Source organism: Mytilus edulis, chromosome 8, assembly GCF_963676685.1.
Source record: "Mytilus edulis chromosome 8, xbMytEdul2.2, whole genome shotgun sequence".
NCBI classification, from domain to species: domain Eukaryota; kingdom Metazoa; phylum Mollusca; class Bivalvia; order Mytilida; family Mytilidae; genus Mytilus; species Mytilus edulis.
This window is the reverse complement of record NC_092351.1, coordinates 44,577,870-44,649,958: the sequence shown is the minus strand read 5'-3', so window position 1 is coordinate 44,649,958 and position 72,089 is coordinate 44,577,870. Positions and strand designations below refer to the sequence as shown.

At 33.3% G+C, this 72,089-nt stretch overlaps 3 protein-coding genes and 1 long non-coding RNA gene across 6 annotated transcripts in view; 1 reads left to right on the top strand and 3 right to left on the bottom strand.

The window, feature by feature from the left end:
* The window catches only part of LOC139485669 (uncharacterized), a 3,967-nt gene extending 320 nt beyond the window's left edge, over window positions 1-3,647 (bottom strand). Inside the window, exons 1-2 of the long non-coding RNA XR_011655363.1 lie at window positions 3,424-3,647; window positions 1-78 (exon numbers count right to left, since the gene is read on the bottom strand). The exon at window positions 1-78 is cut by the window's left edge and continues 320 nt beyond it. This is a non-coding gene — a long non-coding RNA (uncharacterized lncRNA). The remainder of the gene's footprint in view (window positions 79-3,423) is intronic.
* Window positions 3,648-18,296: 14,649 nt separating this feature from the next.
* On the bottom strand, window positions 18,297-45,379 carry LOC139485680 (putative polypeptide N-acetylgalactosaminyltransferase 10). 2 transcript variants are annotated; one of them, XR_011655364.1, is made up of 14 exons: window positions 45,321-45,379; window positions 36,443-36,648; window positions 35,758-35,839; window positions 35,243-35,387; window positions 34,564-34,730; window positions 33,427-33,627; window positions 32,289-32,466; window positions 30,909-31,026; window positions 29,350-29,460; window positions 28,343-28,564; window positions 27,127-27,237; window positions 24,698-24,841; window positions 19,468-20,785; window positions 18,297-19,191 (listed from the first exon to the last, which is right to left on the bottom strand). XR_011655364.1 is itself a non-coding variant. In XM_071270315.1 (13 exons), the coding sequence occupies exons 2-13, from the start codon at window positions 36,608-36,610 to the stop codon at window positions 20,621-20,623; spliced, it is 1,812 nt and encodes a 603-aa protein (XP_071126416.1). In that variant the 5' UTR covers window positions 36,611-36,648; window positions 45,321-45,379; the 3' UTR covers window positions 18,297-20,620. The 2 variants fall into 2 exon arrangements, 1 of the variants encoding a protein (XP_071126416.1); XM_071270315.1 differs by having other exon boundaries at window positions 18,297-20,785.
* On the top strand, window positions 45,364-55,334 carry LOC139485678 (uncharacterized). 2 transcript variants are annotated; one of them, XM_071270313.1, is made up of 4 exons: window positions 45,364-45,485; window positions 46,886-46,979; window positions 48,412-48,714; window positions 52,530-55,334. In XM_071270313.1, the coding sequence occupies exons 2-4, from the start codon at window positions 46,901-46,903 to the stop codon at window positions 55,034-55,036; spliced, it is 2,889 nt and encodes a 962-aa protein (XP_071126414.1). In that variant the 5' UTR covers window positions 45,364-45,485; window positions 46,886-46,900; the 3' UTR covers window positions 55,037-55,334. The 2 variants fall into 2 exon arrangements, with proteins under 2 accessions (XP_071126414.1, XP_071126415.1); XM_071270314.1 differs by having other exon boundaries at window positions 45,418-45,505.
* Window positions 55,335-59,529: 4,195 nt separating this feature from the next.
* Window positions 59,530-72,089, bottom strand: part of LOC139484116 (mucin-2-like) — a 19,166-nt gene continuing 6,606 nt past the window's right edge. Inside the window, exons 4-8 of the mRNA XM_071267844.1 lie at window positions 70,329-72,089; window positions 68,298-70,217; window positions 67,020-68,267; window positions 61,658-66,872; window positions 59,530-60,258 (exon numbers count right to left, since the gene is read on the bottom strand). The exon at window positions 70,329-72,089 is cut by the window's right edge and continues 624 nt beyond it. Of these exons, the coding sequence (XP_071123945.1) occupies window positions 59,975-60,258; window positions 61,658-66,872; window positions 67,020-68,267; window positions 68,298-70,217; window positions 70,329-72,089 (10,428 nt within the window). The 3' untranslated portion in view covers window positions 59,530-59,974. The remainder of the gene's footprint in view (window positions 60,259-61,657; window positions 66,873-67,019; window positions 68,268-68,297; window positions 70,218-70,328) is intronic.

Below are 72,089 nucleotides of genomic sequence, written 5' to 3'. Positions count from 1 at the left end.
CAGATGTGGGAATTTGCAGGAGCATAAGCAAAGACAAACTCAACAGAACCCCACAAAGACCAATATATCCCATTGCAGCTGAAATAATAAGATATTGTATAATATTAATTTCGTTACCGTTGATTTCTTTAGAAAAAATAGCAGGGAAATATGCAAGTATGTGTTTATACAAATTCATACCAACAAAAATGAATAACCACAGGCCAATGAAATAAATGATAAATAAATAAACAACACAAACAATATAAAAAAAGAAGATGTGGTATGATTGCCAAAGCGACAACTCTCCACAAGAGATAAAAAATGACACAGAAATTAATAAATATAGGTCACCGTAAGTTTTGGTTAACTAAGTTTAAGGTACAAAAGTTGTGAGGCGGTCAAGATTGGACAATATATAACGATCATAGTGGCCAAAGACCAAAGTGACCTCACTTTGTAAATGATATACCCAAGCCCATAATGCAACTGTATAACAAGTTTGGTTAACCTTTACTTCAAAGTACAAAACATATGACATAAACACGTTTAATAACATAGGGGTCAAGGTCAAAGACAATGTCCTAGCGATCTGACTTTGATATATGATACACCCCAAGCAACTGCAATTGCATACCAAATTATGTAAACCTAAGTTTTGAGGTAAAAAAACAATGAGGAGGACGACAAAAATTGGAAAAGGTTAATGCTTTCATTGTGGACAAAGGTCAAAGTCAGGGCCGTCGTTACATGACTTTTATATGCGACACATCCCAGGATGCAGCTGCATATACCAAGTTTGGTTTACTTAAATTGAACGATACAAAAGTAATGAACCGGACACGAAGCATTACGGACAGACAGACAGAGAGACAAACAGACCAACATTCCTATATACACCCAAACTTTGTTCACGGTGGTTAAAAAATGATAATGACAAAGACCTACAAGCAAAATACAAGTTCGGTAAAGGAGGTACTAGACAACCGCTAACTTCCATTGCAAAGAACCAGTTTGGATTTAAAGAGTATACATCATAAAGAGTAGCGAATGATAATCAGAATGTGCAATTATCAGAACTCTACTTTTCAGCCTAAGTCTTATCCGATTTTTTCAACAGAGTCTAACGAAAATACAGCCGTAGTTAGCAATTGTACAATGAACTAAGAATTCAACTGTACATGTCACACAAAAAAAGGATCATACTTACTATGAAGATATTGTCTAAATAAACATTTGAACAAGGTTTCAACTATGTTACAACTCAACCAATTCAACCATAATAAGGAACATGCTAATGCCACGACAAAGCAGCACTCGCACCAGCAAAGTGAAAAGGGATAAATATAGTTGTAATCACTTGTTTTCCAATCAACTATAAATAAATATGTTTAAACTAAAACTGATCATAATATATAAAAACACGTACGAGTTCCGCGTTGTCTACTTTTGCTGTTGATATGTTTAGAATGATAGGGGAATGCACATTATAGATTTAATTTATAATTATGGGGAAAAAATTATTAAAAATTTTCCTCTGGATACTATATTTTGATTGTAAGAAGCTTCTGTTCGAGTTTGGTAAAAATAAAGGATGTTTGAAAATAAAGGATGTTTTATGAATCTAATAAATGTTTTAAAAACTTCAACTGCAGACTGTATGTAATGTTAACTGAAAGAAAAACTAAGTTCATTGATAAGTTATATACGGAAAAACAGGAAATATTTGTTTTCAAAATTTCCATCTAGATACTAGTTTTGATCATAAACAAGGTTCTGTCCAATATAAAAAGAAGATGTGTTATGATTGCCAATGAGACAACTCTCCACAAGAGACCAAAATGACACAGAAATTAACAACTTTAGGTCACCGTACGGTCAAGTCTGGTAGAAATCCAGAATCGTTTAAGAAAGTTATTAAAATTTCAAAAACTTTAACAATAGAGCGAATATTTTTAGCCGCCGCCGCCACCGCCGCCCCCGACGACGACGGAATCTAGGATCGCTTTGTCTTGCTTTTGCTCGACAAAAAGGACTGAAAAAAAGGAAAACGGGGAATGTGTCAAAGTGACAACAGCCCAACCATGAAAACATCCCAAGGTCATGAATGGATCATCAATGCAGCGCAAAGTTAAATCACGCACTCGGAGCCTGGCTTCAGTTGGCTACTGAACAATAATGTAAACTAGCTTAGCAAAATGGACGCCACACTAAACTTCGAAATATACAAATTAACCAAAACAAAAACAAAAACACTAAACAAAAAAAAAAAAACAAAAAAAAAACGACACACGACTATCAAAGGCTAGAGGTTCTTGACCTGGGACAGACACACAAATACAGTGGATATAAACTTATTTTGAGATGTCTCAACCCTCCTCTATACCTATAGCTAATGTGGAATAAACAAACTTTCTATTAAAACTACTGAACCAAAATTCGAACTGTAATGCTTAATATTTACCTCAGAAAGAAGAGATGCATTATAAATGACTGCTTCTTTGCAGTTTTTTTTTTATCATGTTTACTTCATGACAAAAAGAACATTTCTATTTTTCTCATAACGTAAACATGTTTCGAAGATGACATATTGTTCAGAGCATTTTGTCACTTAAATATGTTAAAGTGCCTATTAAGTGCTAATTAGTAAAAAGTCAAATATTACAAAAAAGTTCACTCAATCATTTCTATAACTGATCATTTACTGATATTTTCCATATTTATTGTTTGGTAGGAGAAGTCTTATCAAAGAATTTTATGTCATAGATATTTTCATTTGTTTTCTATAGCAAATCAATCCCTACCAAAATTTTCCTAAAGTGTGATTATTTACATGTTAAATCCTTTCAGTCAGTTTAACTGAGGTTTGCTCCTTGCATTTCAGTAACTGCTAGTATTCCTTCGTTAATTTTTTTTATTTCAACTTGGCTAAAGGTATAGGGGAAGGTTGAGATCTCACAAAACACATGTTTTATCCATGTCCCTAGTCAGGAATATCTAACTACTGTTAGTCTTGTTTGTTTTTTTTCTTTTTAAAGTTGACTCTTTTATATATGTCGGAGTTTTATGTGGCGTTGAACTAGTTGGCATTATTGTTGAAGCGGCCAGCTAAAGTCAGCCGCAGGGTGCGCTATTTTCTCGCTGCTCTGAAGACCCAATGGGGGTCTTGTGTTGTTTTTCTGCTCTTTGGACGTGTTTTTGTCTCTTTGACACTTTACGCGTTTCCATGCTCAATTCTATTTATCTAGTGCAACACTTGTAGTGTTTTACAAGTTTAAGATCTTGATGGAAAAAATATACATAGTACTCCTGTTATTACAATTACTCTAACATTAAACTAGTTCTAGTTATGTAAAAAAAAAATTACAACCCTTTTCCTCCCAAAAACAAAAAGAATAAAAAGTACAAATGATGATAAACTAAATTATATTTATCAAAGCTTACCGTATATTGATCACCAGAAAACAAAAGAACCAATATTTTATATGATATACGTATTATATACAGCAAAATGACAGCTGTCATAGACCTTCGATTTTTCACTTCAATTATAGCACTAGGAAGTGCCATCATATTACACTTACGAAATTGTGAGAAAGATGATATTTATTTCTAATTAGTTTGGTATCTTTCGTCCCTCTTTTATCGCTTTAAAGTCAATTTTCAAATAACCTTTTCCTACTCAAGCCGCCATCTTGTTATATAATAAGTATCAAAATTAAAATTCCCTCAATTTGTCAGTTTTCAAGAGATTACTTATCATAATTTGTCAGTGATAAATGAATTGTTTTCTGATGTTACATTTCACAATTAATACCATTTCAAGTGCTTTTTCGAATGTTAATTGACTTTCATTCTAGAAAATACCTCTCACATGTAATCTGTTATTTCAGGGTTTCCCTGTGTCGGATTCAGAATAGGGCGTAGAGGGAGTTCGCCCCCTTTTGGTCACCTAAATATTATCTCATGTTTCTCACGTTTTATTTAATTTGTTTGCATAAAATCTAAACTTTTATCGTAGGGTTACGGTATAGTTATCATAAACTTAGGAAAGCATCATGCTAAGTCTACCAGTAGTTAGCACTTCGGTGTTGACATGAATATCAGTTACATGGTAATTTTTATAAATTTCCTATTACAAAACTTTTTCGAAAAACTAAGGATTTTCTTCTCCCAGGAATAAATTATCTTAGACGTATTTGGCATAACTTTTTGGAATTGTTGGTCCTCAATGCTCTTCAACTTTGTACTTGTTTGGTTTTATAACTATTTTGATCTGAGAGTCACTGGTGAGTCTTATGTAGACGAAACGCGCGTCTGGCATATTAAAGTATATATAATACTTATACTTAATATAAAATATTGGTTCTTTTGTTTTCTGCTTATCAATATACGGTAAGCTTTGATAAATTATTATCCTGGTACCTTTGATAACTATTAACACCACTGGGACGATGCCACTGCTGGTGGATGTTTCGTCCCCGAGGATATCACCTTCCTAGTAGCCAGCACTTCGGTGTTGACATGTCATTTTTATAAATTTCCTGTTACAAAACTTTATTTTTTTCGAAAAACTATGGATTTTCTTATCCCAGGAATAGACTATCTTAGACGTTTTTGGCACAACTTTTTGGAATTGTTGGTCCTCAAATTTTTTCATCTTTGTACTTGTTTGGCTTTATAACTATTCTGATCTGAGCGTCACTGATGAGTCTTTTGTAGATGAAACGCGCGTCTGGCGTATTAAATTATAATCCTAGTACCTTTGATAACTTTCTACAGAAAATATTGAGAGCTTCTACTCAATCTGGTGCAATGTCCTTTTAAGATATTATTACACATATGAGGCAAAGAGACAAGAGTGTTTTTAAAGTGGATGCAATACGATAGATACTATATTACAGATGATACATGTGACATATACAATTTCTATTCCTGGTGAAAATACATAATGATTGGCTATAGAAATACAACAAATTCCCCTTAAATAATATACTTCTGACTAGCCTTTATTTAATTTTTCACTGAAGTATATTAATTGCAGGTCAGGGACGTTTTTATTTTTAGGCAATTTCCAAGTAGCTTCGATTTAATATGTAAATGTTAGAATATTGAAGAAAAACTACTTTTATCAATTAATGTGACGTCACAATTTACACACAGCTTTTAACTATTTGCATAAAATTAGAATGAACATGTCTAAAAACAGTTTAAAAAAAATTGATTGAAATTTTACAGAAACTTCGTTATGTGGTAGAATAAATGTTTGTCTTCGCACAAAACATTTTAAAGCAAAATCGTAACTATATCTCTGGAATCATTAGCATTCATATAGCAGTTGCATAATCAATAAATAGTTAACAGGGAAAAAATCTCGTCTTCCAATACTTAAAACAATAACGGTTCATATTCACGGGTGATACAATTATTCATGTTTATGCATTTTAAAGTTAGTTTCATTTCCTCCATTCATTCATTTTCATCACTGTTGGTATCATTTTGTGTGCTTATAATGTGTAAAGCCCTGTACAAAAATAAGAAGCATAAAAAAATAGAAAAGAAAAAAAAAAGCCGACTATCTGTCAAAATATTCTCTAAGGTACTTTTTGGTGGTAATCATGGTAATATTAGAGACATATACACATGTGTCTCTGGTCATACTAAATCAAGGTAGAAATAATCTATTAGGTGTGTATAGTCCTTGAAAACATTTACGTTTGGTGTGTGTTTTTAAAACCAGCAGTTTTAGAACTTATTGTCTTATATCAACTTATACAGCACTGGATATGCAGGTACAGTAAAAGCTTTAAACATTCAAAATAGTATTGAGAAGGCGTGGATCTATATAAATAAAGGCAACAGTGGTATATAACGCTGTTCGAAAGTCATAAATCGATTGAGAGAAATCCGGGTTACAAACTAAAGTTGAGGGAAACACATAAAATATAAATAGAAAACAACGAAACAACAGATATACAAAAGTGCAACAAAAAACGAAACGACAATGCAACATACCCAGATACGGGCTATTAGAAAACAATTGCCGTTTTCCTGACTTGGTACAGGACATATTAAATAAATAATTTTTAACAAAATTGGTGGGTTGAACCTGGTTTTGTGGCTAGCCAATCCTCCCGCTTCCATGGCAATGTTAAATATGCAAATAGTTATTAAAGATACCAGGCTTATAATCTTAATACGACAGACACGTGTTTCGTCTAAATAAGACTCACCAGTGCATTCATGTCAAAATAGTTAAGAAAGCCAAACAAAGATGAAGCGCATTGATGACCCAAAATTCCAAAAAGTTGTGCCAAAGACGTTAAAATGTGTAATGGTGTCCATTAAAATTTACGGAGTGTCATTTTTAATCTTTCCTCCTCATAACTTTGTTGGCGCAGTTTCTGAGTAAGGAGCACACTCCTGTATATGAAGTCTGTATAGTGTGAACATGCACGAGCATAACGTATCAACTGAGATATGTAAACATCATACGAAGGGGCAGAGAGTATGATACTTCTGAGAAATGGGAAATTGATAACTGGGAAGTTGAAATCTTAACGTTTGTTATATATTTAAGTTAGAAGTCGTCCATCTGCGCCAATATTAAGGAAAAGATCAAGGTATGAAGCAGTCCTTCTAGTATCAGTAGTATCCTTAATTTTAAGTTCACTGGGATATATGAGATGTAAGAGTTGGCTAAAATATGGGTTATTCAGTGATAGGACATCATCAATATATCTGAAAGAAAAATTACAGAATTTCGCAAGGTGATTTTTTTGTCTTTTAGAATGTTCTGAATGAATTCTGCTTCATACGGGTACAAAAACAAATCGGCCGTTAGGGGTGCACAATTAGAACCCATTGGAATACCGACTATCTATTGAAATATCAATCCTCCAAACTCAACAAATATATTATCGATAAAAAAGTCCAGCATTTTTATAATATCATCTTCTGTATGTTTTCTGGTAGTTTCAGTGTGGTTCTTCACAAAATAAGAATTAACCCAAAACAAGAAATTTGTATCTACGATTCCCATTTTTATAGAAAACGCTCTGTTAAATGAGATGGTAAAGTCGACCTTTGAACTGCGCATGGGGAATAGTAGTGTAAAGCGTAGAAAAATCAAAAGTCTTAATGTTGCTGCAAAATTGGCGAGATTGTGATCTTTCCAATTTTTGAGAATCCACATTTGGCTAACACCACTACTGGTAAAATATATCTCATCACAATATTTATGTAGGCCATATTTTGCTGCAGAAAGAATAGTAGTTAGTGCTTTATAAAGATGTTTAGTTGAACATTTTGATGATCCATCTATGTATCGTTCTTTATATGTGTTTTATGAAGTTTTGGTATCCAGTATAATGACGGTAATTTTTGTTCGTTTTCTTTGATGTTGATACCAGAAGAAAGAAGGAAATATTTGTGATTTTGTAATATTTCATCCTTTGTAAATGATGTGAAATATGAACGATATGTACGATTACCAGTTGTTCTATTTATTCCAAGCTCTGATGTGAGAGATTGCAAATAATTGCTTTTACATATGAAGACAAAATTATTAGAGGCTTTATCTGGGACAATATCCCTAATGCGCCTTGAAATGAGGAACTCAAAAGTCACGTGTAAACAAAAAATCTCTGTGTAGTGATATTTGACACATTTCTATGATAAACAAATGACTAAGCTGAACCATTTGTGTTAATTTAGAAAGTAAGGGAACACAGAATAAATGTGTAAAAACTATGGAGCCATTAAATGTGTTCAAAGAATTAAATTTTTAAAGAACTTATTGTGTCAAAAATGGGATTTTTTACCATAAGGAGCCACATCGCAAAAGGATACTCGGGGTTTGCTAATTTACGGGAAAATGAATCACACTTCGTACCCCGAAAATTTAACCACATATGTAAAAATGTCTCAGCTTCGAAACAAGCCATCATACATATACAAGTTTATGATATGGCATGAGCAACAGAAGAAAACGTTACCATTACCGCCTATGTAGAAACAATTGCGCATATTGCCCCATCTGCTGGAACAACGTCATATTGGTCATTAAAAGAGGATTAAGCATCCACAACCTCCGGATTCTTGAAGGGGTTTGCAACCCATGTTCTCTGAATATGCTTCTGAATGCATGATCGAACAGCTTTGATCCATTCAGACAGAGTGTCCAGTTCTGGTTCGTCTGGTTCGCGCTTCACCCATTTTCTTGCATACGCCTCAACTGCATCCATCTGAAACCTAAAGTTCTTTTTTCAGTTGATGGGCTGAGGAACTCTATATGTTGGTCCCTTGGCTAACAACTCTCTTTGTTGTTCATTGGTAACGATGCCAAGGTCGCCAGTAATAACATGACCAGACTATAACTGTATTGTGACGATGCACATGAGTAATCTGGAGGCTTTCATTTCAGATATTTGAGGTTAAAGGCCTCTAAAACTCTCGTGTGGTTGAAAATCTTGGATGTAATAGACTTGGTGTAAGTATAAGAAATTACAGGTGTAGCTTGATTTTTGAAGTACTAGTAATCAGGTATAGTTTTTGGTATCACCTTAACCTTTATTGGCAAGTTCTACCTTAAAACAAAATCCTCATTTTTGGATGTATTCGATACGGGTTTGAATAGTCTATGGTTAGTATTGCTCATTTTTATTGCAACTAATCTACACAAAACAGAACTAGAATTAATAACGGAAGTATTTTGGGCTTCTTGAAATAGTAAATAAAAGTTAAACCAGACACGAAATTGATAATTATGCTTTCAAATTAGCTGACTGAAATAAGTGTTATTAGAGAAAGCATTTAGGGAGCAACCATTTAACCTCAAAGGGGGGACAGGTATGGTTTTTTGGCAAAGTCATGAAAGTGCGAACATTTTTGTTAGTCTTTCGACACTATCAATCATTTTTTTTAATTAACACTATAACAATGTATAAGGTATAGGGAAAATCTGGAATGAGACTTTTTTGTCATCTGCTTAACCACAATATTTTTTCTCATCAAATTGGAGATATGATTTTTTGTTAGAAAACCCCCCATAACCCCTTCCATTGAAGTTAAATGGTCGTTCCCTTATAGGACATATAAGCAAGGTTCCGCGTCAGTTGACAAAAACATAGTAGGGATACACACCATACACACAGTGATACATTCTTCTGCATCAAATGTCTTTGTTAAAGATACTACCATGCTCTTTGGAGAACAAATTATATGAAAGTGTCTATCAAACCATTTGTATCCCATTATTTTTTAGGGAAATGTCTATACTAAGTAAGGAATATGACAGTTGTTTTTCTTTTGTTCTGTTGATTGATAGCGTTTGATTTTGTAATTTTTAATGAACTTCCCAAATTTGATTTTTCCTTGGAGTTTGTATTTTTTTTTAATATTTTTTCATGAATGCACAATGTCATTACGTGTAGAAAAGAAGAAAACACATGTTTTTATATTCCATTGTTCTTGAGGAAAAGATGAAAAATATCCAGATAAAGTTTGGAATAGAATACCCAGGAACTCTAATGTATAGATAGATGCTGATAAACGTAATACCATGTTTAATATTTGCATATCATTACAAATGGATATGTATGGAAAATAAGAAGTAGGAGAAGGTGACACGTTATCAATTACTGTTTATCTAAATATACCACCATTCTACTTTATGACGGAAACAAGCATTAAAGTGCAGCACTATTTGATGTATGCTTCAATAAAAAAAAACGTTCCTATATAAAAGAGAGTCGGAAGATACTAAAAACATATTCAAAACAGTACAATGATGTTTTTATTTTATTTCATGACATGCACACATAAATATATATTTTCCCCTTCAATATGATTATCAACTTTTCTTCTTGATAACACAACATTTTATAGGCTTAACACGTTAGAGTAGGATATGTTTACCCTTCTTGGTATCTATGAAGAGTATAATTTTTATCTTGATACCAGAATGTCATAATGTAACACTGAATGTATATTCGGGGTGTATATTGAAGGCGGGTCTGTAAACAATTATATTTTCTTACAAAATTTGTGTTCTAAAATAAGTTGAAGACTTGATTTATTATTTTACATCATCATAACTCACATACACTCAGGTTATTAGCTCACCTAGCTTTTTCCATCACTTTGCGTCCGGCGTCGTCTGTTAACTTTTACAAAAATCTTCTCCTCTTAAACTATTGGGCCAAATTTAACCAAACTTGGCCACAATCATCATTGGTGTATCTAAGTTATAAAAATTGTGTCCGATGACGATTGGGGTATCTAAGTTATAAAAATTGTGTCCGATGACCCGGCCAGCTAACCAAGATAGCCCCCATGGCTAGAAATAGAACATAGGGGTAAAATGTATATTTTGGCTTATAACTCTGAAACATAAGCATTTAGAGCAAATCTAACATGGGGTAATATTGTGTATCAAGTCAAAATCTTTCTGCCCTGAAATTTTCAGATGAATAGGACAACCGGTTGTTGGGTTGCAGCCCCTGAATTGGTAATTTTAAGGACATTTTGCCGTTTTTGGTTATTATCTTGAATATTATTATAGATAGAGATAAACTTAAAACAGCAATAATGTTCAGCAAAGTAAGATCTACAAACAAGTCAACATGAGCAAAATAGTCAATTTATCCATTACGGGGTTATTGCCCTTTATAGTCAATTTTAACAATTTTCACAAATTTTGTAAATTTTGGTAAATTTTTACAAAATGTTTTTCTTTTAACTACTGGGCAAAGTGCATCATAGATAGATATATTGTTAACAGCAAGAGTGTTCACCAAGGTAATATCTACAAACACATCACCATCACCAAAACACAATTTTGTCATGAATCCATCTGTGTCCTTTGTTTAATATGCATAGACCAAGGTGAGCGACACATGCTCTTTAGAGCCTCTAGTTTTAAACAACTACTAGTATAACACCTAGCTGATATAGAGGTAATACTTCTAAGCTTATTTGTCTGTGTCAAAAAGTCATTAAATTCTTACACTATAATACAGGTGAGAGGTTTAGCTAGCTTTAAAACAAGGTTTAATCCACAATTTTCTACATCATAAAATGCCTGTTCCAAGTCAGCAATTTGGGGTTGAAGTCATAAAACTTTGCCCAGTGCTCGAAGCACAAGAATCATGCTCGAAACATGAAATCCAACATTTTGATTGGTTGATTTTGGAGTACGAGTACAAAAAACTGACTTCAAAGTTTTATGACTTCAAGGATAGTCGTTTGTTGTGTTTTATCTTTTGATTTTCTATTTGATCACGTATTTTCCCTCTTGAATTTTCTTTGGAGTTCGGAGTCTTTGTTATTTTACTTTTTGTGTCAGATACCTTTCGAGTATTGATTTGCATATGAGTGCAGGTGGTGAATTACGTCCTGTACCGTTGGATAATGACGAAAGAGCTGCGAGGTTTATTAGATGAAAAATCAAGGCGAACTAAAGATCCAGATAAAATGACAACACTTAAAATTAGATATCCCCATTGTTCCCATGTGAACGTAAAGTCTGTGAGTTTACTTAAAATGAATACACAACACTTTGACTAGATTTTTGGCTCGTTTAATTTCAAGTTTTGAAAAATTGTTTACTTGACCAGTTTGATTATTGGAGAAAATATATTTATAAATCTTTGGTAATGTGCATCATCTTTTAAACATTTTAGAATGTTGACAGACAATGAAAGAAAAAAAAATTATTACGAATGTAATTTAACTCAAGGGAAAGAATGCCATCAAAGCTCCAAAAGAGACATTTTGTTGTTGTGATGTTGAACAAATATATAGTAGATGAAAATGACAAAATGAAAACTGCCAACAAACTTTGAAGGCCTCAACCTGAATTAGGATTGAAGTGTTTTTGTTTCATGTGCTTGCACTTTTTTTGGTGTCATTTCCGTTTTTCTCTAGTTTAGACAACTTTGTACTTGTTTGGCTTTATAAATGTTTTGATATGAGCGTCACTGATGAGTCTTTTGTAGACGAAACGCGCGTCTGGCGTACTTAATTATAATCCTGGTACATTTGATAACTAATTAGAAATATATAGAGATGACTTGTTGATGAAACCTTTATAATATCAGAAATCACATACAGCAATCGCAAATATAGTGCCTGTTTTTGTTTATTAAATGGTAGTGTTGTTGTTGTCATTGGTTGGTTGCTTTACACTGCATTAGCATAAATGGTAGTGGGACGTTGACATATTTATTCTTATTTTGAAATACATTAGCTATAAACCAAGGATTAATACACCACTTTCTTCATAAGAAAATGCCTGCACCAAGTCAGGAATATGACAGTTGTTATCCATTCGTTTAAGATGCTTGAGCTTTAGATATTGCCATTTGATTAGGGACTTTCTTTTTTGAATTTTCCTCCCAGATGTTTTTGTGATTTACTTTTTAGACTGGTCAGTTGATGGCTTTATATGCAAATAAATAATAAAACAATATCAAAAGTTTATTTTAATCCCACATTTTCCAGGAATTGTTCTGAGACAAGTAATCATCTACAAATTTATATATCAGCAATCAGCTTATCTCATGTTGAACTAACAGATCAGTTTTTGTATACAGTAAATTAAGAAATTATTGGGATTTTGTCATTTTAGACTAAACTATGATTTTAATGTTTGGTTTAATGAGAAAAATCCTTTATTCATATAAAAAAATTCAAAATTAGAGTTTAAATTAATGCAATTATAACCATGTCCCATTTTTCAAAATAATAAAAAAACATCGCAATATATTCTGATTTGGAGTAGACAGATAAGTTTAATTCTAAATCATGAGGAAACATTTTAGAACTATAAGCCATGGGATAATTAATGAAAATACTATTTTTGTTTTTAAATATCTGTATTCAAAAGAACAACAGCTTACTGCAATTGGAATATACATGTATATATAATACATATGTATCAACAGGAATTGCATAAATTTTAACAAACCTAAATAAATAAATACATAAAACATTATTTTCACTTTTTTTTACTAAATACTTCTAGCTCATACAGTTAAATTGCAAAACAAAATATTTTCCTTTACATTTTTTTACAATGTTACTAAAGTCTATATAAAATCTTCTGACATGAAAAGATAAAAAAAAACATTTATGGATACACAAGTTTTAGAATTTATCAAACAGTTCAAAACAGAGAAACAATTACATTAGTCACAAAAAGAACTGCCCTGAGAGTAAACTAGAGGCTCTAAAGAGCCTGTGTCGCTCACCTTGGTCTTGTGCATATTAAACAATGGACACAGATAAATTCATGACATAATTGTGTTTTGGTGATAGTGATGTGTTTGTAGATCTTACTTTACTGAACATTCTTGTTGCTACAATTTTCTCTTTCTATAATGAACTTGGCCCAGTAATTACAGTGGAAAATATTTTCTAAAAATTAACAAAAATTTATGAAAAATGTTAAAAATTAACTATAAAGGGCAATAACTCCTTAAGGGGTCAATTGACTATTTTGGTCATGTTAACTTATTTGTAGATCTTATTTTGCTGAATGTTATTGCTGTATACAGTTTATCTCTATCTATAATAATATTCAAGATAATAACAAAAAACGGCAAAATTTCCTTAAAATTACCAATTCAGGACAGTAACTTAACAACGGGTTATCCGATCCATGTGAAAACATCAGGGCAGATAGATCTTGACCTGATAAACAATTAAACCCTGTCAGATTTTCTCTTAATGCTTCGGTTTTTGAGTTATAAGCCAAAAACTGCATTTTACCCCTATGTTCTATTTTTAGCCATGGCGGCCATCTTGGTTGGTTGACCGGTTCACGCCACACATTTTTTAAACTAGATATCCCAAATATGATTGTGGCCAAGTTTGGATTAATTTGGCCCAGTAGTTTCAGAGGAGAAGATTTTTGTAAAAGATTACTAAGATTTAGGAAAAATGGTTAAAAATTGACTATAAAGGTCAATAACTCCTAAAGGGGTCAACTGACCATTTTGGTCATGTTGACTTATTTGTAAATCTTACTTTGCTGAACATTATTGCAGTTTACAGTTTATCTCTATCTATAATAATATTCAAGATAATAGCCAAAAACAGCAAAAATTACCTAAAATTACCAGTTCAGGGGCAGCAACCCAATAACAGGTTGTCGGATTCATCTGAAAATTTGAGGGCAGATAGATCTTGACCTGATAAACAATTTTACCCCCATGTCAGATTTGCTCTAAATGCTTTGGTTTTTGAGTTATAAGCCAAAAACTGCATTTTACCCCTATGTTCTATTTTTAGCCATGGCGGCCATCTTGGTTGGTTGGCCGGGTCACGCCACACATTTTTTTAAACTAGATACCCCAATGATGATTGTGGCCAAGTTTGGTTTAATTTGGCCCAGTAGTTTCAGAGAAGAAGATTTTTGTAAAAGTTAACGACGACGGACGATGGACGCCAAGTGATGGGAAAAGCTCACTTGGCCCTGCGGGCCAGGTGAGCTAAAAAAATTGGGATTTTCTTTTTTAAAAGATTCTAACTTAACATAAGTTACTGGTCAATGAGAACACTACATGATACAAACAAAAATTACATATTAAACTACACCACTACCTGTGAACATTGAGAAACATTATTCAGATATCTCCCCTTACGTCTTCCCCTAGTAATACAATTTGTTAATTCAGTTAAAAGGTGTTATGTATCTCCCTTCTTATAAGATTTATTCTCTCTGCTCTTTTCTCAATGAAGAACTTTAAGGTTAAAATATAGCAGTGGCTGATCCAAGGAAAACATAGGAAATATGCTCCCTCAATGATTGCCAAAATAAATCTTTTGTTTCTCACAGTTTATATGCCTTAAATTAAGGCAACAGTAGTATACCACTGTTCAATAGTCATAAGTTAATTAAGCAAAATCAAATCATACAAACAAACTAAAATGGATTGAAACACTTCAATCATAAAAGAAAAACAACAAAACAACAGAAATACTGAACTAAAGCAAAACAAAACGCCAACATACATAGAAACGGACTGTAGATTAAACAACGGTTTTTATCTTAAGCAATTTTGTTTTCTTTTGGCAGTATACATTAGGTTTTCTGGAGTTACTACCATCCCTTTCAAACATCAGTTATCTACTTCTATATTAGGTTCAATTTTTTTTGTCTAGATCCATTCTTTATTGATTTGTATAAACTCTGCTAGGTGGCTTTGTTAAGGGGAGATAACTTAAAAATGTTTTTCTTTGTAACTAATAATTCATGGTGCATTAATAAAATCACACATCTATGAAGCACATGCAAAAATAACCTCTAAGCATTCCTATCTGAATACCATCTTATTACAGAATGGTAATTACATTGTTATATGTATGTATATTGAAAGTTTAAACCAATGAATGTAGATCTACATACCTTTTTTCAGAAAATATGTGATATATTCTTAATAATTTCATATAATAAACTTACAAGAAATCATTTTCAGGCAAATAAACAATACCTAATTTATCAAAATATAATCAAAAATAAATTTTACAATAAATTCAGAAAAGAAACATTATGAGAAAGATATACATGAAAAATATTTCATGGATAGCTATAAAATAGTAAATATATCTATGGCACAAGACTTTAGTTGCTATCCTTCATCTTGACAGTTGTTTGAATATCTTCAACAAATATTTGAAGCTTTGCAAGATCAATATGGTTCCTGCAACTATTTAGCCATCTGCTATCATGCTTTTATAAATGTACATTTAAAATGAAGAAAAAATAAACCTGACAACCATAACCATACAATATATATAAGTATTTTGCTTTCATTGAAAAATATAGCTGCACTCACAGAATTAATTACTGTAAATTCAAAAATTATTGTGTGCATTTATTATTGCGATTTTGTCATTCTAAATGCGATTTTTATCTTTCTATCTTTGAGATATTGCAGAAAGATCCTGTTTATTTCATATATAAAATTTCAATATGCTAGTTAAAATTATTGCAATTACAACAAAAGTTTCAATTGAGAATAAGACAAAATAATACAGAAAAATGTGACATTAGTTAGTTGCATACAATTCTCATAAAAATAATCTTAAAATCCAGATATATCTATTTTCTCATGTGAGGTAGTTTATGCAACAAGCTAAACTAAAGATTTACATCAGAGTAACTGATTCTTGTTACATCAAACTCAAAGGGCCATGGACAAAAATTAACAGGTACATTCAATAGACAATTTCTTGTTTTGATAGTTAATTTAGTCTAATAACCTACAAGGAGATATTATTTAAACCTTTTAAAGAATTTGATAGAACTCTTCTAAAAGTGTATATTCATAAATCTATGACAACACTGTAAATTCAGAGATTTTTTATATATTTTTATAATTTCGAAAATTACAAGGACAAAACTTGCATGTACCATTTCTTATAATATTTTTTTTTCATTGGTATCAAAATTTGTTATTCAAATGCATGCAAAAATATCAAATTTACAATACAAGAGGTCATTCACATTTATGATAAAATCAATGCTGACCCTTCAGTTTGAATAAATAAGCTATATGGATTTAAATAAAAAATGTTAAAAGTTATGATGAAACTTCTTTAGCTTGATTTGGCAAAACTTTTAGGAATTTTGGTCCTCAATGCTCTTCTTTATTTGGCCTTTTCAACTTTTTTGGATTCAAGCGTCACTGATGAGTCTTTTGTAGACAAAACGCGCGTCTGACGAATATACCAAATTTAGTCCTGGGATCTATGATGAGTTAATTTCCAGGCTGTACTGGTTCTAAATGAGTATTAACACTAATGTGAAGTATTATTTTTGAATGGGCTCCGACAGAAAGAACATGAAATTGACTTTTAAATATCTAATACGGAACATGAAATAGCAATTATCATACTATTTGAAGCATAATTTACAATAAAATTATTCATGTTTCCCATTAAAAGTACAGAAGTATAAGTTTTGCTTGAAAACATAGTACAGTACAGCAATGGGAATAAAACATGATCTGTGAGGGACTATTTATTACTGCTTTTAAAGTTATATAATACTGCAGAAAAAAAAAACTTCTAACCTCAACTAGAAGAAAGCAAGAATGAAAAAAAAATGTCCCTGTCAAATATCCATACTTATAAAAGAAATGTAGTCTGATATGTAATCATACAATTTTCTTTGCAAAAATTTCGTTGTTAGAACCAACATAATATCATCTCTGGATACTTTAGTGTTTTTGTAAACTTTTTATTGTAAAGTGTTTTTGTTTATTTTTATAGAAGAAAATCTAAAGATAGTTTATAAATTTCCACAAAGGTAATGGCTAATGGCTAATCATATTAAATTATACAGAAATAAAGAACAATAAAAATACACAACTCAAAAGTTAAGTAAAAACACAGGTATACACCAAAAAAACACAAAAGAAAGAAAACACAAAAAAAAGAAAAAGAAAAAGTAGAAAATTTTTCATAATACTATATCTCAAAACATAAAGTGAAATTCACAAAACCAAAAGACAAACAAATCAAAACATGAAGAAGAATTACACACTATTGGTTTTATTTAAGTTGAAAATTCACATCTACAGAACAGAATAGACAAGAATCACAAGGAACTAGTATTTTGATTGTACTATGCACAGAAAAGTAAATGTTTTTCCTTTGGAAATAATTAAGATGCTAAATGACAAATTCAATATTACAAGCAAATATAAGAGGACACACTGAAATATTTTTCATGCTTCATAAATAGAACTGAATGATATGCTGCAAGTTTTTTTTGTCAAGATCCTGAATTATTTAAAATGAAAATTAAGCATTGATCAATGAACTATGAAAATGAGGTCAAGGTTAAGTAAATTAGGTCAGATAAACATGCACACTTTACAATGATTCGATGTATTAAATAGTGCTGACCTTTCATTTACAGTAACTGAAAATAACCCACATATAATTAGAAAACCTATGCAGGTCACTGAACCATGAATAAGGAGATGGAATCTGAAAATAACCCACATATACTTGGAAAACCTATACAGGTGACTGAACCATGAATAAGGAGATGGAATCTGAAAATAACCCACATATACTTGGAAAACCTATACAGGTCACTGAACCATGAATAAGGAGATCTGAAAATGTACAAAAATATGGATTATTCAGCTCCCTTACTTTTAATAGTTAAATTTTATGGAAAGCATATATATATATAGTGTAACCTGTGTAATCAATCTGTCAAACTGGGGGAACAGACAAAAATGTCAGATTAAGCAGGGTGTCGGAATACTCAGTTTTTTTCTGCAAGGAAAGGCATATTTTGGGACCATGAAAATGTGTTAGTTAAAGCAGAATGCTGGAATACCCAGGTGTCAGATTAGGCAGGTTACACTGTATTTCACTTTTCTTTTGTATTAGCAAACCTTTCATATCTTAAATAATGTTGCAGGTGAGACAATATGAAAAACGAAAATACAGAAAAGCATATATGATTATAAGTAAATTTATTCAAATATAAATGATCTAAATCATCTTGGTAAAAAAACAAATAACCAGAACAATCTAATAAATGATTTACCAGGAAAATAAAGGAATGTTTCAGAAGGTGTTCAATAACAGCAATTTTTTTTTGTGTTTGTGGGGGGGGGGGGGGGGGGGGGGGTGGTGGACAAATGAGGAGAAAAGCTATAATATATGCCATAATTAAATGACTTTTTGTGACCACAATCAAACTTTATACTTATATCTATCTGAAGGCATTGGTTCTCATTAAAAGAACTATACAATGAGAGATTAATTTTTGAATCCAATAAATTACATTTGTCATGGCTTGCATAGAATCAAGATTTACGTAGTTTATATAGCTACTATTAAAAAAACTTTCATGATATATTTTTGTCAATACTTCTTCATCAGAATACTCAAATCAGCCGTTTAAATAAAAGACAACGAAAGCACTCTAATGCAGTAGTACAGAAAATGCTAATATCAGAAACTTGAAGAAATCATAATTTTTTTAATAATATACAGGAAAATATTTTTCATTAATAGCCACCATATACCAGATTTTTTTTTCTATTCATCCTGATCAATAGTAATGGTACAGAATTTCCTGTGTAAAGCTGATCATTGTATGCAGATCAATGAGAAATTGAAGAATTCTGTAAGATGCACTTGTATAAATAAAACTCAAAGAGTACTACTAAAGATTTACTTTAGGTGGTACCCAACACTTTCACTAAAATTAATTTGGCTAGTTAAATTTTCATAAAATTTTGACAAAGTATTTACTTTGACCCTTTGACAAAAATATAAAAATTTCAAAAAAATTGAACCAACTGTTTTATCAGAAAAAATACACTGGTTATATAGCAGTTTGAGAAACACTTATTTTGATCAGTGAGAAAGCTTAATATTCCCTTGAAACACAACGTAATTAAAACCTTTAGAAGTTTTAGACAGTTATCTCCCTATAGTCTTAGGTACCACCTTAAATCTTAATTTTACTTCATGAAGGCAGTGAAGTTTAGCATTGGATTTTCTGATACATAACAGTAAAAATATTTCAACATATTTATAACAAATAGATAGGTCATTGAAATAAATATTTTAAATAAAAATTTAATATACCATAATTCATTTAATATATAGACATCAATAACGAAACACAAAGAAAAAAAGAAAGAAAAAATAAATAATGTATACAAACAATATGTATCCTTACAAATTTATTAATAAATTTATAAAAGAAGCTTTTAATAGCACCATATCTTTACAATATATAGAAAAAAAAATAAAAAAAATAAAGTATTACTTTCTTCAAGTATTATGATAATAACACTGGCCTGGATCGATGGTGGGTAATACTTGGTAAATATTTATCAGAATAATAAATAATCTTCTTTTCCAAAAAAAAATTAGAAAGACTTGTTCAAGTAATAAGTTAGTTTCTTTAACAAAATAAACCTGTTTTAATCTTAAGAGCAATGCTTTTATTAAAGACAATAATAAGAAATAACAAATAAATGATATTCAATAAAAAAAGGTTTTTTTAAAAGGGTAGCTACAAAAATTATTTTGCTTTTGAAGGATGCTTGTCAAAAGGATATCAAAATGGATAACATATATATAATGAGACACTCGATGTATTTAAGTAGCTGACTCAATGTGAGCTGGAAACCTTCCTTCAATGGGTTTTTACCAATCTATAAATAGGTTTCCTATTACAGCAAACACATTATCATTCAATATTTACAACAATTCAGTCACACATGATAATTTCACAAACACACCAGCAGAAATTCTACTACAGGTCACATCACACTTCTTCATTTACTCAGCATAGACCACCACACCATCAAAATATTCCTTATTTCAGTTATACATACACAGACACACATATTTGTGTATACCCCTTTACCTTCAAAGGATAAAAATTGATGGAATGTATATTCATTTTAAAAATGTTCAAATAATAAATAAATCACATATAAAAAACAACAATATACCATTAAAATTGCATACCTCATTTTTACAATACAAATTGTACATTTTCTACAGACTTGCCTTTTCCCCAAAAATATTTACATATTTTTTGTGCACATTATTCATCTAACACAATAACCTATGAATTCCTCCTACATTAAGGTGCACCCCATTCATGTTTAACTTTATCTTCTTCTATATGTTCTACTTTCCATTTCTGTGTATCAGATGATTGATCGCATGGATTCATAAATAGTTCTTTATTACTTGGATCACAGTCTAAACACTGATTACTTATTGGATGAAATATTTGTTTTGTGTCCTGAAAAAGAGCAGAAAAATATTGCTGTACAATAATATTAAGTGTATTTCAAAGAGCAATATGACAACACACAGTTCAAATCAGTAACTTTAAAAAAAACAAACAAGAGGCTCTCAAGAGCCTGAATCGCTCACCTTAATTTTTTTGGTTAAATCTCTTATCAATGATTATTTTGGCTTTTCAATTTATTTAAATGTTCTTTGAATCGTCCTATTTTCTTCAAAAGCAAAAAAAAAAATCATTTTCTCCTATGTTCTATTTTAGCCATAGGAGCTATGTTTCTGACATACAAGGAAATGAAAAATAAAATTTATACTAGATACTCTGAAACTCATTTAGCCGAAGTTTGGCTGAAATTGATACAGCAGTTTCAAAGGAGAAGATTTTTTAAAGTAAGTCAACATGATGAACAAATTGTGAAAAAAGTCTTTAAAGGGCAATAACTCCTTAAGGGGTCAATTGACAATTTTGGTCAAATTGACTTATTTGTAGATCTTACTTTGCTTAACATTTTTGCTATTAACAGTTTATCTGTATCTATAATAATATTCAAGATAATAACCAAAAACTGCAAAATTTCTTTAAAATCATCAATTCAGGGGCATTATACCTGAAAAACCAGTTACCCAATTCAGCTGAAAATTTCAGGACAGGTAGACCTTGACCTAATAAATACTTTAACTTCTTGTCTTATTTGCTCTAAATGCTGGAGTTTTTGAGATATAAGCCAAAAACTGCATTTTACCCTGTGTTCTATTTTTAGCCATGACGGCCATGTTTTTTGACGAAATAAAAAATAAAGCACAAACTTTATTTTATACACCCTACTGATCATTCAGTTGAGGTTTGGTTGAATTTGGTTTTGTAGTTTTAGAGGAGAAGATTTTTTAAAGTTAGCAAATATGATGAACAAATTGTGAAAAATTGTCATTAAAGGACAATAACCCCTTAAGGGGTCAATTGACAATTTTGGTCATATTAACTTATTTGTAGATCTTACTTTGCTGATCATTTTTGCTGTTTACAGTTTATCTTTATCTATAATAATATTCAAGATAATGACCAAAAACTGCAAAATTTCCTTAAAATTACCAATTAAGTGGCAGCAACCCAACAATGGTTTGTTTGATTCATCTGAAAATTTCAGGGCTGATAGATCTTGACCTAATGAACATTTTTACCCCATGTCAGATTTGCTCTAAATGCTTTCGTTTTTGAGATATAAGCCAAAAACTGCATTTGACCCCTATGTTCTATTTTAAGTAACGGTGGCCATGTTTTTTGACGGATCAAAAATCAAAGCACACACTTTGTGCAGGATAATCTAAGGAACAATCATGCTAAGATTCATCCAAATCCATTCAGTAGTTTCAGAGGAGAAGATTTTTTAAAGTTAGCAAATGTGATGAACAAATTGTGAAAAATTGTCATTAAAGGACAATAACCCCTTAAGGGGTCAATTGACAATTTTGGTCATATCAACTTATTTGTAGATCTTACTTTGCTGATCATTTTTGCTGTTTACAGTTTATCTTTATCTATAATAATATTCAAGATAATGACCAAAAACTGCAAAATTTCCTTAAAATTACCAATTAAGTGGCAGCAACCCAACAATGGTTTGTTTGATTCATCTGAAAATTTCAGGGCTGATAGATCTTGGCCTAATGAACATTTTTACCCCATGTCAGATTTGCTCTAAATGCTTTTGTTTTTGAGATATAAGCCAAAAACTGCATTTGACCCCTATGTTCTATTTTAAGTAACGGCGGCCATGTTTTTTGACGGATCAAAAATCTAAGCACACACTTTGTGCAGGATAATCTAAGGAACAATCATGCTAAGTTTCATCCAAATCCATTCAGCAGTTTCAGAGGAGAAGATTTTTTAAAGTTAGCAAATGTGATGAACAAATTGTGAAAAATTGTCATTAAAGGACAAAATCCCCTTAAGGGGTCAATTGACAATTTTGGTCATATTAACTTATTTGTAGATCTTACTTTGCTGATCATTTTTGCTGTTTACAGTTTATCTTTATCTATAATAATATTCAAGATAATGACCAAAAACTGCAAAATTTCCTTAAAATTACCAATTAAGTGGCAGCAACCCAACAATGGTTTGTTTGATTCATCTGAAAATTTCAGGGCTGATAGATCTTGGCCTAATGAACATTTTTACCCCATGTCAGATTTGCTCTAAATGCTTTTGTTTTTGAGATATAAGCCAAAAACTGCATTTGACCCCTATGTTCTATTTTAAGTAACGGCGGCCATGTTTTTTGACGGATCAAAAATCAAAGCACACACTTTGTGCAGGATAATCTAAGGAACAATCATGCTAAGTTTCATCCAAATCCATTCAGTAGTTTCAGAGGAGAAGATTTTTTAAAGTTAGCAAATGTGATGAACAAATTGTGAAAAATTGTCATTAAAGGACAATAACCCCTTACGGGGTCAATTGACAATTTTGGTCATATCAACTTATTTGTAGATCTTACTTTGCTGATCATTTTTGCTGTTTACAGTTTATCTTTATCTATAATAATATTCAAGATAATGACCAAAAACTGCAAAATTTCCTTAAAATTACCAATTAAGTGGCAGCAACCCAACAATGGTTTGTTTGATTCATCTGAAAATTTCAGGGCTGATAGATCTTGGCCTAATGAACATTTTTACCCCATGTCAGATTTGCTCTAAATGCTTTCGTTTTTGAGATATAAGCCAAAAACTGCATTTGACCCCTATGTTCTATTTTAAGTAACGGCGGCCATGTTTTTTGACGGATCAAAAATCAAAGCACACACCTTGTGCAGGATAATCTAAGGAACAATCATGCTAAGTTTCATCCAAATCCATTCAGTAGTTTCAGAGGAGAAGATTTTTTAAAGTTAGCAAATGTGATGAACAAATTGTGAAAAATTGTCATTAAAGGACAATAACCCCTTAAGGGGTCAATTGACAATTTTGGTCATATTAACTTATTTGTAGATCTTACTTTGCTGATCATTTTTGCTGTTTACAGTTTATTTCCTTAAAATTACCAATTAAGTGGCAGCAACCCAACAATGGTTTGTTTGATTCATCTGAAAATTTCAGGGCTGATAGATCTTGACCTAATGATCATTTTTACCCCCATGTCAGATTTGCTCTAAATGCTTTCGTTTTTGAGATATAAGCCAAAAACTGCATTTGACCCCTATGTTCTATTTTAAGTAACGGCGGCCATGTTTTTTGACGGATCAAAAATCGAAGCACACACTTTGTGCAGGATAATCTAAGGAACAATCATGCTAAGTTTCATTCAAATCCATTCAGTAGTTTCAGAGGAGAAGATGTTTGAAAAATTGTTAACGACGACAGACGAAGACGACGGACGCCAAGTGATGAGAAAAGCTCACATGGCCTTTTAGGCCAGGTGAGCTAAAAAAGAGGATGAATCCAGTTGCTACATTTTTAAAAAGATTACAAACCATGTGTGCTAGGTAAAGGGTTAAACCAAGACCTGTTCATAGAAATGATTTAAATAATTGGCATTTTCTGCTCCTCTTTAAGCATGCATACATTTTCTTTTTCAAAAGTTGTATAAATAAATAGCTCATGGAATTAACTTGGTAAACAGTTGAAAGGATCATGATTTTTCTTTCAAAAAACAGATAGAAATGACTGCAGGATGTGATTATTTACTTAAACTATGATCAAATACAATTTAAACTAACCTCATAATCACTTTTGTTTCTGAAAAGTTACATTTTATAGAACTTTTGACATTGTACCTAAAATTAAGCAGTGAGCTCTGGGAATTCATGTTATCTCTACAAATAAAATATTTCTCTGTGATTTTTGGGATAATGCTAAGCTAAGATGCAACTTGAACTTAGACATAAAATAGGTATTTATTATTACTTACTATATTATACTTGAATCGTTGGTTTCCTTTCATACCATGACAGTTATATAACAGTACTGGTGCTTTCTTTATAGACTGTGATACATCAAAACATACAGATCTCCTTCCTGGACGAATGTCTTTATGCCACGTTAGTTCTATATTCTGTAATATATAATATTTTCTCATTTAATTATAAACATGATAAAGAAAATAGAACAACTTATCTTGAATTAGGAATTAAATTTAATTAAATTTAAACTCAACCTAAATATAAAATGACCTTTCAACAAAGAAACTAATGAACACTTTGAACAATAATAACCCTTAACTTTCCTTATTGTCTTAAGATATACATCTATTCATCAAAACCTGTCTTGTCTGGTCACACTATTCTTGTCACAATATAATACTAACTATGCATTTTGAACCTTAATCAAAAAGCCACCTCTCTTTCAGGGGTTAAGAAATTTTGTTAAAGTTCACTAGCCCAGGGCTAATTGGGAGCAGGATTTTACTAGCCCTGTTGAAAGAATTGATAGCTCAACAAAACTGACCTACTAGCCCAGGTATGCCTTCCACATTCAGATTTTTTTTGAAAATTGGATACCCAAAACTTACAGCAAAAAATATCCCATTAGCAGATATTATATATTCAATTCGATAATTGAATACTCATTAAATACACTGTAATAATGACTTGCTCAAATCTCGAAATGGTACAAGTCTTTACCACTTCTATACATGGTTATATAAATGCATGCCTGGCATAAAAGGATTGGAGTATTTTTTCATCAAAAGCCGGGTGTCTGCTGTTTAAAGGGGTTCACATTTATAATTCAATAAATTATTGAGAAGGAGGTACAAACTGGTTACATTATATTTCTCTGGTTGCATAAGCAATGTACAATACCCCTGTACTGAAAAATCGATATTGAAAGTACGGGATCCTTCTACAAAATCAGTTCAAATTCTGGGAATCCCAGATGACGTAGTCGAATCTGATTGGCTAAGATATATTCTAATGCAATTGTTTTGTATCAATGGTTCTGATTGGATGACAGTTAGTGTAAAATTCTCTATCTCCTTGTCTGTAACTAAGGGAGCCGACATTTTGAATCGCTGAATGTATTGACATGTAATTTCTACAATATTAATCCACAAAACTCACATGTTGCACCTAAAAATCTTTTTTTTATCAAATTTTATTACATTCTGAAGCGGCACAGAAGCCAGAAAACGCCGGGTGTTTATGTTTGACGCCGGAAGCATACCTATGACGTCACCTAGTGTGGGGACCAAAGAAGATAACTTCTTTTCGCAGAATTTTCTTTAATGAAGATTTTACATTGAAATAATGATTGAAATTTAATTATGAACTTGTTTTGCATTAGAATAGAGATAACTGTATTGTATTTGAAGCTTTGCGGACGTCCATCGGTAGTTTTACTGTCGCAAATACCCGTTTACCTGTCTCCGCTACGCGTCTCCAGGTAAAGTAAATTTGCGACAGTAAAACTACCGATGGACGTCCTTAAAGCTTCAAATACAATACAGTTATCTCTTAAATAGTGATGAGGGGATTTTCCACTTTATATTTTGGAAACGCCAAGAATTTTTTGTTACTAGTCCGTCGGGCATATTGGGTTACAAGTTTTGCTTGCCCGAGGCCTAAATGTTGTAGTCCCGGGCGTCGGGCTAGTGGAATTTTTAACCCCTGTCTTTAAGGTTAGGTGACTTTAGTGACCTTTATATGGGGCATAACCTATGCGCGCATTAGGGGATGAAAATGTTTTACGTATGCGCGCAGCTATTATTACATTTGCGCGCATTCATTTTACAGGTAATCTCAGGTATAAATAAAAATTATATTAAATTATAATTGACTATATTTTTTTTGTATTATCATAATGGATATATGACCATCAATTATTGATTTTGAAAATAGTTTGTTAATTTAAATTGTATATTGTTGATATCAAATTCTAAAACCAGGTATAAACTCCTTTATAGCTTAAGGTCAAGTTACAATAAATGGGCTATGTCACAGATTTTCTTAAAATTTTGTATACACCTTTGACTTGTTGAATTATATCTGAAAATCAAAAAAATTATGGGGCTTTATCTCTTTTTTCCTGTCTTATGACATTTATACTATTGGAAGGGGTACTGATACTTGTAAATATTTGAACAAATTAATAAATGAATAAGTATTATTACCTGTATTTTCCCTAATAAATACTGATTGAATTCTTTCAAAATAGGTGCCTTAGGAGACTAAGACTAATGGAAGGGGTACTGATACTTGTAAATAATTGAACAAATTAATAAATAGGTATTATTACTTGGAGTCGGTTTCACAAAAAAAATTACGACGGCAAATGTAATGGTAATGCACACAAACATAATGCACCACTTGATATGCATGTTTGACTGTTATGAAGTTTTACCTGTTCCCCTCCAGCATTGCCACCATCTTTAATACAAGGTTCTATAGAAAATCTTTCATTCTGGCCTTTAAATCGTGTATCAATACACATATTGGCTCCAACATTTCTGATCTACAAAGTAAATTAAAGATAATTTATTACAGAATTTGGAATTAAAACATTTAGCAAATTTATGTGAACGGCATATATTGATTGCTTTTCTCTGTTGAATAGATAGAACAAACACACATATTTGGGACAAATTCCTTCCCTACATATTTGCTAATAGTTCTGCAATTGTTACATAATACCTTTACAGTCAATTCTAACTTTAGATCTTTTTACAGAATCAAACTTTTCCAGGCGTTTGTAAAGGAATATCTTTTACTCCTGCCATAAGTTTTTTTTGAAACATTGTTATCAAACCATAATAGGATTTAATGTCTTGTTTTTGAACAAATAATGTATGCCCTTTTCACAAAGTATAAAATACTGAAATATTTCATCCAGTGCAAAAATATGCCAGGGTATGTTTTCTACAATAAAAAAATTTGTAAGGGGTTTCCGAACCCAGTGTCTCGCCTACTTTTGTTGTTAATCGCATACTCAACAAAAATTAGGAAAAAAATCAATAAAAATATTCTTCTTGATACTATCTTTTGATTGAAAGAAGCTTCTGTCCAAGTTTGGTAAAAAATTCAGGATAGTTTATGAATCTAATAAATGGTTTAATTTTTTTTACTGTAGACTGTATTTGATGTTAACTGGAAGAAAAACTAAGTCCATTTATATGTAAAATATGGATATACAGGTACAAAATTTTTACATAATTTCCTTCTAGATACTAGCTTTTGATCATAAACAAGCTTCTGTCCAAGTTTGATACAAATCCAAGATAGTTTAACAAAAGTTATTAAAATTTTAAAAGCCGAGTGAATGTATTGTTTACTGGCAGAAAAACAAAGTCCATTTATAAGTAAAATAAAGAAAAAGGGATTTTTTTTTACAAAATATACTTCTTGATACCATCTTATGATCATAAACAAGCTTCTATCCAAGTTTGGTACAAATCCAGGATAGTTTTAGAAAGTTATTAAAATTTTAAAAACTTTAACCACAAGGTGAATATTTGTGGACGATGCGGACGACGGAATGTAGGATAGTTATGTCTCGCTTTTTCGACTAAAGTCGAAGGCTGGACAATGGATAAATGACTGAACTTTTTTAACAAGCTTACCTCACCATTAGCAAATGGAGGTGGTTCTACAGCAGGGTAATAGTCCTCTAAATCAAATGCTACCTCCTTCATGAACCATTTAAATGGTTTACATTTGAGTTTCTGTCTGATAGCCTTCTGTTCTGTTAAATCTCCAGGGTCTATAGATTTATAATGTGGTCGATGATTGTATAAATAGGTGGCATATTCATCCATCCATACCTCAGCTACTCTCTTATAATTCTTAAATTAAACCAACATAAATATAATCTGCAACAGCTAAACTGTGATTCTCAACAATACAAAAATTTGTCAGTTCTTAAATTAAGAATAATTATAACATGATTTACCAACTAAGTTTTGTCAGCGATTTACTTTTTTGGAAAATCTTTGGAAGTCTCTCTTTAGTTTTCACAACTCTTCATGATTCACGGGCAATTCAAATGTGATTTATTTCTCTGACACATTTAGATGCAGCTCTCTGGAAGTCTTAAATTTTCTAGCCAGTGAACATTTTTTAGGTTTGGGTCTCTATCAATGACGTCTATTAAGCCATACTCATTTAACAATTTGGCTGTTCTGTTTAGGTAGTTTTGGTGTTAAAATGTTTGGAGTGGATCATACCAAAGAAGAATATGATTTTATTGATGTCCTGGATTTCATCTGAACTGAATTTTACTGGACACAATTTTATTATAATCATTCAGCATTGAATTGTGGTGGTTTGATAATTTAGTTTCATGTCAATTTCATCATTGGTAAAATGGAAACCAAATCCCTATCAGATTGATTCAAGTGGTATATTTCTAGAACGGCAACACATACATTTTTGGGTTTGCATTGACATTGTGTTGTTCCTAAGAAGTTAATTATCTGTGAAATGGTTTGCAGACAGATATGTTTTCATGAGAACATTTTTAATTGCTTATTCAAGAATAAAGTCATACATAAAACATGATATTTGCAAATTACATAAAATAAAATTTGAAAAACTTATAAACAACAACTGTTTTGCATGAGATACTTACTCTTCCAACAAAATCTCCTACTCCAGGATTAGCAAAAGGTGCAAATTTTCTGTAAATATGACCTATTCTGGAACAAGGGGCATCTATCATTTTACCTCCACATTGCCATATCTGAAATTATAAAGTGTCATTTTAAATTTTTTGTTTAAAAAGTAGAATGGGTAACATTTGCCATTTTGTGATTGTTCTAATAACATTTTGTTTCATGATATCATTTTAGATTTTATACTATACAGTTATTTAATATGAAACTATGCAATAGATCGAAATATATTTCCTGATCTTCATACAGAGGGAAATATATTTTGATCTATTGCACTGTTACACATTCAATAACTGTTTTATTACCTAATACATACAATTTGATTGGACAACATGAATACCTTTCAACTAATCAGATTTCAGAATAAGAGGTCATTACAGGTCAGGGCTTCCAAAACGGTCATATATTCCGGACATTTCTATAATGTCCGGTAAAAGTCCGGCTTGGCAAAGCATGTAACGGTCATCTACTTTTTAGTTTTCAAGGCTTTTTATGTCATTTTAACAAATTCACGATCTTTTTGATCCAACCTTTTTGCTTTTAACATCCATACATTTCAGGTCATAAAAGTGACAAGATGATTAATTAATATGAAAGCAACCTCTACTTCAATACTTTCTAATTTTAATCAAGGCTAATTAGTTGTTGGACAGCTGAAATCTACCTGTGCAGGTGACAGGTAAACTATTTTCAGCACCGGACATCATGTAAATTGATTGGTCTATTCACAATTATTTTCTTACATTTCAGCAGTTTGTATCTAATTGATTTAGTATAAAAGATTAAAATTATAAAAATTTAGTTTATCAACATGATTTGATGAAAAATTTAAAAAGGTTCAAATGAAAAATCGTCCGAACTACGTTGTATGAACTAGAATACGTGTGCACATGTGCACAGGTTGGAAATTTAATTATGCATCCTACAATTCTTCAAAAATGCTAAAATTATCATTGATACCTGCATCTAACATTCATTCAAGTATTTTGTTGAAGAAAAAATGTGGAAAGAGCTTCTTCAATCATTCATGCTATGTAACGTACACAGATTTTACGTATCCGTTTATGGTCCATGATTTACCATTGTCAAGTCAACATCCGGTTTTAGAAAATGTGATTCAGGTCAGTGCAATAGACTGCACACAGGTGTAATAGAACTATAATTTCCAGTGCAATAGGCCGTGGAACAAAAAATGGCAGAAAAATAGCAAATAATATAGAAATATTAATAAAACAGTAAAATACTCTTTATGAGGTAATAAAATAAACTATATTTTTGATAAACACAATCAAATTAAAATTATAGGACATTATATTAAAATACAGTTTAGGAAAAAATTGCAGTTAAATTTTCTAAAGCAAAATTAAAGAGATAAATGTTTATGAAGAGAAGAAAAGAAATTGTCAAGTAAAATTTTCTTAAAACCAATTCTTCTTAGTAAAAAGAATTTCCAAAGAACAAATGTTTCTGCATGAGATTGTTGGAAACAGTCCTAGTCATATTTAAACTCAGTTACCTTAAATGACAGTTCATACTGTTCTCCACCCCAGATATCTAGTCCTGGATCATAGCCACCCATCTCCCAGAACCACTTAGAACTAATAGCAAATAAACCACCTGCCATTACTGGTGAACTGAAACAGAAATAAAACATAGAGATATCTAGTCCTGGGTCATAGCCATCCATCTCCCAGAACCACTAAGAACTAATGGCAAATAAACCACCTGCCATTACTGGTGAACTGAAACAGAAATAAAACATAGAGATATCTAGTCCTGGGTCATAGCCATCCATCTCCCAGAACACTTAGAACTAATGGCAAATAAACCACCTGCCATTACTGGTGAACTGAAACAGAAATAAAAACATATAGATATCTAGTCCGGGATCATAGCCACCCATCTCCCAGAACACTTAGAACTAATGGCAAAGAAACCAACTGCCATTACTGGTGAACTGAAACAGGAATAAAAACATATAGATATCTAGTCTGGATCATAGCCACCCATCTCCAAGAACCACTTGGAACTAATGGCAAATAAACCACCGGCCATAACTGGTGAACTGAAACAGAAATAAAAACATAGAGATATCTAGTCCAGGATCATAGCCACCCATCTCCAAGAACCACTTAGAACTAATGGCAAATAAACCACCTGCCATTACTGGTGAACTGAAACAGAAATAAAAACATATAGATATCTAGTCCAGGATCATAGCCACCCATCTCCCAGAACCACTTGGAACTAATGGCAAATAAACCACTGGCCATAACTGGTGAACTGAAACAGAAATAAAAACATAGAGATATCTAGTCCAGGATCATAGCCACCCATCTCCAAGAACCACTTAGAACTAATGGCAAATAAACCACCTGCCATTACTGGTGAACTGAAACAGAAATAAAAACATATAGATATCTAGTCCAGGATCATTGCCACCCATCTCCCAGAACACTTAGAACTAATGGCAAATAAACCACCTGCCATTACTGGAGAACTGAAAATAAAAAAATACTTAAAAAATCATAGACATTAATTCCATCAAACTCTGCACTGATAGATTAATTACAAATTCTCTAAATATTCAATGTGATTTTTAATAGTTCTACTATTTCTTAAAGCATAATTTATTCACATTTGAAGAAACTTTTTAAGGTATTCAAGACCTCTCAGGTGTTATTGATACATGTAAGCATATGTTAATCCAGGATTTAAGACAAGGGGGCTATCTTAAAAATGTCAATTTTTTCTGTAACATTTTTTTAATGCAAAACAAATGACCCTTTTTTAAGGGAAGTGTGCCCCTCCCCTTTAACAGCCCCTTTTCAGTAAAAACCAATATCTATAAATACTTTACTATAATCAACCACAAAAACAATAAAAATCTAATTACTTGAAAGGTTCAGCTGGCTGTCTTAGATCTTCTGGTCTCAGTGGCAATCTTTTGTAGAAGAATTCCCAATCAAACGCACCCCTAGCACCTTCGTCCTGTGCTCGGTAGGCAAATGTTTCATAATCTACCACATCAATAAACGGACACACTACAGTCTTGTAATCCTCTTGTATTGGATCTGTGGAAAGTTAAATAGAATATATATACATGCAAAAGGTTAAGATGTTCGACTTTTAAAAATATATAAATACGATGATTGTTGAAATGAATGTGTGCATTTTTTATAATAAATGTGATTAACAAAGTTACATGCTTTCAAAATATGATTTGTGAAGACTGTTTGTCCAAAAATGCATGATAAGAATGATAATCATGATAATGAAAGTTGTTAACAAATCTAGACCCAATTGTGTTTTTTGATAAATCTGAAATATGATCCTGTGTTCAGGCTTTGCTTATGAGGATCAGAAAAATGTTCCTTTCTACTTTCTCTTTAGGAAAGACCTTTTTTTTAGGATAATAAGGTTTATTCATAATGATATTCACCTTCAAGAATAGAGATTTCAATCAGATTGGTAAATTTATTTGCATTTATTAAAACACCAAATTTTAAATTACTGAATTTACATTAATTATTTTAAAATTCTATTCAATATATCAAAATATCTAGAAATTCCAAAAGTAAACCTATAAACCTATTTATGAAGAAGCTTTACTGAAGGTAATTGAATGTACCTTGAAGGCTTTTACTACAAGTTTAACATGAATTTAACCTCATCAATGATTTGTGCACTGTAAGCCTGCAAGACATGCAGACATGTGCACTCAATAATCAGTCCATACATACTGCAAATAAACTTAACCTATTTATCATAATATAGCAGAAAAAGACCTAGACACAAAACTTGTTAGTTAGCAATAATTTGCCTTATTGAGAGAGAGAGAATGTATATGCTGATGAAATAATTTCTAGTAACAAATATATTTTTAGATAATCTGTAAAGATGAAACCATCTTGTTACTTACCAACTTACCAAATGTGAAGGGTAACAAGTTGACAAAGACTTCATCATGAGAGTCTTGAATGACAAAGACATAACTCCTAGTAAATTAATCATATTAAAATCTGGTAACTTACCAAGAAGAGGAGGTAACCAGTTGACATTGGTTTCACAATGAGAGTCAAGGAAGATGAGCACGTCCCCTGTAGCAGCTTTAGCACCCAGTAACCTGGTTCTTATTAACCCTTCTCTTTTCTGTGCTCTAACAACTTTTACAATGGTGGAAAAATCTTTGAATTCTGCAGCAACATAATCGTCTAACTTCTGTTTCAGAAACTCTAAAATTATATCTCTTTTGTTTTACATGGTAATTGAAAGGAAAACATGTTTTGAAAACTTTAATAAAAATTTCAAATTGATAACTTGAAGGTTGGTTGCTAAATGGTTGAAATTCTGACTTATCTGTCTTTTCTTTTTATGATGATGGATGGCTGTTAAATGTCTAGTTCCAAGTCAAATGCATATTCAGGACCAGAAGTGATAATGCAATATGTATAGAAACCATGCGTTGTACTAGACCCACATGCTGAGATGTATTTTAAATGTGGAAAGCACATTTGAATGGAGGTGATGGTTGTTGAACCGTATTTTACAGCTTGCCAAACCTCACACATGTATGATAATTTGTTCTGCAATATCTTTTGGGTAATATCTTTTTTCAGTAGTTACATTATTTTATTTGGCTGCTTTTTGTTTAATGTTTACATCATTATATGGCGGCATTTTGTTCAAGGATATGGTTGACTTTCTGTAATTGTTTATTATCTCACCCTTTATTTTATTTATTTTGTATTTACATTATGTCAAACATCAAATTTATTCGTTCAGTGTATATTCATTTGCTTGTTTTCATGTTTTTTTATTGAGTTAAGCCAGTTCAATTGATATTTTATAGTGTGTCTTTTTATGTTGTGATGTTACAACTTACACTATTGTTTCAGGTAAGGGTGAAGGTTGGTACCTATTAAAACATATAAACCTGTCATTAGTCAGGAACCTGATGTTCAGTGGTTATTGTTTGTTGATGTGGTTTATAAATGTTTCTTGCTTCTCGTTTTTTATTATCTTGCTGCTCTGTGTGAGCCAAGGCTCAGTGTTGAAGACCATACTTTGGCCTATAATGGTTTACTTCTAAAAATTGTGACTTGGATGGTAAGTTGTCTCATTGGCACTCATACCACATCTTTTTATATCTATTTAGTATAATAACAAACCTTTACTGCTAAAATCATCCACCAATATGACCTCTTTGAGAAGCCCTTGTGGTGACCTCTCCACAGCACTCCATGCAGTCCTCAGTAACGTGGTCCAGTGTTCATTATGGAAAGGGACTATAACACTGGCTGTTGGTAGTTTATTCCAGTACTTCTTATTTCTACAGCTGTAAAGATAAAAAATAACACTAAATATTTCATTTATTTGCTGCAACAAAACATGCTAAATAATTTGCTTTCTCTCCCAAAAATGCTGTAACCAAGTTAGATATATATAAAAGTTTACAATTGGTCAAAGTTTGTTTTTTATCGCTCAGGCAATTTCTTGTTTTATGAATTTATTTTGATAATATAAGTATGATTGGACTATGGTACAATTTTCCTTCTGTTTCTGAGCCTGCTCTCAAGGTCAATATTCTAACTGCATTAAATACAAGTACTTATCTAAGAATCATGCAGTACTTATATTTGGTTAGCGAGTACCAATATGCATCTTTGTTAATGAAAGTTTACACGTAACATTTCTGCTAGTAAAATGTACATCTATCTATTAAAAAGTATCTTCATATTGGATAAAACCTAGTAATACAATTTTAATCTGAACAATCTTATTTGAATATTTTGCAAATGTTTTATTTAAAAAAAAGTGTTATATATTTTTTTTTAAGTAAAACCTTACTCAGGATGTCTGATGTCTTTCATAGATCTATGCAGGGAGATTTTATCACTGGCAAAGGCATTAAAACCATTCACTTTATATAAGTCTGCCTTCTTCTTCTCATCTGCAGCATCTAATATAACAGACTGTCCCTGCTCACCAGGACCTATAAATATAAAGCTTAATTAATTTCAAAATTTCAAAGACAGTGCATTAGTTTCATGAGATCTTTCATCATCTGCTGACATGGATGACATTGATATGTATACATCACTGTTTTTTCATGATGGAGAAACCCTCAAAATAAATCATGTTTATATAATAAAACATAACTAGGATGCAATCAAAAGTTGCCAAATCCAGCTGATATACCGGTACTGTTTAATGGAATATTTTCAAAAAGTAAAATTATGATTCCAAAGGCAAAACTTGTTCAGAGGGTTCAATTTCTGCATTTTTTCTATAAAATTTTGCAGGAAGATTTTTTTGACAATTTTATCATTATTGCAAAATTAGCAATAATAAATAACACCTACCAGTCCTTTGTTTTTCTTCTGCTATCTGTTTATAATTATGCCAATCTATCTTTTTCATGTCTCCATCACTAATGATCATTGCCTACAATACAAAATATCTGATGTAGATTCTCAAAAATAATTTTCAGTAAGTTTTCTTACTACATTTTTCATCATGTTCATTGTTCTTTTCAATTTCCAAGTGTGGAAAATGCTGCTGTATAGTTTCCCCAAACTTCTTCCCCAAACTTCTTAAGTTTTTCTCATAGCCTCTCACTACAGTACTTCAAAACTTCATGGTATAAATTTGACAAATATTTATTATAGTTTTGAAAATTAAAATATGTGTACCTCTCACTGGACATGTTAAGATGAAAATGGCCGGTTCTTCGATATAAGTGTAGGAAAAGTACTTTACAAAATTCAACTAACTGCAGACAAATGGGTTGAAAATCTTTTTCTGTTTATTTCGATATGCGCAAAAAATTATTGATGTGTGTTTTTTTTATTTAGGTGTTTGTTTTAGACATAAAAAATTACTGAAAATAGCATTTCATCGAGTTTCAAAATGAAAAAAAAATCAAGGAAAAGGCGAAATTACAATCATGGACCCAAATAACTATTTAATACTGAACTGAAATAGTATTAAATAATGTCACCCATCTGACACTTATAAAATCTTCTATACACTATCCCTACTCCTTACCCGTTTGTTTCCAGCTTCACCCCCTCCTCCTCCTCCTTCATGAGGAAATTTGCTATCAACATATACATCATGTGCCCCTCCATGACCCCCTGTGAAGTACTTGATGGCCATAATACATAATACAGCTGCTACTAAAAACTTGAGTAAGGTCACTGTATTCCTCCTCATGATGATAAGTCAGCAACTATACCATTGGTTACACCTTCCTGAAAATAAAAATCTAGTGTTTAAAAGTACTATACAAATTATTTAACATAATCCCTCATCAGTTTAATCCCAAAATATTTTGACTTGCAAGCCAAAAATCAGTCTTTCATACTGTTGATTCATTTATTTTCATGGGTATCAGTTTAGTGGATTGCTGAAAACTTGCATATTCATGGATATTTGATTGGGAATTTTTGCTTATATCTGCGACTGTAAATGAAAATGTTATTCGTCATTGTTCTTTGAACGGCTGAATATGTGGCTCACCTATAACCACAAAACCAACGAAAATTTGAATCCAACGAATAATAATGAATCTACATGTACAGTATACAGTCCTCGGATGGTGTAAACTTCCAACTAACACCATACACTATTACACCATACACCATACACCATTACACCATACACCATACACCTTGTACCATTACACCATACACGTTACACTTTTGCACCATACACCTTACACACTACACCATACACCATTCCCCAATTTATCTACACCATCCGAAATTACCCAAAATGCAATTAAATTTCAAACATTAAGATTATTATTATTGTTTATGTTTACAATCCGAAAAATTAAAATAAAAAGAACTTCGTTTTCGACCAATAAAATGTCAAACATCGTTCATTCACACCATTCCCGATCGCACGTTACACAATCGCACCATTTCTTATCCACCATTACACCATTCCCCTTACACCATACATCATACCACCATGCACCTTACACCATTGCACCATATGCCATACACCATTACACCATACACGTTTTTTGGGGAAGTTTACACCATCCAAGGGCTGTATATGATTTCCTAAAATTTATTTGGCTTATGAAGCCTCTTTTATGGAAACTGTTACTGGCCTGGAAACATTTTAACTTGCCTTGGCCATATGTCTTCTAGTTAATCATTAAAACTGAACTCTATATGTCCTGTTGAATTTTTATTAAATGTGCTTTCTCAATCTTGACCTCACTGCTACATCATACTAAGGGAAACACTAACTTTCTTCCGGAACTCAGGATCAATCATATTTGTTCAAGGATTGTTTCTAAGGACCAGGCAATTATGATCATGATAAAATTTTAATATCTTGTCCTAGAAATCTTTCTTAACACATAATTTCATTTAAATCAAAAGATATGTAATGTATCTTGATATCTCGGGGTGCAGGAATTTCTCGCTGCATTGAAGACCTATTGGTGACCTTCTGCTGTTGTCTGTAATATGGTCCAGTTGTTGTCTCTTTCAGACACATTCCCCATTTCCATTCTCAATTTTATATATGTCATGTACATGTATAATGTTTTCAAACATAATATATAGTACTGGGTTTATACAAAACAGTATCAGGGGCAGATAATAATGCAATATTTTAAAATTAAGTGAGATACATTGTAGGTATACTTTTCTATGCACATTTTGAGAATTCATACCAATATTAACTTTGCGTCAAATAAAAAGGTTTTTAAATAAATCAATATGAGATGACTTCATGCATTTAAACATCTTTTAGGGTTGTTTTTTTATTACATTTGTATTAACCATGTTAACAATTTTCATCAAAAATCATGTGAGATTACTTTATTGATCTATTTTCAAAATGGAAATAAGGACAACAGGCATTTAGAGCAACACTTGCCTGATATTGTTTCACAAAGAATCGTACGACAATCTAAATAGATCGTACGTCGGTCGTACGTCAAATCGTAAGTTTTTGACCGTTTCATAAACAATCATAAGTCGAAATTTATCGCAAGTTTGATTGTAAACTTACAATTGTTAACAGGCAGTCGTAAGTCAAATCGTAGGGATTTTACCTGTCGAAAATTTGTTAAAATCAACAACATTACAAAAGCTTCAAAGACTCAAATAACAAATAAAAACAAAAGTATTTGTGTCCACAAGAAACCATGCCCCAGTCAATATATAACTTTTGCCATGTCCAATGAAGTTCAAAATCTCATCAAAACTCCAATTTGGAATATATATGTTTAAAAAAAAGTTAATATCATTATGGACATCTGTTTTAAGTTACAAGGTCATGTACATGTGACTACAACTTTTGTACTTGTGACCACAGCTTCATCTGAAACTACCTCAGTCAAACCCTACTTTAATATGCATCAGGTCAGAAAAATGAATTGAACAAATAGACACACAGCCCCCTACAGTTGTGGACACAGTATGAGGTAATATCTAAAAATGAGAAAAAATGTGTAAAGGATATTGTTATACTTCAACTGTTAGCACAAAAAAAGAAAGTCTATGTGTACAGTTTCAGTTTTTAGTTTTTATTTAAAGATGTTTTTTAAGACTACAGCTGTGACAAAAATATTGATAAAGTCATGATATATGATAAGCTTTACACTTAATTTTTTATCCTCCCACGACTGACATTTTTCGATAATCCTATTGAGAAATTTATTCATCATGTTTATAAGATATTTCCCTGAAACATGTGTTTCATGATCTATTTGAAAGTATTGAGTAAAACATGCAATAAATAGATCATATTTATTTTATGTATAAATGTCTATACATGTCCCTTTGCACTCAATAATTTAAACAAATGTTATAGATTTGTTATATTTTATTGATTATAATATTCATTTGTGAAGATCGAGGGTCTTATCAAGGGGGTATAGGATAAGCATAATTATGCACTCAGTTTTGCTACATGCAATGACATGTATGAATAACCTTTCAGTTGAAATTTATATCTTATTGCATTTCATCTACAAATTAATCTGTAAAACATGTACATGAATTTCATAATTTCCAGGACCTTTTGAAGGGTTGGGTGTGAACAAAATCATTAGTTTTCAAGGTTACTGTGAATTCCAATTTTTTTTTAATTTGATTTTGAATACATTGTAGTTTCTCAAGTTTATTAATTTTAATATTTGACTAAAATATAATCATTTAACATAATGTTTAAGGTTATTTGATATTTGAGAATCTAATTTAAGATAGGTTTTTAAATTTTGTGAAGTTTCATTACATTTTGAAGTTAACTTAACCATGTTAACTACATACTGACATATACTGTACATTGTAAGTTAGTGAAAGAACATGATCTTCACTATATAGCTAGCCAAGGGTTGCAATCCAGGAGGGGACTGGATCGTAACCCCCGGCTAGCAAAGATGCTGCAAAAAAACAGGGTCAGGGTAAATATATACAGTGTTCATACTGTTTTTTTGTTGTTAATTTTTTACACTCGTCGTGACTCGACCAATTTTAGCTCAGATAATAAGAACCACTTTCTTATCAAATTATGAATTGTTCAACAGGAAACTTAAAAGTCAGTGGTTGTAATAAATCAGGTCATTGGTGATGCACCAACTACTGAACCAATGATTTCCATGATCAGACATAAAAACAACAAGCAGCTATATCATGTATATCGAAACAGTACTAAACAAGTGAATCTGTGAGCTACTGCTCACTGATAATACTCCGGCTCGCTAAAAGTATAAGGTTAACAGGAAGTTGTTGAGTGATGAATCTGAAAACCCACCAAGTCACAGTAAAGCTGACTTTTATAAACATGATAAACCCAGAAAATAAATTTCAGAAATCCTAATAATGTTGATCCTGAGAAAGATGCGACGAGAATATTTTGGGGACGGTCGGACAGACTGACAAATGGACAGACAGACAGACAGACAGACAGACAGATAGAGGTAAAACAGTATACCCCCACTTTTTTAATTAAAAGGGGTATAATCATGATAATAATAAAACAGTATACCCCAACTATTATAATTGAAATGGGTATAATAAGAAATAAGTATACCCCCACTATTTTAAAGCTGGGGTATATAAATGTAACATATTACCCTCTTAGTCACTTACAAGACAGTGACAGTAAGAATCGGCAAAACAAAGAGTTCAAGAACCTAAAATAGAGGTAGGATATAAACTGCTACAAAAGTAGTAATAAGCTAAGATAGATGTTTAAGAAGGGGAGCCTGGAGACTTTATATGTCATGTTCATGTAATACTAATTTACTTGACATATATAGCATTCACTGACCCAGAAATGTTAAGATTAACTAATATGAAAGATGTTATCATATATGGTCAATGACCTTTACAATTACTAAACATGTTTACCCCAAGGTTTAAAATTGTAGTCCTACTGTTAAAATTCTTGTTAAGTCCTTTTACAGCACACAGATATTGCGAATGAATCTTCGAGAATTCAATTACAAACATGACAAATATATTTAACCTCTGAAAAATTAACTTACAATATCTTTACCCTGATCACATGCTCATCAGGTATAATGATATACAGTACATGCACATCATGGGAATGTGAAATAAAGCAGACCTAATTATTCATGTTATTTGGTACCTTAAAAGGCAGGTTCAAAGACACAAATGTTTATACATTGATTTGTAAGATTTTACAGTATATTGTTACGCCTGATTGAGTTTGGAAGTTAACCTTTAAATTGCAGAAAGTTTTCTGTGGTATCGTTTTGAATAACTATGCATCCTAGATTTAAATCTTTTCACTGATAATCTGATTACATCAAGGATGAACAATTTCTTGATTTTCACAATGTTTTTAAAGTTCCTCTACAGAAAAGATTTATTCTAAAATGTAGAGACTGAAACAGGATAAACCAGCTAAGTACAATGTACTTTTAGAAATATTGTGATACTTTGAACTTGTCAACTAAAATATAACACAATGTAGTCCAGAGAAGTAGACGGAGATATCAATACAATCATTTTATTATAAACACTGATAAAACCAATGAAAGATTTTAAATTTAAGTGATAATATGTGAATTATGTACATGTAAATTAAATAATCAATCAGGGCTGCTATAATTTAAAACCTTATAGTCATGATAGTCAAGAAGTTTTAAAACCAATTTCAAATAATGTAAAAAAAAAGCTTTTAAAAACTAGAAATTGATTTAAACATGTATTTATCTTTGTTATTTATGGAATACATTTCTAATCCTGTTAGTAAAAATTTCATTTGGCCATCAATTTAGTGTCTTCAGGTAAAACCATTGAACACTTCTATTTAGCAAAAAAATGTTTAGACATGTCAAATAGAGTTACAATGTACATGTATATCTTTTACACTATACATATACAGTGTACCATCACACTAGTCTCTGATAGACCATACAGTAATGCAAAGTTTATAAGAAATAGAATCATGATCCAGTATCAATTGAAATTTATGACTATAGAAAAACTATGAAATTAAATATATGCTGAAACGAGGTAAAAATTTTCAAAACCCTTATGTGCAGACATTGGCAACCATGAATTAAATATCTACAATGACCGGATATATCAAAAGTGCTGTTTTGAATATTTTTTTGTTTTGTTGACAGGTTATTTTTAAGAATATATATGTACATGATGTATATACCTATTTTTTCAACATTTTACACTATTAGCAGTGTAACGGGTAGAAAATATTGACTCAGTCCTTAAACATAGTAAATGATAGTAAAAGTTTTAAATCCCAACTGCTAAGTTTAATCATTTGTAAATTATAATACATATAAATTTGAAATACTCAAATGGATTCATCTCTTGCATATTAAACTCTTAATTCTTTTATACCTTTCATAAGAGTATTAACTGTAAGGTTTGGTTCATTGTTGAAGGCTAAACAGTGCATTTTTTTTTCTGATGTCAGACAAGTTATATCATGTATATTCTATGTACATGTTTTTAAAAATATCTCTGAATAATGACTAGAAGAAAATCTCAAAATGATATTCAATTGATACTACAGTTTAAAATGATGAACACGTAAATTTCTAATTATATAACCTGTAAAAATTCTGAATTAAATAAGTGGTTGTTTTATTCCCAATAGTCTATATATATATATCGTGGCCACAAGTTAATTGTTTTCTGTTTAGTATTAAATTTATATTAAGATCCATTTTGTTACATATTGTGATCAATTTTATTTGGCAATTGCCAATAGCAGTCAGCAGGGTTAAAGAACATGATAGTTGTTCGACCTGTTAGTCAAATGCGTTTTGTTTAAATATACTTCTTCACTTTTTTGGTCTTTTGGAAAATGTTGTTTGTGCTGTATTTAGACCCTTCTACAACGAAATTTGTTTTACATGCACACGGTTTTTATCCAACGCAATCATAGATTTGAACATAGTTTTCAATTTAGACTCGTTTATATATGAATCATGTTTAAGCTGGAGGGTGACAATACAACATGTAACTCTCATTATATAGAAAAGGTGCACTTTCTTGTCTAACAAGAAAATAAATTATATGTACAATACTTATAAATGCTTAATCATGTTTTAGATACTGAATATAAATTAAAGAATATATAATCATAACATTTATATGACCAAATTATTACATCTACATGTACATATAGATTATTGGGTTTTCTACAACAACAAATGGAAGTTTTTAACGACCTTGACTGGCTATACACATTGATATTTTACAATAAATATACAAAGAAAACATGATCATCTGTTTATCGTTCTATTACTGGTATTTTTCCCCCTCCATAGACAGTTTTACGCTTGACGAAAGCAAGCTTGATAACGTCTCCTCTCACATTGTGACGTTGCTGATAATACCTGCTCTTGTCTCAAAGCAGTACTAGTGATACAGGTATTACAGAGCAACTGAGCAGGGTGTTATAGATGGAGGGAAGGATGATAAATGTATAATATTACAGCTGGAAAAAATACATTTCTATTACATTGTATTGACATGACACACATGTTTGCAACTGAATTTTCTATTTTTTCAATATTTAATTTTTGACTACAGTAAAAGTAAACGTGTTAAACATTTAAAAGGAAACAGTACTTTAACATGTTTAACAGCTACAAATGTAATAAATATTACAACCAACTGTAAAGCTACATGTAATAACTAATTTATCAATAACATGAATAACAAATGAATAATGACCACTGAAAATTATTCATATTGTATTATTTAAAAAAGGATACATATTTGAATCTCATGTCATTCTAAAATTAACCTTCATCATAATGTCTTGTTTAACCAAATCATTAGTCTATAATTTGTTTGTTTATTCAATAATTGTCTAATGATTGGGAACTAAAGTAAGGCCAATCGTAATCACTTAATTCAATCAAATCCTGATTAATTAAAGTTACGTTATCAACAAGGTCTTTGTAGTTTCATCTTTTGTTTGGTGTACATGTATATATCATAATAATTAATTGTATCTATTTTTCAGGTAACATCAGAGGCTTCTATAACACTTGGTTTTCTTTTAAAATATCGAATATAAAGTCAATTTATTTTTCTTAAAATTGACAATACTTTGAACAGTTGTGTGTAGATAAAAAAAAACAAGTAATATGAGTATCCATTATTCTTTATTGCAAGAAGATAACAAACCAATGACACTATTACCATGATTACTGCACATGTTGGTCACTTAATACACAAGGAAAAGTCATTGTGATATTAAAAACAGACGCATTCGGTCTTTTATTTTATAGAAAGGATTCCGCAAATCAAACAACATTTTAAGAACTTAAAAGAAAAACAAAATTTGTATGTATCAGCTTGGGGATCGGCCTGTACCATTGTGTATGTAGCTATTTGTTATAACAAGATGAAAGACTTGTAAGGATCACAGTCCGAGTTTTATGTTTCCGCGAATTGGCATTACTTTTCTGTATAAAAATAATTTATCTAACATATATATATATATTTAAATATTATCAATTTACTACCAGGTTGATGTCTGAATTCTTTTATATATATTTTAATATAATTAGGCCAAATAAAATAATATGTGTGTTTCCTGTTTCATCTTTGAAAAAAATAGGGTAGGTAGGTAGGGATTTTTTTTTATTTTACCATTTTTTTTTACATTGAGTCTATGGGAGAGAAATCCTGACTTTAACAGTGCTTATTGAAAAATGACCAAAAAAAACTCTAGGGTAGGCTATTTCTAAGCTTAAAATATAGGGTAGGTAGGGAAACAGGAAACACACATGCTTTTTTATTTGGCCTTATACTCAATATAATCTTGAAAACTTGTAATAAAAACATAACTAACCTAGTTTTCTTATACTCATCTAAAGAAAATATTTTTCAACAGCCTTTTTTTTTTTACCGTTCACCTTTTACATTATAATAAAAAAAATTATCAACATTTATGAATTACATTAATATATATCTTTATTTTTATTCCTTATAAAATATATTTTTATTGGGGCCGGATCAACTTTACATATGGGCCGGATCGACGTGGGGCCGGATCGACGTGGGACGGATCGACTTGGGCCGGATCAACGTGGGGCCCGATCGACCCGAAAGCTAATTTATGAAAGGATGATTTCAACTTCAAACTGAGCCAAAACTTTATTTAAAACATATATTATATTTATAGAAAGGAAATTAAATTTAAGTTAAGATAGAAATAAACTACTTCAAGGGCGTCAATGCACTGCAACACTTCAAGTCACTTGTGACTTGAGGCAGTGCCAGTGGAGATAATTTTTTGAGACTACCAAAAAAGTTCATGACATTGGTACTATGCATAACGTTTACTAATTCATATACATCTGCTATCATAATTCATATATGGATATGCTGCTAATTCAATGCTATTTAAACTATCAGATAAAAGTTTCTTATCTTACCACGTCTCCAGACAGAAATAAATCTTGAGTTGTTCCCCTTACAATCCCGGTTTAAAGATGTGTATCACGGATCGGACATGGAACATTTCCTGTTACTAAAAATAGATTTGGGGTTTTACCTATTGCAGCGTTGTTTCATTTCAATTTCAGACCAGTCATAGTCAGGTACTTTATGCTTATACTTGGTGTGTAAGATGCTTCAGTTAAATCTGAGTACTAAACCTATCACACATAATGCATCTAGTTCAACTTTGCAACCAATGAAAACATTATATTTTAGACCATAAAATTATTCAATCAACAGATTTGAATGTCTTCTACTACATTTGTATGCTTATGTATCTACCGCATATATTAGTATTAGAGGTGTTTTTATCCACATAAGGCTGAAACAAATAAGAACTTTAATACACATCCTTTATACTGAATATTGTGCATGTTGTACTTCACAACACAACATATGATACAATGTAAAAAGTACAAAACTTATATCCATTTTTGTTTCACCTGTAATAATAGTACTAAAAGCAAGACTGAGTTTTTCTTCAGCATAGGTATTGTTTTAATCGTTCCTACAAGGTGACAAGCGGGAAATATCTATGTGTTAATAGGTTAATAGCATGCTTAGTGTAGTCATCTAAATAATGTTAACTAATGCAGTTATTAAAAAAGCTCAAAGCTCCGATTTTGTACTATAAAAAAAGCATGCTTTAGTTAGGGATTTTGTTATCACAAGCAGCTACTTAGGAAACCCTTACTAAATTATTTCATAGAAACATACAGTTGTATATTTTTGTTTGGAAGGTTAGCTGTAGCTATTGACTCCTTATTATGAATTGGATATCACATCCTATGAGTGTATGGTAACAGTAATGCTGACATAAATATTTTTATATAGATTAGATCGTTGGTTTCCCCCTTTGAATGGTTTTACACTAGTCATTTTTGGGGCCTTTGATAGCTTTCTGTATGGTGTAAGTCAAGGTTCCATGTTAAAGGCTTCAGTGGCAGATCCAGAAATTTTCATAAGAGGGGGCCCACTCCAGTCATGCTTCAGTGATTCCCTATATAAACAACCCAATTTCCCCCTCTAAATCCGCCTCTAGGCTGTACCTTGACCTATAATAGTTTACTTTTATGAATTGTTATTTGAATGGAGAGTTGTATCATTGGCATTCATACCACATCTTCCCATATCTATTATCCTAATCTTGACAGTGGTTTTGTTTATAAAATATAAGATACATGTAAACTTATCAAGCTTATTAATCCTTTGAATAAACTTATTTTATAAACCATTTTTCAAATTTACACTGCATGACTGCTGTCTACTAGTACAATAATGCAAGATCTTTATGAATTATCTTTAATTTCTATAGAAAGGTCACTTTACAGTCTTCAACACCAAAAGTCAAGTCTGTTAACATACAAACCATACATCAATTTCCACATTAATCAAATTTATTATAGAACATGCACTTAATATGTATAACTAAAATAGTTCTGAATGTATAATAACATCTTTTACATGTTTTTAAAAATGAAACATTTTATTCTTTTGTTAGAATTGAAGAAAAAATATGGCAGAAAGACTGCGACCAGAAGACTTAGGGGTGAATGTAAATCTTGGGGAAGGAGATCAGATAGTGTTTACTGCAGGTATTATATATATTTACTTGTACAATCTTAGCTTTTCAGCCTCAAAAGAGGGTGAGGGATACTTAAGGGACATGCAAACTCACAAGTCGAAAAAAAAACTGACACAGCCATGGCTTGAAAGGAAAAAAGACAAACAAACAACAGTACACAAAACAACATAGAAAACCAAAGACTCAGCAACATGAACCCATCCAAAATCTGGGGGTGATCTCAGGTGCTCTGGATGGGTAAGCAGACCCTGCTCTATATGTGGCACCTGTCGTGTTATAAGTACAAACACTGTGAGGTCAACAGTTATCCATTTGTTGCACTTTGAGAAGAAACAGGATTATGGGTTAGGGCCTATTAACTAGAATAGCACACCTCAACATTAAACTTGAGTGCAGATATATGGTCAACTACAAAAAACATTTATACATAAAGGTGTCTGACACACATTTGCTTCAAACTGTGTAGAATTATATGCATTATCATGATTATCTTACTAATATTGTTTGATGTTTACTTGGTTTTGTTAGATTTTTACTAGACATTATTAGATTTTTTCCTGATATCAATCATTAGAATTTTACTTGATATTGTAAGATTGTTTTCTTTATATCATTAGATTCTTACTTGATAATGTTAAATATTTACTAGAACACACCCGTGATATCACGGGTCCGTGACTGAATTAAAGTATACAACTATGCGCAAGCCTTATTTTAGTATTAGTATTGTCATCTGATAAAGTCATGTCGATTATAAGATACACAATTTTTCTCTGCTTTCAAGTCTTTCTGTTTGAACCCATTGAACTGGAACTTATCAGTTATTGGTAATATTAATTATTTTGAAAACAAAAGGTCCTGGAATGGAGTATTTTTTAATCAACAGCATTGTCCTATATAAGTTATAAATAAAGTTGAATTCTTTGCTTTGCTGTTTTACGTCATGCCCACTAACAAATTGAAAACTGTACCTATACGCCTTATTTTTAGTCCAGATTTTTAGTATTCGTATTGTTATCTTAGAAAGTCTTACTGATTAAAATACTACAATAGGTAACAATTTGACAATTTAGTAGTGTCAACCCTGTGGTTATGACCCGTGTATATAGCATATTAGTCCTGAATACAACGTTTGGTGGTGCGCCTGTCAGATGCAGAACGTACAGATAAGGTAATAGGTAACAGGTGAATATACTATTGGTATCGGTAGCGGACTCGACCTGTAACTTCTTAATTATTGGCAATATTAATTACGTGGAAAACAAAAGGGGCTGGAGTTGTGTAATTTTTGATCTACACCTTTGTACTATATTAGTTATATATAAAGTTGAATTCTGTGATTCGTAGTTTTTACGTGATGACGGCTGACAAATTGGACCTCGTAATTTTAGTATTATAGATAATATTGTTTCAAAGTGTAATGAAATTTATTTTTATTCAAGATGATGATGAAAGTTTAGATGAAGACGATGACGATTTTCATTTTGCATCAGATCAACAACCTATGCAACCAGTTACACCAACTAGACAAGCACCTTCAAGTACCTTCCAGTTTACAACTGGTCAACAGGAACCTAGATATCATCCAGCCCAGCCTCTCCAACCTATACAACCTGTACAGCCATTTGGGTTCTCACAACAGTTCAGACCAGCTCCAATCCAACCAAGACCTGAATACATAGAGATACATAAAACACCTAAAGAGCTGACACCTGAGACATACCTACAAGAATCTGAGGTTACATGTTAGTATTAACTACACATACTGTGGATTTATTATTTTTTGTTTGATACCAATTTTATGGGGTTTTGTGGGTACAGGTGAACAAAGAATTTAAATGTTCAACATGTTCAACGAACTACAAATTTTCTATAGGCTTTATATGCACAGATTGGCAAACCTCAAAATTGATTATCCACGAAAATACAAATTTTCCTCAATCCATGAAAATTGATAACCATGAAAATAAATAAATCCACAGTACACAAATAATTGTAAAAGACATAAAAAGATAAGAGTATTTAACCTTAAAATTGAACAGTAACAACAGACCAAACTAAAAATCAACACCCAACTCCCCCCAAATGACATTCTTACATGCAAATACTAACAACGTATGCAAGAGTAGGTTCAAAATGGCCCTAAAATGGCCCATATTTTTGCAAAGATTAGAACTTTTTCTAAATCTTTCCTTAGGCACTGGCCTCCCTAACAACACTACAGGCTAGCTACTATTACTAAATGTATTCACACTGAAATATAGTTCCCTATAGTTCTGATGTATGTGCACATAATATACATATAAACTGTAACTGTAATCAAATGGGTATATTTTTGAAGCAGTTCATTCAAGAATGTATGTCATTAAGGTGTTTTGATGGAAAGACTTTTTTTAAACGTATTGATTAGGTAATTGAGTATTGATACAATACTAGATGATTGACATCAACCATTCAGGGACGAGGTGGACTTTTAACTACAATGCCCCACCTCCTCCTAAACTGTCAATAAAATTAACCACATTACTTATCAACCTCAGTCTTACATAATTATACAGACCCTATTACATCTATGCTTCAATATACATCCCAATAAACAAATATCAATGAATATTTGACCTCATAATTGAATACACAAATGTATGTATTAGATGTTTGATATATAAGGATGATAGATTTATTTATTGTTTATTACTTTTGATCTACATTACATAAAGTGAATCTGTAAATTATGTCTGAAAGATAAATGATTAATTAAGGATTAACAAGATCTTTAAAAAAAAATGAAATATAAATATAAATATGAATATAAAAAAATATTCAAGTAAGGCCTATGATTTACTTGATAAATTTCCAATAATCATCTGCAATTAATCAACAATTTAGGTTAGTTCACTTATTTATTTTTTTATCAGTAATTGTCTAGAAACAGTTTTAAAATTTTAAAACTTTTGATTAAAACAAACTATTTTTTATTAGTTTATTCCCCATCAATCATTATGTCTATTTTAGTCATTTGAATTTTTATAAGAAGTGAATATATATTTTCCTTTTGCAATCAAGAAAAAAATCTGCATTTCAATAAAATAAGTTTTTGCAATCAAGAAAAAAATCTGCATTTCAATAAAATAAGTTTTTTAATTTGTTTCTGTTGAAAAAAAACTTTTTTTAATGCCCTGTTCTGAAAAATATGAATTGATCAAAAGGCACTCTATAACTTTTATTCTTCAATGTCATATAACCTATCCCCTACAGAAAAAAAAGTTGAGGGCCAGTTGATGGCCATGTGGCGGACAGTTGAGGGCTAGCTGTTTTAAGCAAAATAGTTGAGGGCTAGGTGTTGAGCATCTTAGCTCAACTCATACCTGGCCAAGCACTGTATGTTGGATATATGTCGCTCAACTGGCCCTCAACTGAAGCTGGCCATTAAGTTGAGGAAAAGTTGAGCAATTGATCTTTGGTTTTCATATAGTTGAGCAAAAGTTGAGCTTTCAGACTTAGAAATTTTTGTAGTTGAGCAAAAGTTGAGCATTCAGACTTTGAAATTTTTGTAGTTGAGGAAAAGTTGAGCGTTCAGACTTTGATTTTTTTTTATAGTTGAGCAAAAGTTGAGCAATTAGTAATATGACCTGGTGATATAAATGTTATGTGCCATCTGTTTTATCTGTCTTTAGTGCAAATGGACAGGAAGTATTATTATAAATGTACACAAAGTTTGAGGTAAAATTAAGGGAAGCACATGTTTTCAATTTTATACATTTTTTTGTATTTTTACTTAACTAAATCTTTGACATAAAGATAAAAAACAAACAGTATTTATTTTATTATAAGATATATCAAATATTCAAGATTTAGGTAATAAACAGTTATTATTAGGGGCAAATCTCAAAGTGATCACACTGTCACAATACCCAAAAGAACCTCAAACATTTAAAATTTGAACTGGGCTTGAGCATGCACATGGCAAGCAAAGATGTCTTCCAGCTATCATGAATAAATATGAATTTTACAATGAATGTAGATAAAAAAAAGTTACAAATAACTGTATTGACATTGAAAAGTGCAGTGTATTCTTCTGATGACATGACTCTTGGATTTAGGAAGATTGATGTTTTAACACATATTTCTGGAAACATCTGTTTGTAAGTACATTGGATTAGATTTGATTTCCACCATTTTGAATAAGTGTATAATTATGCTCTTTTAGGTCAAATTTGTGATATTTAAAGTGTTTTCTTTATAAACTTTAAAGAGTGAAGAAAAAAAATGAAACAATATATTTATGCATTAATTTATATAATGTCAAAATGTGTAAGACAGGAGACAGGTTTATTTTATTATTAAATTAAGACAATTTGTTTTAGAAAGTATTACTAATAAAATAAGAATATTCTAATATAATGAATTTGGTATAAAACTAGAGATCTATTCTTATTTACTAGATAATTTCTAAAAAGCAAGAATAAAGCATTCATGTAGTCTGTTGTGAGTTAAAATCTTTCAGCAGTATTTTGGCTATAAAAATACACAATTTAAATTTATTTTTTCTACAATGTGTAGTCATCAGTTTGCAATTACCACATAATGCTCAACTTTTAATGACCTGGCCCTAATCTATTGGCCACCTAGCCCTCAACTTTTAATGACCTGGTCCTCAAGTGTTGGCCAGCGGTAGCCCTCAACTCTTATTGCTCAACTGTTGGACACCTAGCCCTCAACTCTAATTGCTCAACTGTTGGACACCTAGCCCTCAACTATATTTTCTCAACATTGCTCAACTAATTTGCATAAAGTTGAGCATTGATAGTTGAGGGCTACCTAATTTGCATGGCAAAAATCCAGCTAGCCCTCAACTGGCCCTCAACTATTTGCTCAACTGATGGCCAGCTAGCCCTCAACTGTTAGCTCAACTGGCGGCCAGTTGAGCAATGCAGTTGGCCTAGTGATCATTTTTTCTGTATGGGATGTTTTAACTTACAAAATGCCCCAAAACAACATTTTTAGATTATTATTGTTGACACTTTAATGTTCTTAGCTTATGTCTTATAAGAGTAGTTGGTAACATATTTACTAGAAGAATTTTCAGCAATAGTGCTTTATTTATGTTCTTTTGTCCCCACCATACCTTAATATGAAATTATCCAAACTACTCTTCCAATCTTTCCATGAGTGATATCCATCACTTTGATTAGTTATAATTTCAAATCAGGATTATACAATGAATAATATTTTTTAAACAATGACTTGGCAGGAAACAAACATTTTTGTTGTAACTATTCATTCTAGCACTCTTATAAAAATTGAAACTGATTTTATCTGAATATGGCCCTTTTTACAAAACTGCTCCTGGATTTTTTTTTGTCCTTATTATTTTTGGAACAACTGTTGATTAAACTTCTTATACATAAGACTTTTAAATGAAATGATATTGTTGGGATAAATGATGTATTCTAGATGTAATTCCCATTGCTTGTCTGGACAACTTTGGTCTATATAACAGTTGAATGAAATAAAGAAAAAAAGTCAAATATTTTAAGTATTCTTGAAATTTCTTTTGCAGTGTGGAATAACTTCTTCCAGACAACTCCAATGAATCCAGAGGAAATGTATTATGAGCGTTATTATTACAATAAAGCAAGAAAGACCCTATGGTACAACGGATATGTAACTATCGTTGGTTTCTGTGGTGATGGAAAGTCGTCCATGGCAGAACATCTCATGATCAGCTTTATCATGAAGCCTAAAGCTTTAAAATGGGGTTCACATGCAGGGACTGAAAGAGAATTTAAAGAAAACAGCATTCCAGAAAGTAAAAGAGAACTGTATGAATGCATCTATGTAAATTCCCCTGAGGAATGGTACATGAAAGTTGATCGTAACAAGAAGCAGGTGATTATCGTTGATGATATATTTGGTGAAGCAGCAACAAGTATGCATAAAATAGAACCCTGGATCCCTCATCTAGACACTATGGTACAAACAGCCATTGACAATAAACCAAATCTTCTCCTCATTACTACATGTCACAAACATCAGTTCGATAAACTGCCGTCTTATGTCACTAGAAAACGAATCTTTTCCACCAACCATCTCATAGATCTCACCGCTCCTAAACCTGGCTATTCTGATCAAGGATCTGTCATCGAGAAAATTTGCGAATATTATGACTTTAAAATGGGTTTCCGTGATAGAGACGAACTACAGTATGATCAAGTAAAAGAAGGATTTCCAATCAAATGCAGACTGTTTGCTGCCGTGAAGAGTTTCCATATGGAAGGCAAACAATATTTTGCCAATCCAAGTAGAGCATTTGAGAATGTTATCCAGAAAGTGTATAATTTTGATAAAATTATATTCTACACATTAGCAGTTGCTGTTTTGTTCGATGGTAAACTTGATCTTGATAAAGAAGTATTTGAACAATACACAGACAGAGAACAAAAGATTTTCAGAGAACTGATAGAACCATTAGAAATTTCAAGGGAGGTAAATCTTGGGAAAATGAGGTTTGCTGCAACTCTACTGAATGGGGTATTCTTTGTTCCAAAACAACTTCATTGCTGGGTGTTCTGCCATGAACATGTAATGCATCTTGTAGCTGAATCAATCAACCGTAAAATTCCAAAGAAGATTGTTGAACTTTGCTCACATGACTTTTTAATGGAGAGATGTAGAACTGGAAATTACTTTGGTGGTAAAATGGAGTCATACATCACTGTATGGCCAAAAGAACATTCGCAACTTGCACAACGTTTTGTATTTGAAATCCTGTCTGGAAATGTCCGGTTAATAGCTTCTCATTCTGCGTTGAACAATGAAAAGTGTTCAAAGGATTTCTTTGAATTTATGGGCGAGATGGGAAGTTTGTTACCAGTCATTCAGCAGAAAGGTCCATTTAATAGATCATTATTTTTCTGGGCAGCATTCTATGGGCAAGAGGCTACAGTGAGGCAATATCTAACAAATGAAGAATTGAAAGAATTTAAAGAAGAACAATGGTTCCAGGATGAACTTCAAGCTGCTTTGTTTGCAGTTTGCTATGGAACTACAATTTCACATGGAAAAATGGTCAAGCTGCTCCTAGATGAAGGAGCACCACTGACCTCAACTGAAAATCTTGCAGACGATGAATTTAAAGAGTTGTATGGAGATGATTTGCTTGATTTAATGAAGTTGAAACCAACATTGATGCATATTGCTGCTCAATTTGGTTCAGGAGAAACAATCAAAACATTGAAACAAAAAGGATTAGATATAAATGCGGCACTAGAGGATGGATACACACCGATGCATCTAGCAGTGAGAAATACGGACGATGGTGCTGCTAGAGCACTTATGGATCTAAAGTGTGATTTAGAGGCAGAAACCCCCAATGGACATAAACCTATACATGAAGCTTTACTGGCAGGTAAGGAAAGTATAGTCAGACAACTACACTACAATGACAAAGAAAGGTTAAATAAAACCACAATGGAGGGTAGCAGATCGCTCTTACATGCAGCAGCATGCACTGGAGACAAGCAGATTGTTACTTTAGTCCAAGGTTTGGGAACTGGTTGCAGGGGAAACAGCGTCTTTGATCCTTGGTCACCATTAGCGGAAGCAGCAGCACAAGGAGATTTAGAAATTGTAAGATATCTTGTGGAAAATAACGCAGAGGTTAATCAGTCTGGTATATCTGGATGGACAGCGCTGCACTTCGCTACATTGTTTTACCATGAAGATATTGTTAATTTCTTATTGAGCAAAGGAGCAGATGTTAATTCAACAACTTCAACAAAAATATCCCCACTTCATCTTGCAGCTGAAAATGGATACTCTGAACTTTGTCATATCCTGTTAGATAAGGGTGCAAAACCTGAGATGTTGACAAGCCAAGGGGAATTTGCTCTCACATTAGCAGCAAAGAATGGACATTTTCATTTGCTGCAGTTTTTCTTGGATGAAGGGATAGAACTTCCACTACCTCAAGAAAGGGAGATAACTCCAAGCCAGAAAGATGAAATTTTAATTGCGATAATGCAAAGAGCAGGTCCTGAGTACAAGCACAGATATATGTTCATGTAACAAGAATTTTTATATTGTATCATTCAAACTTTTATCTTATTAATGGACTAATATTGTTTGCTTTGCTGTATACTAACAGGTGAATCACGTAAAAAGCTATATATATATTTATAAGTGTAAAATGTGAATTTTACTGAACTACCAAGGTAGTTGAGCTAAAACAAACTTTTCACCTTTATGTTTAATGTTAAGGTTGGTTGGTCAATTATATAATGCTAATTATTTCCTAAACATGTGTGAAATACTTGCCACTGGAAGTTAAGCAAACAACAATTAACTAATAAAATGCTTATAGTAAGCTGGTTGGTCAGATATTTGCACATGTATGAATATTCATTTTACCGAAAGAAACCAACAAAAAAAAACAGACACAGAATAATATGATTGGTGATGCTAGCATAGAAGATGTTTTTCTTATTGATACACAGATGAGATCAAAGCTTTAACTTAAACATGGTAAATGACATTAAAAACTATGAATGAAAAACGAAAATAATTAACAAACAAAAAGAACAAGAACAGAAAAGAAAAGAAAGAGAACAGGCATCCACTAAGAAATTGGTCTTTCTTAAGAAAATATTGTGAGTATCAGCAAATATAAGTAGTTGTCACCATGTGGGCAAAACATTGATGTCAACACCTTCAAATTGAAAATGTGTCACATATAGGCCAATTTTCACAGTGAAGAAGTACTTTTAATCACATAGATTTTTCCATTGGTGAGTCTGCTTGTCCAAAAGAAGTGATATCTTGGTGATAGGGTTTATAAATACATAGTATTATTATTTACAAAGATAGGGAAATGTAGTTTGAATGCCAACGAGACAATTATTCATCAAATACCCAAGTGACAAGGCTGTAAACATTGACCTATACTAATTAGACGGATAATTAAGACATGGAAACCAAAAGCCAACCACATGACTACATGATACTGACATGCAGTTGTGTGAGAGATCAATTTAAGAACAAACTATTCGAAATCTGTAAGCTTTTTACTGGATGCTTTCGCCGCTTATTTTGTAATCCCTAGTTGTCAATGACGTCTGCATGCAATATCAACTTAGATCTGTATGAGAGATACCTGCTAAGCCAGATGTTAAAATAATCTTACTAAAAAAGTAACAGTTAACAGAAAGACATCATTTGACCATTGCAGAAACATATAATACAAAGACGTCTGACCAATCTTGGCACCTTTATTTAACGTTATTTGTTAGTCTTGTGCTGTTGTCGAATGCGGGATCGTATTGAGCATGCATGCCATATTTGCCACATGAGGTTAATCTACCAACAATTAATCTGTTGAGTATGGGTTAGATCCTCGACCGAGTCAAACCAAAGATTTAAACATTTGTATTTGTTGCTTTTCCGCTAAACTCGCGGCATTTAGGAGTAAGAACAAAGACTGATCGGCTCGGAATCGGAATAATGTGTCCCGGTAGGGTTACATGTCTTCTTGCTGACTAGCTGATACTATGGGAACTTGCATGTGTAGAACCTTTCTCTCAGTTTGTCGGTACAAAGCAGGGTTCAAAATTCATATTATATCTACATACTCTCGTCCTGAATATGAATTTAACTTGCTACTGGACGTTAAGCAGCTATCATTTTCGTGCTACAGTGCTTAAGTTCAGTTTTTTAGGATCAGTTCCGCTCCTCTTTTATTATGTGTGATTGTTTAACATGTATTTGTGGGGATCTTTTATTCTCCACTTCCGTACACAATTATTTCCTACATTTTGTTTTGCAAAAATACTAATATTTAGACTGAAATCTAAAAACTAAAGATTCCCTGAATTACAAGTAAATGTATACTACCGGTAAAGGTATACAGGTTACTGATAACGAGTAACTAGTATTTAAAAAAATAAAAATTTCATCACATCAACTAGTTTAAAATGATTGGTTGATGTTCGCCTTTCTCGACCATCGACATCAGTGCTGTTTTATGGAAACTAAATCGGTTTTCTATAGGCCTGAGGTCGTGTGGATTTTTGATTTCTTACAGAACAGAGTAAGTTTTGTAAGTTTGAAAAAACATGCAACTTAGTTACGCAGTCAGGTCATGTCGACAATATGATTTTTTTTCAGAGACAAATTCATAATGTATGTCGTCACCTATATTATGGAACCCGTAAAATTGAACCTGACACCCTGCTATAACATAAGGATAGAGTAAGAACCTATAGTTCGTTTTAAACACTTATAAAAATTCATAATTTGCAATTACGATCCCACAGGAAAACCCATTGCAGGCATAAATAAAATGGGGTTGTTAAAAAAACTATTCTAAAAACATTCTGATGTTTAGTAGTTGTCGTTTGTTGATGTGGTTCATAAGTGTTTCTCTTCTTTTTTTTTATAGAGTTGACTGTTGGTTTTCTCGTTTGAAAGGTTTTACAGTTAGCCATTTTTTGGGGCCATTTATAGCTTGCCAAGGCTCCGGGTTAAAGACCGTACTTTGACCTATAATGGTTTACTTTTATGAAATGGGACTTGGATTGAGAGTTTTCTCCTTAGCACTCATACCACATATTCTTATATCTATTTAAGATGATCGAACTTGAAATATTTCGGCAAGTGAGTGTTTCACGGCTGAAGGAATAATTGATGCGCGCTAGCGCTGCATACGGGTTTTTTTTTCGTGTTCAGATAATGCTATTTAATCCTTCTGTTGAAAATTGAAGATAAGTCACTTCTCTACCATCGGCCAGTAAAGACGATTTGATCAATAACTTCGCGTCCAGTGGCAAATATTTTAAACCGTATCAAGAACAATTTTTGAATGAAGAACTGTTTTTTTACTAATTAAAAAGATATTTGATATGTATGATACTCTGCTTTCAAACGTGTAATCAGTGTTATGCCATTGAAGTATAATTCCCGTTTGATATTGAACATGTTGAGCATATTCTCATATGACATTTCTGGAAAATGCAATTATATAGAAAAGAAGATGTGGTATGATTGCCAATGAGACAACTCGGCACAAGGATCCAAAACGACACAGAAATTAACAACTATAGGACTACTTGTACAGAAACGTTTTTCAGGTCGATAACCTCATTAGGTGAGTTTACTGTGGGTCATATATGCCATATTGGGATCACGTCGTCGTCGTCGTCAGCATCGTCCGATTTTGGGGTTATGGTTCCAAGGGTTTAGGAATTAGGGGCCCACAATAAAGTATTTATCTAGTTTCAGGACAATAAGTTGTGTATAAGTATTTCAATTGCTCTGAATTTGTACCATAATGGTCAATACCATTAAGTAGACGGTTAAGATTTATTTTAAAAGTTACGGGGCATACAGTTTAGGAATTAAGGGCCAAAAAGGGGCCAAAACAAGCATTTTTGTAGTTTCGGGACAATAATGTATGTATAACTGTATGGATCTCTCTGACATTGTACCAAAAGGTTCCATATATCAAAGGGAAGGCTTGGATTCAGTTTGGGGTTAATATCCCTGATTATTAAGAAAAAAGGGCCAAAAAGAAGCATTTTTCTAGTTTACAGACTATTACTTGTGTGTTTAAGTGTATGGATCTCTCTGAAATTATACTACAAGGTTTCTTTCAAGGCTGGAATTGAGTTTTTGGGTTCTTGCTCCAAGGGGATTTCAATAAGTGAGGGGCCAAAAAAGGGGCCCAAATAAGCATTTTTGTAGTTTCAGTCAATAACTTGTGTTAAAGTGTATAAATCTCTCTGAAATTATATCACACGTTTCCATACTACAAAGGGATGGTAATGGGGGATTATGGCTCAAATCATTCAGCAATTAGGGGCAAAAAAGGGGGAAAACAAGGGTTTTTCTGGTTAAAGGACAATTTAGACAATTTAAAAGCAGCGAAGGGGAGGTAATCCACATGATATTTAAAGAACACTGTTATGTATATGTTTGATTACTTGATTACCTTCCTTACACTGATTGAAAATTATGTATTAAGAAATGATGATTGTCTTGAAATGAATAGCTGTAAATGTGGTGGTGGTGGTGGGGGGGGGGGGGGGGGGGGGGGGGGGGGGGGGTGGGGGCTGTGGCAGGTTTTTTTTTCTCATTTCAGATTTCAGAAATTAAAATGATTTTTTCTTCAAATATTTGTTTTTGAGGGGATTAATAATCAAAAAAAAATAATTTTGAGTTCATTAGACCACATTTATTCTGTTTCAGAAACCTGTGTCAACTTAATTTAATCACAATCCAAATTCAGAGCTGTATCAAGCTTGAATGTTGTGTCCATACTTGCCTCAACTGTTCAGGGTTCGACCTCTGTGGTCGTATAAAGCTGTACCCTGGGGAGCATCTGGTTCATATAGTCAAGATATTAATTGTATGCAATATGACTCTACATTCCCCTCTATATGCTTTGTGTATGTTATTTGCTAGCTGTTGCAACAGCGGTTATCCCACATACATTGTATCCGTTTAATTAGATCTCATTTCTTTCTGAATACCGCTTGGCGTGAAAAAAAATCTGACTCTTGACAGTGTTAATTAAAACAAACTTTATTTGCAAAATCACATGTAAAAACACATGTATAATAAATATGTCATATTTTACAAAATAATATAAAATTGATTTGTTACCATGATTTACAAACCAAGAATTATCTTTTTTTAATCGAGCAAGACATTTTGCTTTCGTTTAATAGTTCGACAGCAGTATACCACAACCCAAAGTATAATACTAGTACACAAATAAATGCTTCACAAAGGCACTTTGTTGACGCTTGACACACCGAGTCCTCTTCAATCAGAATTAGTTATTACGAGTATTTTTTCAATCATTATACGTTATTGCAAGTCCTTTTCCAATCACATTAGTTATTGTGAGTCCTTTTTCAATCATCAGTTATTTTTTTACGTTCCTTATGTTTGTATTTGTATACAACTTTATGATGGTATATTAATAAACAGATAAAACAGCAACATTTATCAGCAGTTTGAATCTACTGGTTCTAGTATTATAAGTGTTGTTGAACGCGGAGGAAGAGCACTGTCGTTATAGTCAGCGAAAAGTTCATCGTCAGATTCAATTTGAATGTCATCCTCTACTGAAGGATTGACTCTTCGATGGAATGGATCAGCTCGTCTGAGGTTTCTCGTACCACCATATTTTAGTACTGCCACACCAATGGCCGCAGCGATGACGATTACAGCGGCTGCTATGGCCCCGATGACAATACCAAGGGTTCGAAGGGTGTCGTCTGCTTCGTTAGCTAAAACAAAAGAATGAATGAAAGATTAAGGGGCGTGGCTATAAGACAATAAGACACAGATCCGCCCAGTTCCACTCTCAAAACTCAAAACACATATTATACATTTAGTTATTATACCATAGGCGGATTCAGGGGGCTTGGGAGGCCGGGCACCCCTTTCGTTGGAACAATTTGGTTAACTATATAGGGAATCACTGAAGCATGACTGGAGCCCCCTTTAGGTCAGTCAGCCCCCCCCCTCCATTATCAAAAGTTCTGGATCCGTCACTGTATACCACTATAAACGTAGATTTAGACTTGCTATAGAATAAGAAAAGCATGAAGTGTTTGTAAATAAAAAAAATCCGAAATTGTTCTACAGTATTATAAAGGGGACTGCGAGTAAATATTGTTCATAAGTGCACAACGATTATTTTTGAAATACTTATAACTTCACATAATACTCAATTACACATTAAAATGTAGGGCGTATGCCATAAAAACAATAAACTATTAAAAAGATTACATTTCTGCAACAAAATTGTCCGCTCTTTTTCCCACATCTTACTTTTTTATCCCCTTTATCCCACATCCCCCATTTTTTTAAAACCCTTATATATCAAAAAGCTTGTCATTCCCTTAATACACATCTGATTAAAGGTAATGCCGTTTCGACTTTGAAAAGGACTATTGTAAATGTGACAGAATATGTGTCTGAAAAAAAGACTGACACATACCATAAAAACGGTTGATTGAAGATTTCATAAAATCCAGTGGCAAACATTTCATATAAATAAGCATACGTAAGACATAAACACAAATTCAATCGTTCGATCGTAATGATAACACTACAAGAGAAACAGTTGGAGAAGGGCTTATATATGCGTGAACAATGTCTACGTTTGGGAATGTGCGCGATTTGATTTTTTTTTGTATATCACAGAATAAGGCTTTGAATTTTTTTTTTTTTAGATTAATGAATAGTAACTTATTTAGCAACTGTCAGCATTGATACTATTTTTTGTTTTAAAAACGATTAAAATGACCCATAAATTTTGTTTAATACTAGGACGAGAATTAAAAGGTTTTGAATCTGTTCAAGTTTAAGGTAAAAAACAAAAGACGAATACACTCGGCACACTCTTTTCTTTACAAGGTATAGACCCAATCGGATAATCTGATGTAATACAAATGACTATGGAATGCCAGAAAATAATGCAGTGACTCTAACTGGTTTACCATTGATACAGTTGACCTGACGGACAAACATATTTGTTTCTTTTAATTTCATCACAATTTTAAAACACAAGTATATGCAAATATTTTTTTTATCACTTAACAAATTAATAAAAACTAGTCTTTTAAAACAACTCTAGGCACTTTGTATCACTAAAAGAGAAGGATAAAGTAATTTTTTTACCTGAATAAAGTTTTGTCGAATTTATGCTGCTGCCATTAGTTTGTGTAGACTGTTCCACAGTTGTAGTGACAGCTCCTGTTGAAGGTTCCACAGTTGTCGTGGCAGCTCCTGTTGTAGGTTCCACAGTTGTCGTGGCAGCTCCTGTTGTAGGTTCCACAGTTGTCGTGGCAGCTCCTGTTGTAGGTTCCACAGTTGTAGTGACAGCTCCTGTTGTAGGTTCCACAGTTGTCGTGGCAGCTCCTGTTGTAGGTTCCACAGTTGTAGTGACAGCTTCTGTTGAAGCTTCCACAGTTGTCGTGGCAGCTCCTGTTGTAGGTTCCACAGTTGTCGTGGCAGCTCCTGTTGTAGGTTCCACAGTTGTCGTGGCAGCTCCTGTTGTAGGTTCCACAGTTGTAATGACAGCTCCTGTTGTAGGTTCAACAGTTGTCGTGGCAGCTCCTGTTGTAGGTTCCACAGTTGTAGTGACAGCTGTTGTTGTAGGTTCAACAGTTGGCATGGCAGCTCCTGTTGTAGATTCCACAGTTGTAGTGACAGCTGTTGTTGTAGGTTCAACAGTTGTAGTCGCAGCTTCTGTTGTCGGTTCTACTGTTGTAGTGACAGATTCTGTTGTAGTAGGATCAACAGTCGTAATGGCATCTTCTGTTGTAGTAGATTCAACAGTTGTAGTGATAGCTTCAGTTGTAGTAGTTTCAACAGTTGTAGTGACAGCTTCCGTTGTAGTAGGTTCTACAGTTGTAGTGGCAGCCTCCGTTGTGGTAGCTTCTACAGTTGTAGTGGCAGCTTCCGTTGTTGTAGGTTCAACAGTTGTAGTTGCAGCTTCCGTAATTTTAGGTTCAACAGTTGTAGTGGCAGCTTCCGTTATTGTAGGTTCTACAGTTGTAGTGGCAGCTTCTGTTGTTGTAGGTTCTACAGTTGTAGTGATAGCTTCTGTTGTTGTATGTTCTACAGTTGTAGTGGCAGCCTCCGTTGTTGTAGGTTCTACAGTTCTAGTGATAGCTTCTGTTGTTGTTAGTTCTACAGTTGTAGTGGCAGTGTCCGTTGTTGTAGGTTCTACAGTTGTAGTGACAGATTCTGTTGTATTAGGTTCTACAGTTGTAATGATAGCTTCTGTTGTTATAAGTTCTACAGTTGTAGTGGCAGTCTCCGTTGTTGTAGGTTCTACAGTTGTAGTAGGTTCAACAGTTGTAGTGACAGCTTCCGTTGTTGTATGTTCTACAGTTGAAGTGGCAGCTTCCGTTGTTGTAGGTTCAACAGTTATAGTGTCAGCTTCCGTTGTAGTAGGTCCAACAGTTGTAGTTACAGCGTCTGTTGTAGGTGGTTCTACAGATGTAGTGACAGCTTCTGTTGTAGTAAGTTCTTCAGTTGTAGTGGCAGCTTCTGTTGTTGTAGGTTCTGTTGTTGTAGGTTCTACAATTGTAGTGACAGCTTCTGTTGTAGTAGGTTCTACAGTTGTAGTGACAGATTCTGTAGTAGGCTCTACAGTTGTAGTGAAACCTTCTGTTGTTGTAGGTTCAACAGTTGTAGTGACAGCTTCTGTAGTAGTGACAGTTTCCGTTGTTGTAGGTTCTACTGTTGTAGTAGGTTCAACAGTTGTAGTGATAGCTTCTGTTGTTGTTGGTTCTAATGTTGTAGTGACAGCTTCCGTTGTAGTAGGTTCAACAGTTGTAGTGATAGCTTTTGTTGTTGTAGGTTCTACTGTTGTAGTGACAGCTTCCGTTGTAGTAGGTTCAACAGTTGTAGTGACAGCTTCCGTTGTAGTAGGTTCAACAGTTGTAGTGATAGTTTCTGTTGTAGTAGGTTCTACAGTTGTAGAGGAAGCTTCTGTTGATGTAGGTTCTACAGTTGTAGTGATAGCTTCTGTTGTTGTAGGTTCTACAGTTGTAGTGATAGTTTCTGTTGTAGTAGGTTCTACAGTTGTACTGACAACTTCCGTTGTAGTAGGTTCAACAGTTGTAGTGACAGCTTCTGTTGTAGTATGTTCTACAGTTGTAGTGGCAGCTTCTGTTGTAGTTGGTTCAACAGTTGAAGTGATAGCTTCCCTTGTTGTAGGTTTTACAGTTGTAGTGACAGCCTCTGTTGTATTGATAGCTTCTGTTGTTGTAGGTTCAACAGTTGTAGTGATAGCTTCTGTTGTAGTAGGTTCTACAGTTGTAGTGGGAGCTTCTGTTGTTGTAGGTTCTACAGTTGTAGTGACAGCTTCTGTTGTAGTATGTTCTACAGTTGTAGTGACATATTCTGTTGTAGTAGGTTCTACAGTTGTAGTGACAGATTCTGTTGTAGTAGGTTCTACAGATATAGTGGCAGCTTCTGCTGTTGTAGGTTCAACAGTTGTAGTGATAGCTTCTGTTGTAGTAGGTTCTACAGATGTAGTGGCAGCTTCTGTTGTTATAGGTTCAACAGTTGTAGTGATAGCTTCTGTTGTAGTAGGCTCTACAGTTGTAGTGATAGCTTCTGTTGTTGTAGGTTCTACAGTTGTAGTGATAGTTTCTGTTGTAGCAGGTTCTACAGTTGTAGTGACAACTTCCGTTGTAGTAGGTTCAACAGTTGTAGTGACAGCTTCTGTTGTAGTAGGTTCTACAGTTGTAGTGGCAGCTTCTGTTGTAGTTGGTTCAACAGTTGTAGTGATAGCTTCCGTTGTTGTAGGTTTTACAGTTGTAGTGACAGCCTCTGTTGTAGTGATAGCTTCTGTTGTTGTAGGTTCAACAGTTGTAGTGATAGCGTCTGTTGTAGTAGGTTCTACAGTTGTTGTGGCAGCTTCTGTTGTTGTAGGTTCTACAGTTGTAGTGATAGCTTCTGTTGTTGTAGGTTCTACAGTTGTAGTGATAGCTTCTGTTGTAGTAGGTTCTACAGTTGTAGTGACAGCTTCCGTTGTAGTAGGTTCAACAGTTGTAGTGACAGCTTCTGTTGTAGTAGGTTCTACAGTTGTAGTGGCAGCTTCTGTTGTAATTGGTTCAACAGTTGTCGTGATAGCTTCTGTTTTTGTAGGTTCTACAGTTGTAGTGAAAGCTTCTGTTGTTGTAGGTTCAACAGTTGTAGTGAAAGCTTCTGTTGTAGTAGGTTCTACAGTTGTAGTGACAGATTCTGTTGTAATAGGTTCTACAGTTGTAGTGACAGATTCTGTTGTAGTAGGTTCTACAGATGTAGTTGCAGCTTCTGCTGTTGTAGGTTCAACAGTTGTAGTGATAGCCTCTGTTGTAGTAAGCTCTACAGTTGTAGTGAAATCTTCTGTTGTTGTAGGTTCAACAGTTGTAGTGACAGCTTCTGTTGTAGTAGGTTCTACAGTTGTAGTGACAGTTTCCGTTGTTGTAGGTTCTACTGTTGTAGTGACATCTTCTGTTGTTGTAGGTTCAACAGTTATAGTGATAGCTTCTGTTGTAGTAGGCTCTACAGTTGTAGTGAAATCTTCTGTTGTTGTAGGTTTAACAGTTGTAGTGACAGCTTCTGTTGTAGTAGGTTCTACAGTTGTAGTGACAGTTTCCGTTGTAAGTTCTACTGTTGTAGTGACAGCTATTGTTGTAGTAGGTTCAACAGTTGTAGTGATAGCTTCTGTTGTTGTAGGTTCTAATGTTGTAGTGACAGCTTCCGTTGTAGTAGGTTCAACAGTTGTAGTGATAGCTTTTGTTGTTGTATGTTCTACTGTTACAGTGACAGCTTCCGTTGTAGTAGGTTCAACAGTTAAAGTGATAGCTTCCGTTGTTGTAGGTTCTACAGTTGGAGTGACAGCCTCTGTTGTAGTAGGTCCAACAGTTGTAGTAGGTTCTACAGTTGCAGTGAAAGCTTCTGTTGTAGTAGGTTCTACAGTTGTAGTGACAGTTTCCGTTGTTGTAGGTTCTACTGTTGTAGTGACAGCTTCTGTTGTAGTTGGTTCAACAGTTGTAGTGATAGCTTCTGTTGTTGTAGGTTCTAATGTTGTAGTAGGTTCAACAGTTGTAGTGATAGCTTTTGTTGTTGTAGGTTCTACTGTTGTAGTGACAGTTTCCGTTGTAGTAGGTTCAACAGTTGAAATGAAAGCTTCTGTTGTTATAGATTCAACAGTTGTAGTGACAGATTCCGTTGTTGTAGGTTCTACTGTTGTAGTGACAGCTCCCGTTGTAGTAGGCTCAACAGTTGTAGTGATAGCTTCTGTTGTTGTAGGTTCTACTGTTGTAGTGACAGCTTCCGTTGTTGGTTCTACTGTTGTAGTGACAGCTTCCGTTGTAGTAGGTTCAACAGTTGTAGTGATAGTTTCTGTTGTTGTAGGTTCAACAGTTGTAGTGAAAGCTTCTGTTGTAGTAGGTTCTACAGTTGTAGTGGCAGCTTCTGTTGTTGTAGGTTCTACAGTTGTACTGATAGCTTGTGATGTTGTAGGTTCTACAGTTGTAGTGATAGCTTCTGTTGTAGTAGGTTCTACAGTTATAGTGACAGCTTCCGTTGTAGTAGGATCAACAGTTGTAGTAACAGCTTCTGTTGTAGTAGGTTCTACAGTTGTAGTGGCAACTTCTGTTGTAGTTGGTTCAACAGTTGTCGTGATAGCTTCCGTTGTTGTAGGTTCTCCAGTTGTAGTGACAGCCTCTGTTGTAGTAGGTCCAACAGTTGTAGTAGGTTCTACAGTTGTAGTGAAAGCTTCTGTTGTTGTAGGTTCAACAGTTGTAGTGACAGCTTCTGTTGTAGTAGGTTCTACAGTTATAGTGACATATTCTGTTATTGTAGGTTCTACAGTTGTAGTGACTGATTCTGTTGTAGTAGGTTCTACAGTTGTAGTGACAGCTTCTGTTGTAGTATGTTCTACAGTTGTAGTGACAGATTCTGTTGTAGTAGGTTCTACAGTTGTAGTGACAGATTCTGTTGTAGTAGGATCTACAGATGTAGTGGCAGCTTCTGTTGTTGTAGGTTCAACAGTTGTAGTGATAGCTTCTGTTGTAGTAGTTTCTACAGATGTAGTGGCAGCTTCTGTTGTTGTAGGTTCAACAGTTGTAGTGATAGCTTCTGTTGTAGTAGGCTCTACAGTTGTAGTGAAATCTTCTGTTGTAGTAGGTTCTACAGTTGTAGTGATAGTTTCTGTTGTAGTAGGTTCTACAGTTGTAGTGACAACTTCCGTTGTAGTAGGTTCAACAGTTGTAGTGACAGCTTCTGTTGTAGTAGGTTCTACAGTTGTAATGGCAGCTTCTGTTGTAGTTGGTTGAACAGTTGTAGTGATAGCTTCCGTTGTTGTAGGTTTTACAGTTGTAGTGACAGCCTCTGTTGTAGTGATAGCTTCTGTTGTTGTAGGTTCAACAGTTGTAGTGATAGCTTCTGTTGTAGTAGGTTCTACAGTTGTAGTGGCAGCTTCTGTTGTTGTAGGTTCTACAGTTGTAGTGATAGCTTCTGTTGTTGTAGGTTCTACAGTTGTAGTGATAGCTTCTGTTGTAGTAGGTTCAACAGTTGTAGTGACAGCTTCTGTTGTGGTAGGTTCTACAGTTGTAGTGGCAGCTTCTGTTGTTGTAGGTTCAACAGTTGTCGTGATAGCTTCCGTTGTTGTAGATTCTACAGTTGTAGTGACAGCCTCTGTTGTAGTAGGTCCAACAGTTGTAGTAGGTTCTACAGTTGTAGTGAAAGCTTCTGTTGTTGCAGGTTCAACAGTTGTAGTGACAGTTTCTGTTGTAGTAGGTTCTACAGTTGTAGTGACAGATTCTGTTGTAGTATGTTCTACAGTTGTAGTGACAGATTCTGTTGTAGTAGGTTCTACATATGTAGTGACAGCTTCTGTTGTAGTATGTTCTACAGTTGTAGTGACATATTCTGTTGTAGTAGGTTCTACAGTTGTAGTGACAGATTCTGTTGTAGTAGGTTCTACAGATGTAGTGGCAGCTTCTGCTGTTGTAGGTTCAACAGTTGTAGTGATAGCTTCTGTTGTAGTAGGTTCTACAGATGTAGTGGCAGCTTCTGTTGTTGTAGGTTCAACAGTTGTAGTGATAGCTTCTGTTGTAGTAGGCTCTACAGTTGTAGTGATAGCTTCTGTTGTTGTAGGTTCTACAGTTGTAGTGATAGTTTCTGTTGTAGTAGGTTCTACAGTTGTAGTGACAACTTCCGTTGTAGTAGGTTCAACAGTTGTAGTGACAGCTTCTGTTGTAGTAGGTTCTACAGTTGTAGTGGCAGCTTCTGTTGTAGTTGGTTCAATAGTTGTAGTGATAGCTTCCGTTGTTGTAGGTTTTACAGTTGTAGTGACAGCCTCTGTTGTAGTGATAGCTTCTGTGGTTGTAGGTTCAACAGTTGTAGTGATAGCTTCTGTTGTAGTAGGTTCTACAGTTGTAGTGGCAGCTTCTGTTGTTGTAGGTTCTACAGTTGTAGTGATAGCTTCTGTTGTTGTAGGTTCTACAGTTGTAGTGATAGCTTCTGTTGTAGTAGGTTCTACAGTTGTAGTGACAGCTTCCGTTGTAGTAGGTTCAACAGTTGTAGTGACAGCTTCTGTTGTAGTAGGTTCTACAGTTGTAGTGGCAGCTTCTGTTGTAATTGGTTCAACAGTTGTCGTGATAGCTTCTGTTGTTGTAGGTTCTACAGTTGTAGTGACAGCCTCTGTTGTAGTAGGTCCAACAGTTGTAGTAGGTTCTACAGTTGTAGTGAAAGCTTCTGTTGTTGTAGGTTCAACAGTTGTAGTGACAGCTTCTGTTGTAGTAGGTTCTACAGTTGTAGTGACATATTCTGTTGTAGTAGGTTCTACAGTTGTAGTGACAGATTCTGTTGTAGTAGGTTCTACAGATGTAGTTGCAGCTACTGCTGTTGTAGGTTCAACAGTTGTAGTGATAGCTTCTGTTGTAGTAAGCTCTACAGTTGTAGTGAAATCTTCTGTTGTTGTAGGTTCAATAGTTGTAGTGACAGCTTCTGTTGTAGTAGGTTCTACAGTTGTAGTAGGTTCTACAGTTGTAGTGACAGTTTCCGTTGTTGTAGGTTCTACTGTTGTAGTGACATCTTCTGTTGTTGTAGGTTCAACAGTTATAGTGATAGCTTCTGTTGTAGTAGGCTCTACAGTTGTAGTGAAATCTTCTGTTGTTGTAGGTTTAACAGTTGTAGTGACAGCTTCTGTTGTAGTAGGTTCTACAGTTGTAGTGACAGTTTCCGTTGTTGTAAGTTCTACTGTTGTAGTGACAGCTATTGTTGTAGTAGGTTCAACAGTTGTAGTGATAGCTTCTGTTGTTGTAGGTTCTAATGTTGTAGTGACAGCTTCCGTTGTAGTAGGTTCAACAGTTGTAGTGATAGCTTTTGTTGTTGTATGTTCTACTGTTACAGTGACAGCTTCCGTTGTAGTAGGTTCAACAGTTAAAGTGATAGCTTCCGTTGTTGTAGGTTCTACAGTTGGAGTGACAGCCTCTGTTGTAGTAGGTCCAACAGTTGTAGTAGGTTCTACAGTTGCAGTGAAAGCTTCTGTTGTAGTAGGTTCTACAGTTGTAGTGACAGTTTCCGTTGTTGTAGGTTCTACTGTTGTAGTGACAGCTTCTGTTGTAGTTGGTTCAACAGTTGTAGTGATAGCTTCTGTTGTTGTAGGTTCTAATGTTGTAGTAGGTTCAACAGTTGTAGTGATAGCTTTTGTTGTTGTAGGTTCTACTGTTGTAGTGACAGTTTCCGTTGTAGTAGGTTCAACAGTTGAAATGAAAGCTTCTGTTGTTATAGATTCAACAGTTGTAGTGACAGATTCCGTTGTTGTAGGTTCTACTGTTGTAGTGACAGCTCCCGTTGTAGTAGGCTCAACAGTTGTAGTGATAGCTTCTGTTGTTGTAGGTTCAACTGTTGTAGTGACAGCTTCCGTTGTTGGTTCTACTGTTGTAGTGACAGCTTCCGTTGTAGTAGGTTCAACAGTTGTAGTGATAGTTTCTGTTGTTGTAGGTTCAACAGTTGTAGTGAAAGCTTCTGTTGTAGTAGGTTCTACAGTTGTAGTGGCAGCTTCTGTTGTTGTAGGTTCTACAGTTGTACTGATAGCTTGTGATGTTGTAGGTTCTACAGTTGTAGTGATAGCTTCTGTTGTAGTAGGTTCTACAGTTGTAGTGACAGCTTCCGTTGTAGTAGGATCAACAGTTGTAGTAACAGCTTCTGTTGTAGTAGGTTCTACAGTTGTAGTGGCAACTTCTGTTGTAGTTGGTTCAACAGTTGTCGTGATAGCTTCCGTTGTTGTAGGTTCTACAGTTGTAGTGACAGCCTCTGTTGTAGTAGGTCCAACAGTTGTAGTAGGTTCTACAGTTGTAGTGAAAGCTTCTGTTGTTGTAGGTTCAACAGTTGTAGTGACAGCTTCTGTTGTAGTAGGTTCTACAGTTGTAGTGACATATTCTGTTATTGTAGGTTCTACAGTTGTAGTGACTGATTCTGTTGTAGTAGGTTCTACAGTTGTAGTGACAGCTTCTGTTGTAGTATGTTCTACAGTTGTAGTGACAGATTCTGTTGTAGTAGGTTCTACAGTTGTAGTGACAGATTCTGTTATAGTAGGTTCTACAGATGTAGTGGCAGCTTCTGTTGTTGTAGGTTCAACAGTTGTAGTGATAGCTTCTGTTGTTGTAGTTTCTACAGATGTAGTGGCAGCTTCTGTTGTTGTAGGTTCTACAGTTGTAGTGACAGCCTCTGTTGTAGTAGGTCCAACAGTTGTAGTAGGTTCTACAGTTGTAGTGAAAGCTTCTGTTGTTGTAGGTTCAACAGTTGTAGTGACAGCTTCTGTTGTAGTAGGTTCTACAGTTGTAGTGACATATTCTGTTGTAGTAGGTTCTACAGTTGTAGTGACAGATTCTGTTGTAGTAGGTTCTACAGATGTAGTTGCAGCTACTGCTGTTGTAGGTTCAACAGTTGTAGTGATAGCTTCTGTTGTAGTAAGCTCTACAGTTGTAGTGAAATCTTCTGTTGTTGTAGGTTCAATAGTTGTAGTGACAGCTTCTGTTGTAGTAGGTTCTACAGTTGTAGTAGGTTCTACAGTTGTAGTGACAGTTTCCGTTGTTGTAGGTTCTACTGTTGTAGTGACATCTTCTGTTGTTGTAGGTTCAACAGTTATAGTGATAGCTTCTGTTGTAGTAGGCTCTACAGTTGTAGTGAAATCTTCTGTTGTTGTAGGTTTAACAGTTGTAGTGACAGCTTCTGTTGTAGTAGGTTCTACAGTTGTAGTGACAGTTTCCGTTGTTGTAAGTTCTACTGTTGTAGTGACAGCTATTGTTGTAGTAGGTTCAACAGTTGTAGTGATAGCTTCTGTTGTTGTAGGTTCTAATGTTGTAGTGACAGCTTCCGTTGTAGTAGGTTCAACAGTTGTAGTGATAGCTTTTGTTGTTGTATGTTCTACTGTTACAGTGACAGCTTCCGTTGTAGTAGGTTCAACAGTTAAAGTGATAGCTTCCGTTGTTGTAGGTTCTACAGTTGGAGTGACAGCCTCTGTTGTAGTAGGTCCAACAGTTGTAGTAGGTTCTACAGTTGCAGTGAAAGCTTCTGTTGTAGTAGGTTCTACAGTTGTAGTGACAGTTTCCGTTGTTGTAGGTTCTACTGTTGTAGTGACAGCTTCTGTTGTAGTTGGTTCAACAGTTGTAGTGATAGCTTCTGTTGTTGTAGGTTCTAATGTTGTAGTAGGTTCAACAGTTGTAGTGATAGCTTTTGTTGTTGTAGGTTCTACTGTTGTAGTGACAGTTTCCGTTGTAGTAGGTTCAACAGTTGAAATGAAAGCTTCTGTTGTTATAGATTCAACAGTTGTAGTGACAGATTCCGTTGTTGTAGGTTCTACTGTTGTAGTGACAGCTCCCGTTGTAGTAGGCTCAACAGTTGTAGTGATAGCTTCTGTTGTTGTAGGTTCAACTGTTGTAGTGGCAGCTTCCGTTGTTGGTTCTACTGTTGTAGTGACAGCTTCCGTTGTAGTAGGTTCAACAGTTGTAGTGATAGTTTCTGTTGTTGTAGGTTCAACAGTTGTAGTGAAAGCTTCTGTTGTAGTAGGTTCTACAGTTGTAGTGGCAGCTTCTGTTGTTGTAGGTTCTACAGTTGTACTGATAGCTTGTGATGTTGTAGGTTCTACAGTTGTAGTGATAGCTTCTGTTGTAGTAGGTTCTACAGTTGTAGTGACAGCTTCCGTTGTAGTAGGATCAACAGTTGTAGTAACAGCTTCTGTTGTAGTAGGTTCTACAGTTGTAGTGGCAACTTCTGTTGTAGTTGGTTCAACAGTTGTCGTGATAGCTTCCGTTGTTGTAGGTTCTACAGTTGTAGTGACAGCCTCTGTTGTAGTAGGTCCAACAGTTGTAGTAGGTTCTACAGTTGTAGTGAAAGCTTCTGTTGTTGTAGGTTCAACAGTTGTAGTGACAGCTTCTGTTGTAGTAGGTTCTACAGTTGTAGTGACATATTCTGTTATTGTAGGTTCTACAGTTGTAGTGACTGATTCTGTTGTAGTAGGTTCTACAGTTGTAGTGACAGCTTCTGTTGTAGTATGTTCTACAGTTGTAGTGACAGATTCTGTTGTAGTAGGTTCTAC

Excerpts from the sequence above, each read along its gene's own strand:
- LOC139485680 (XM_071270315.1), bottom strand. The coding sequence starts at position 36,610 with ATGAGGAGGAATACAGTGACCTTACTCAAGTTTTTAGTAGCAGCTGTA. Across the intron at positions 32,467-33,426 it reads CTGGTTACCTCCTCTTCTTG|ATCCAATACAAGAGGATTAC; the intron begins GTAAGTTACCAG and ends AACTTTCCACAG. Across the intron at positions 20,786-24,697 it reads AACGATTCAAGTATAATATA|GACACAAAACAAATATTTCA; the intron begins GTAAGTAATAAT and ends GCTCTTTTTCAG.
- LOC139485678 (XM_071270313.1), top strand. The coding sequence starts at position 46,901 with ATGGCAGAAAGACTGCGACCAGAAGACTTAGGGGTGAATGTAAATCTT. Across the intron at positions 46,980-48,411 it reads TCAGATAGTGTTTACTGCAG|ATGATGATGAAAGTTTAGAT; the intron begins GTATTATATATA and ends TTTTTATTCAAG. Across the intron at positions 48,715-52,529 it reads ACAAGAATCTGAGGTTACAT|TGTGGAATAACTTCTTCCAG; the intron begins GTTAGTATTAAC and ends TTTCTTTTGCAG.